We start from the raw sequence: 56,284 nt of genomic DNA on the forward strand, positions 1-56,284 counted from the left end.
GGCCAGGACACCTATGACATTTTGGTAATGTTATATCAACACCTCCCGTTTCGTTTCCATCTCCTCCATTTTTGCCTACAAAATTACAAATAATAACAAATATTACATAACTAAAATAGAAATTTTAATATAGAGATAAATTAGGGGGAGAGTCATTCAATTAAGTAACTTAATTTAATTATCGAATTTAACGACATATTGCATTTCTCGTCCACAAAAAGGAAGATCATTCTTTTTTTGTCTAATTCTTTTTTTTTATTAAAAAATCTATGTCTTATATTCATCGTCAAAACATAATCTTTCATCCTCGTTAAAAGAGATAAATTGTGACTGATCAAACAATCCGTCTGCATCGTCGATCAATTAAATTGCTTTTGGTTATTACTTTACCGGTCGACCATCAATAAACATAATATATTAGAATAATGCAATTCTATTATATATAAATATTAATTATATAAAAAACTATAAAATTCTATAAGAACCATATAACTTTATATTAATATAATAGAATTAGTCTTTTAAAGTTGAAAATATACTTACATTCATAAAGATGGGAGTTTGCAGCACATACAATGAAGAAGAGAAGGAGATAAATGGAGAGAAACTTAATATTTGCCATTGTATCTATTGAAAGTTTGATAGTATCGAATTCGAGAAATTGGCTTTATATTATATATGCTATATGGCAATACCCTTTAAAGGTATCCTTTTCTTAAAATGGAATAAAATATCACCCATATGGAAAAGTAAATGTATTCTCACCCATATGGAAAAGTAAATGTATTCTAATATTTTATGATTTAGTGTGTATATATACCCTTTAAAGATATATTTTAAAAGAAATTTAAAAAAAATAATTACACAAAAATAAATTCAAGAAATCTTAGTCTTTAACATCTCAAAACCGGGCTAGTGACCAAAGTACAAGATTATAAAATTTTGTGGTAAATTCAGATAAGTTGGAAAGTTCAGGGATTGGTTTGGAATATTTTTATAGGATTGTTTAGTAAAGATTATTAGAGGAAATGGTCATTTTAGTCTTTTTGACATTTTAAAGAATTAAAAATTTATGAGGAGGGTATTATAAACACGTGGAATTTTTAAGTTTAGAATTCTCTATCTTCTTCTTCTTCTTCTTTCTTCCTCCTCTCCACCGTGAGTTCTTACATACGGTGAGTATGTTTCCTATTGTTTATTTCTTTCATTTTAAGTTGGTTTTGATTCTTGGAGTGTAAGGAAAGCTTATGGAACCTAAAAGAGAAGTAGAAACTAAAGAATTTACAAATTACGATAGATTTAATATAAGGGGGGTTTAAAGTGAATTTTTGAGGAATAAGTTGTAAATGGATTTTTAAGCCATATCTGACTTGTCATCATTAAGAATAAGAGGGTTTTTAGGTTAGAAAGGATTAAGAACATGTTTGAAAATATGGTGTAATTTTTAGATTCAAGTATTGAAGTGGGATTTTAGATGTTAAGGAATACTTAAATGATATAAGTTAGTTTTAATAAGTATATTTGAGTTTAATGATTTGAAAGGAGTAAAAAGAGTGGAAGATAAGTAAGTTTTGGAAAATTTTAGGGTAAAATAAGTAAGTTCTATGTAAGGGGTATCGGTACTAGATGAACAATACTGATACTTCAAAGTAAAAATAGGTGATATTGAGTTTGAGTATCGATATTGGAAGAACAATATCGATACCATAAGGTAAATTGTATGAAATCCTTTATTCAGTATCGATGTCGAATGAGTAGTATCGATACCAAGGGGTATCGACACCAGTGAGCAAGTATCAGTACCATTTTGAAGATGAAATTCCATAATCGAAATTGGGTATCGATACTGAAGTATAGTATCAATACCATAATGTAGAATTATCGGTACTGTACCTTGGGTACCGATACTATTCAAAGTGAAATAGTGAATTAAGTGTTTCGTTTAGCTTAAGTTATTGGTGATTGATTTATAGTATTATGAATTCTGATATTTATTTAGATCGTATATTGGTGTAGATATTGATCGAAAGCAAGATTCGAACGATTCAAAGTTGTAAGATCGATCTAAGGTGCTAAGTGCTTAGCTTGGACTACGCGAAGCTAAGGTGAGTGCATGCTAGTATGAAATATGATCATATGGAAAGAAGACTTGCGATGAGTCTATTTCAAATGTTTGATTTCATGATTTCTTGAATGCAAGTGTATTATTGATATGATTTCTTTGTGAACATGAGTACATGCATATGCCTATATGGTAAGTGCATTATATACATGAGCTATGTGAATACATGTCTGCATGGTAACCTATGTAAACTGATATAAATGACCTATGTGAGTAAATGAAAAAGTGAGATAAGCTCAATAACATTGACTTATGTGATTACATGAGAAATGATATTAATTATGTGACTATGAGCTATGTGAGTACATGTCTATGTGATGATCTATGTGACTATGTGAACATGTGATATAATCTATGTGATACAGAACTATGTGAATAACTGAAAATGTGAAATATGTAAACAGTAATGCCCATAAGTATGTGTTATGAGAGCTAAGGGTATAATTGGCATGCCAAGAGTCGAGGGTTTTACGCGGTCCTTTGGGACATTTCTACGCGGTCCTTCGAGACATTTATGTGGTCCTTCGGGACATTCTATATAGCACTTTGAAGCAAATTATGAGTTGTGGTGACAACATTTGTGCACAACCTCAATGCACTTACATACCTTAAGTTCTCAGAAGTGTACCATTGGCTATTAAAAGAGATAACATAAATAAACTGTATGTGATGTTATGTGTTTTGCTTTGTGAAATGTATTATATGATGTTTATTAATGTCAAGTACAAGATTATATTATTAAAGGGATTAATGATAATAATATTGATAACAATAATGATGTTAATGATGATAATGATGGTATATGTGCATGTATGCAATTTGTTATATGAAATGTTCTATGGTTTTTGTATTATATTATTATATGAAATGCTCAGATTTTGTTAAGTATTTAAGGTTTTTATTATACGCTTTATATGTCTCACTAAGTCAATGATTTAGCGTGTGAGTGTTTCACACGTAGGTTCAATGAGGTAGGAAGAGCAAAACTAAGCGAGTCTGGATAACATTTCCTTTCCGAAGATCAAATCATAAAAGAATTGAATAGTCTGTATTTTGTTATAATGAAAGTAGTTGGCATGTAATTAAAGATTTGAGTATGAAATGCTCTGATCGGTTTTGTAAAACCATATGATTGTATTTAATATAAACTATTCATTTTTATTTTAATGTGAATTTAAATTTTCAGTTATCTTTTAAAAGTAAACGATTTGAAAAGTCAATATGAAACCTCTGACTCGTATCTGGATCGATACGGGTTGGGGGACTTACATAGTCACTTTATAGAAACATAGTAATTATGATATAAAATGAATTTTAAATGTGGATTCAGATATCAAATATAAAAATTAGCCGACCCTATTCCTATATGTAATGGTGTAAGGGGGAGGTAGGGTAGTAGGCTGCCCCCAACGCTAGGATGAGAGAAACTTCCGTGGAAGACCTTCAGCAATTATGAATTGCCTACCGTGGGACTCGATCCCATGACTACAAGGCTAAGAACCTTGCGCTCTACCAACTGAGATGGACATGCAATTCTCATATATCAAATATATTATTTGTAAATATAACGTGAACTTAGATAATAAACATTTGAATATTAACATCTATATTCACTCAAAATTTGTTATGTATATGAAATAAAATATTTATATTTAATTATCATCTTTACTGCCACGAGTCAATTCACTTTAGTAGTTAAAGGAATCGTTGTTGTTCCTAGAGGTCACAGGTTCGAGCTCCAACAGCTGTAGCAGGGTGATTGAATGTTCATTGTCAAATAGTTGAGAGTATTTAGAACATATACTACTTTATAATCATGTTAGCTTAATAAAAAATTATCATCTTTACCAACATCTATGTCCTACACATTCAAATATTTGCCTAGAAATCCAGTTTCCAATCCCAACGGTGCACCAAAGTATATTGAAAAGTGGAGCAACATGGATTAAAATTGATATGATCCGATGGTAAATTTAGGGAATCAAAAAGAGGAAGTTGGAGAGTTTTATGATAGATTTGTAGAATTTAGAGTATTTTTTTGAAACAAATAATATATTCACATTCAATATATCAAAAGGGGGTGAATTATACTAATAACCAGTTGATTTAGTCGGATGAGACACTAGATTCCTTTAAGTATGATCAGCAGTTCAAATCCTAGAGTTTACAAATGGGTTCAATAACCGTCGACAATAATAAATTTTTTGGTTAAATTCTAACATTGAGAGAGGTTTTTAGGGCTTTCTTTAAGGAGGTAAAAATGAATGGAATATAATTTAAAGATTAGATTGATATTTTCTCTAAATTTTAGGGATTAAATTAAAATAATTTCCTGCATCACTAAAGTAATGAGAGTTAACGATTCCATGATCAAAATTTTAACAAATGATAACGTAAGTGATTGAAATAATTTTTTAAAATTTCAATGATAAAATTGAACAAAAGTGACTTGAATGATAATTTACCCTTTCAAATATGGGTCAAATTAAAAGATGAGTATGAGTCAGGTTTTCCGTCATCTTGATTCGACCAGAAAATTATACGCCCTCTATCTGACACAAAAATTATACATCCTTTATCCGACTCGAACTTGACCCATCTTTTTTTAGACAATACTTGAATCGACCTGACCCAATCCAGAATAATATATTTATAAAAATAGTACTTTTATTCAATAAAAATAGAGATTTAATTGAAAAAATAATATATAGAGGGGTCTTATTGCAATTATCCCTAAATATAATATAAAATTATTATTTCAGGTCGGATAGTATAATTTTCATCTTAAACCCGAATTCGCCCTGAACATAATCTCCAAAAAACCCTACCTGACCTGAATCTAATTTTTTTTAAATTCAGATCGGATCGAAACTTGTCGAGTTTGGATCGCTTGCACATCCCTAGCCAAATTTGAACTCTAACATTCAAAGTTAAAGTCAAACTCAACTAATTTTGTTAATTTTATAAAATATAAAATAATTTTATATTTAGTATGTGGTTTATATAACATAAAATCTAGGTTTATAACAATATATAATGCAACAATTTTAACATTAAAAAATAATTTTACTTATCTATATTTAAAATTTTAATAAAAATTATAAAATATTTTTTATTAAACTAAAGTGGATTAAAAGTAGTATATGTTCTAAATACTCTAAATCATTTGACAATAAATGCTCAATCACTTTACTGCAATCGTTGGTGCTCGAACTCACGACCTCTAGAAATAACAAACATCTCTGCTACAAATTATTTTCTTGGTGTCTAAACACCAAAGGCAGAATCCCTTCACTCCATGGGTGATTCCCATAAAGAAAGCCTTCTTTGCTCTCGGATCAAGCTTGGATTCCTTCACATGATAATAAGCAGTGGATCCAAATACATGTAAGGAATCATAATCAGTAGCAGGTTTTCCAGACCATACCTCTAATTGTGTTTTTCCTCTTATCGCTGATGACGGCAGACGATTGATGAGATGGCCAGCATATGTCACAGCCTTAGCCCAAAATGTCTTGCCTAACCCAGCATTAGACAACATACATCGAACTTTTTCTAATAGTGTTCGATTCATATGCTCTGTCACCCCATTCTTTTGTGGTGTATTTCTAACAGTGAAGTGTCAAACAATACCATACTCATGGAAAACGTCAAAGAATTGGGTCACTTTTATATTCCCCCTCATTGTCCGTCGTAAGACGTTTGATCTTTCTACCAGTCTGGTTCTCGATCATATTTTTCCATTTCAGGAAAATTCGAAGCACTTCATCTTTAGACTTCATCGGATACACCCAAACTCTTCTTGAAAAGTTACCTATAAAAGTTACAAAATAATGGTTTCCTCCCAAAGATGATGTCTTTGAAGGACCCCATATATCTGAGTGAATATAATCCACAATACCTTTTGTATTATGTATAGTGGTGCCAAACTTCACTCTCTTTTGCTTTCCCAGCACACAATGCTCGCAAAAGTTTAATTTGCAAGCCTTTGAACCTTTCAACAATTATTTCTTTGCCAAAATTTGCAAGGATTTCTCTCTAGCATGTCCCAACCGCATATGCCACAACTGGGTTGCGTCCAAATCATCACCTCCGAAAGCTGCTGCAACTGCTCCGATAATTGTACTACCTTGGTAGTAATACAAATTATTTTTTTTGATGCCCTTCATCATAACAAGTACGCCATATGTGACTTTTAAAACTCTATCTCTCATAGTGACTACTGAGCCTTTGGATTCCAAGGCTCCAAACGAGATGAGATTTTTCTTCAAACTGGGCACGTATCGGACATCCGTCAGAACTCTGGTTGATCCATCTTGATTCTTCAATCGAATTAAACCTATCCCAACAGTTTTACAGGCATTGTCATTGCCCATATAAACAACTCATGCATTTAGTTATACTAAATCGGAGAACCACTCCCGATTATGGGATATATGATAGGTGTAACCCGAATCTAATATCCATTCATCTGAATGGAATGTTGTTGATGAAGCAACCAATGATATATCAGAGTCATTTGCATCATGCTCTGTAACACATACATCTGGAGTAGCTTTTCATTTCTTCTTCAGCTTCGGACAATCTTTCTTCCAATGGCCTTTCTCATGACAAAAGGCACATTCATCTTTTCCTAGTCTGGACTTCGACTTTGATCTCTCTCTCCACTTTGACTTTTGACTTTTTGAGCGACCTCTTGCCACCATGACCTCCGCTCATAACTATACAAAGTAGCAGTTACATCTTTAAGGGTAACATTATCCTTACCATGAAGTAACGTTGTCTCAAGGTGCTCAAATTCATCTAGAAGAGATGACAACAACATCAAGGCCAAATCTTCATCTTTGAAGGTTTCATCCATGCCCAATAAGTCTGCCACTAGCTCAATGAACGTAATGATGTGTTCATTCATACTGGTGCCTAGTTGATAATCAAATCTGAACAATATTTTCTTCATGTAGAGACGATTCTGAGATATTTTCTTTAGGAATTTTTCCTCCAAATCTTTCCACATCTTACTTGCAGAAGTCTCGTTCTTGTAGTCATACTTATGCTCCCTGGAAAGACAAGATCGAATCGTGCTGCACGCCAAACGATTGATTGTTCCCCATTCTTTCTCCTCCATATATTCAGACTTTTCTTCCTCAATGGTGATGTCTAGACCTTTTTGGAATAAATCGTCTAACACCTCCACCTTGCCACATGCCAAAATGACTGGATCCATCGAACAACTCCACCGAGAAATTTGCATTTGACATCATCCTCCTCATAGGTCCGAATGAAGAGCTTGATGTCTCAACTGAACCGTATTTTGGCATTTTAATTCCAACGAACAATATTCAATAGCACAAATTGTATCTTTTCAGCAACAGAACCACCAGGATAATCTCAACCGAAGCTCTGATGCCAATTGTTGGGGAAATCAGGTTATTTCCCACACAAACGTAGTTTCAAAATTGACCTAAAATATCAAGATCAAAACCACCAAAGGTTGCACAGCGGATAAACCTGTCAAACTATTGAATATTGAAACACAATGGAAAACCCGAATAAAAACAATAAAGGAGAGAACACACCAAATTTACGAGGTTCAACGAGAATATCGTTTACTCCTCGGGCACCACACCGGATGATAACTTCACTATCAACAAAATATTACAACAAATGGAATTCTTTAGAATTCCCAAAGTGAGAGAATGAAGAAAACAAATGGAAGAAAGAACTTGTTTTGTGATGATTTCTAATGAAATACTTAGGCCTATTTATAGTTGAGTTTTAAGGATTAAACTTATAAATAACCTAATATTTTAGGGATCAAACATGAAAAATAAGTTGGCCACCTACCAAATAATTTTCCAATGTGTACAAGTTAGCCACCAAATATGAAATTCCCATATTCAAAGTTTGGCCACCAACCAAGATGAAATTTCCAACTTGCCAACTTAATTTCAAGCCAAATCTAACACAACCTTGGTCCAGGAATTTCTCAACCTTGGATGATCATCCGAAGTCAAGTCTAGTGTGGGATCGTCTCCCTGATTTGCCTTACCGGTATTATACAAAGAGCTTATTTCGGACAATTGCAGGGGTATTGGGTGCAGCTGTAAGGATCGATTACAATACTACCAAAGGACGGCGTGGTCGGTTTGCCAGACTGACGATTGTAGTGAATTTGGATAAGCCTTTAATCCCGAGATTGATGATTGATGGTAGGTACCAGGGGGTCGAGTAGTTTACCTACCATCTGTTATGCGTGTGGAATGTATGGTTACACGATGACTGCTTGTCAAAACGTAAACCCTATTGAGTAGGAGGAGAAAAAAGTTGAAGCGATCACTCCCAAGGATCCCTTTGGCCCTTGGATGCAAGTGGTCCCAAAAAAAAAAAGAAGACTACCGTGAATAAAAAGCCCGACAAATCAGATTGTGTAATTTCGAGTAAGGAGAATCATAATAGAGGAACCCGGTTTGCGGCTTTGATGTCGAGAGAAGTTGAGAATCAATAGAATGATACAGAAGGTAGCGACTGATAACTCTCGAAAAGAGTTATTATCTAAGGCCTTTTTACTTTGGTTTGTGTTTTCACTTTAGTATATTAGGATCATATTTAGAGTGTTTTTAGTTAATTTTTGCATTACATGCATTGCTGGGAGTGAGTTGGTAATTTTTGGATTAATTATGCTATTTTGTTGTGATATTGTTACCCTGATGTTGTGGTGTGGTCTGATGCTGCAGTTGTTATTGTATGTTGATATGAGACAGGATTGTTGGGTCGTTGATGTTGAAATCAACGAGCGGGCAGAAAGTTGTTGTCAGCTGGACAGAATCCCATTATGGAAATGACTGAAAAGTAAAAAGAAATCTTAATGAAAAATGAGTCTTAGGGGTTGTTTGTTTACTTCAAAATTATTAAGCGCTGAATGATTCAATGGCCTGAATGATTTAGAGGCTCTGTATGAATTAGCTCTGAATGTGACATGTTGTTTGATAATGTCTCTGAATCATTCATAATGTACTTTGATGCTGAATCATTCAGCACTGTTTTGTTGAATCATTCAGCACAGTCTTCATTCAGAGGTTAGAAACAAACACGTTGAATGTTGAACGGTTCAGCATTCAGCGCTAAATGGTTCCATTCAGAGCCAAACAAATAGCCTCTTAGTTTAATAGAAGCTGAAATTCTACTTTTTGATGTTTTTTAATTATTATATAAAGGAGGTGATAACCACCAATTAAAAAAGAGATTTTTGTAGGATTTTATTTTATTCTTTTCTTTTCTTCACCATTAGTCATGGTCGCTTATGCAATTTTGGGGAAAAAACAATTGAATGTGAAGGCAAAGTCAGCATCGAGAGATGGTGGCTGGTGATCGGCAAGAGCATCAACGATAAAATAATTCCGAGAGGGGGTTTTATTTTTGTTTAGTTGAAATACTCTTTAATTTTGTTAAACCTTGGATGCTATTATTTTTAAATATATTTTGAGTTTCATGTTAATTAATTTTGTCCATTAATTCGATTGGTGTTTGCTTGGTTTTATTAAGGCATTTAGTATATAAATATATATTTGCCCAGTCCACTGCATCGAGAGGTGAGTGGCATTGTGTGAGCATTGCATCGAGAGGTGAGTGTCACTGTCGCGACACAATGGTTGAGAGCAACGTTTCAGTGTAGAGAGATCTTGCTGATTGATTGTCGTAACATCCTTAGTAAATTTGCATCAATGTGTATAGAGATATAGAATTGCTATGAGTTTCTGGGTAGAGCCATCGAGAGTGGAAAACCTGCTAAGTTAATGCTAGACACATCGATCATATTGTTGTGACATCGTTAATTGCATGATCGAGTTTAACAATACCATAATCCTTAGCTTGAGTCGATTCACTACTTTCGTTGCCACTGTTGTGATCCTTTTTGTTATTATTAGAATTGAACACATGAGTTTTTCCTTTCTACAATTTTAAGATTTAAGATTTAATTATAATAAATTAAAAGAGAAATTAGAAAAAACCGAAAGCAACTCTCGATAATTCTAGTTATTCAATAATTAATTTTTATCATAATATTTCTTATTAAAAATAAATTAATTTCATTCTTAAATGATAAATGATATTATAAATAAACTTCAAATTATAATACGTTATTTTGATATTAATATTGAAATTTTACAAAATATTATCATATCAATATTGATATTTAAGTACATATTTTAACATAATTAAATGAACCGAGAGTATAATATACGAATTAAATATTGGTACTATCTAAAAGTACCATATTATTCATACAATATCTATATCCACAGTTTAATATTCGATAAAGTAGTTTTGAGTATATTATTTAATATTCATATCTTATATTCAAACACCAAAGAGTTCATTATCAAATTATTTTAAAATCTATAAAACATATACTACGTTATAATCATTTCAATTTAATAAAAACAATTATCGATAAAATCTTTGATTTTTATCAGCTATGATAGATTCTGTTTCGATTAATTAATATGACATCGTCGATTCGATCCGTAACTAAAATAGATCAGAGATGTTACATTGATATCAAGTTCATTTCTAAAAACTTTAGATAACCTATACGAGTAACACTAAATTAAATTTGCCCATTTGGCCAAAAAACAGCAGGGACACAATCCAATTCTACCTATTAAGAATTCAGGCAAACTGGAAGTACAATCAACAGAGAAAACCATCCCACTATTGCAACCACAAACCGAAGGTACCAAACGGTCAACACTCAAGAACATATCTAGGTTTAAGTATTATACAAAAACAAGTCGGTAATATTGGCAGATTCAAACAAGGATAGAAGGGTGTTATTATGCTCAATGGAACAACATTCGACATAACCCGAAACCATTGGGGAGAACGCGAACTTACAAATTTGTCGCAAACCAAGTTTCTCTCGCTTAGCTTTCGGTGAGCAAAATAAAGAGCTCATCATCCGTGATTGCACCCTTTTCCATAGCCCTTTCCAGAGCACTTAATCCGCCACCATCTTTGATCATTGATCGTGCGCTTCTGCATGGTATCGGTCAAATTAAAACCGCGCAATAAATAAAAAACATTATATTAAACGGAATCTCTAACAGGTTTTTATCAAGCATGAGCAGAGCAATAAATGTGATGGATGATGCGATCCATTAATCATATGAAATTGGGTTTATCGAACAATGCGGCATGTGCCAAAGCTTCCGTCTTCAGAATAGGGTTATCAAACAATTGAAGGTTATATAACTGGTACGCATTTGATGTGGTATGTGGCATAAACCAACGCCACATGACCTCTCTGGAGGTACTGTGATGTCGATTCGGGGATAGCAAAGCACCAGACCACAGATGGTGGTCTTGGGCTCTTGGCTAAGTCCCAGATAAGATGTGACTAAAAAATCTTGGCATATACATAACTAAAATTAGTATGCATCATTTGGGGTCTGAGGCTTAAGACATCTTTGATGGTGTCATCTATTTGTCAGAAGAATCTGATTTCTTGTGGATAAGTAATTAAGCAAAATATACAGCCTACCTTCTTAGTAAAAGCTTTGCCAATTGGTTGTTCCCTTTAGAAATGCAATGAAGCAAAGGAGTCCTGCCATGGAAGTCGCGCATATTTATATCAGCACCGAATTGCAGCAACAGCTCCACCATCACAGGATTGCCATATTGGCATGCCAGATGCAAAGCTGAACAACCTTGTAAACAATTCCCCGGCTCATTTGAATCTTGATTCGTGGACAGGTTGATGGATCTTCTTTTTGCTATCAAGTGACGAGTCTTGTGCATCAACATGGTGATACGACTCAACAGTGAAAACATCATCAAAGGTGATATTTACGATATTGGTGTCTGACATTGCAATTAGACGATACACTTCTTGCAAATTATTAGTCTTAACTGCTTGCCAAATGTTTGTCGAGTTTGGAAGGCATCCAGGTTGCATTGCATCTCTGACGATTAGCAATTTCTCTACATACTGGTTAAGAGAAGGAATAATGTTAAGACTTGTATTGAAAATCATAGTATTTCTTATCATAGTAGTGTGGGAGATGAAAGACTAATCTAAACATCAAGAATTCAAAAAATAACAATCATCTAAAGGGAACGGGTGTATGTGCAAGTTCACCCGCTTTTCAGCAGTGAACGTGAATGCGAATGGCAGCCAGGCGTATCAAGGACAAAGAATCCAACACGAGATGATAATGAACACAAGGAATAGCATATCATATTACCACAATGACTTAAAAGGAGATGAGTATGCAAGAAGTTCCCTGCTGACCAAAAAACCAGTCAACTGCCCCTTAAATTAAAAGGCTAGTGCAAGTGAGTGGAGAGGAGGAAGAAGGAAGAAATGCATTGATAGTTAAGTATGAATTTCGATGCATGGACATCAAGAGAAAAAGAAATCCAACAAAATACCTTTGCATTGATGTACTTCTCTCTATGGGAAATCGGATCTTTGGGGCATGGTTTTGTTATTGATGTGCCAAGGGCATTTGACTCATCCACTCTGCAAAGAATAACATTTGAACATGAAATGGAAAGCTATTTACTGTATCTAGAACACAAAATTAAGCTAACAGCTCAACAAATTGTTGACCTTCAGTTCAATACCAGCGTTGGTCTCCTCAAATTCACCCTTTGAGAACTTAACCGATTATCATGCTAACATATCTAACAAAAATAGTGTATCTTTTTTAAAAAACAAATTGGCACAGTTTAGGGGGAAAGGCTGCAATAAGGCAAAGAACAGGAAAAAAAAGAAAGAATGTGATAACTGCTACACATCGTCAGATTCATGAAAAGAATTAAAAAAAAAATAAGGGTTTTACTTTTCCCAAAAACAAAATAGAACCAAATAAAACATTAGAGGAAATTATACAAAACCCAACATAAGATAAGATTTTCCAATTTAAAGTTCATCATAAGAAATAGTATTAGAAATTAACAGATCAGTCTAGTAGCAGCATTTTCATTTTCCTGTTAGCCTCAGGAAATCTTACCTCTCATTCCGAAGGAGTGAACCTTCCCATACAGAGTTACAGTAAGCATTACCCAGAGAACGAAATAATTCCACAATCGAAGATTCCCACACTTTAACATCTAATGTCAGAGATCTCACCTGTATGGAGAAAATGAGTTTTTATTTTATCGAAAAATATTAAAATGCATGAAAATAAATTTCTTTTTGTCAACCTCCTCCCTCTTTATTTGTTCCCTTTTTTAAGGGTATTTGTTCTTTTGACTTAAATTTTCTTCTTTTGTAGATAAAATAGCAAGTGGACTGTAATTCAACTCATTAAATTCAGAGGTTGGAACGTAACAGCTCATATAATACCCTTCAATCTCTCTACTATAGGAATAAAATTTCTGTAGTATTAATGTAAGTATATAACTACATCACAGCTAACAGCGACACTAAATGTTTAGTAATACCAAAGAGCTTAACCTACATGCTTCTACGAAACCTTACAACGGTTGAAGACCAAATATACATTATTAACAATAAACTGAAAACCAACATAGCAAAATTAACAAAAAATAAAAATGGTTATAAAGTCTTTTCCTCTTCTTTGAAGAATAAATTGCACCTTTGAAATGTGTACACCAAGATTACGGTGCACACCTGAACATTCAATGCATAATAATATGCCAAGATTAAGAGACGCCCAATCTGGCTCAGGAGCATTGCACTCTGCACAAACATCATTTCCAGAAATTTCTCTGATTACATTGACGGGATCTGCTCTGTTGCCAATTCGGTCAATCCCTAAAGGAGGAAGGCTCTTAGGTGACCTAGCATTAGAAGAAGCTCTGCGAGTAAAATCTTTATTCTCCACAAGCTTTTTCCCCCCCAAATGCAGCCACAACAGACCACCAAATCATTATCAGTAGCATTTCATGAGATCTATCAAAATCACAAAAAACAGAAAAGGAATGGCTTTAAAGGGAAATAAAAGAACCTGCTGCCTGATACGATAGTTGAAAAGAGATGTAATAACTGCAGTTATTTTATTAAACCAGTCCATTCTATCTGCCCCATTTTCAGCCTGAACAGAACAGTGACAAAAAGTACCAGCACAATCATGAGGAAAACAATACAATCATCACATTTGCTTATCTAATTTAAACATAATCGTAATAATTGTATCACAATTAAATTCAACAAGGGATTTGATACATGCTTCTTTCTCTTTTAAGAGCATAAGACCATAGCATCAATCATCAAGAGTTCAAACTTTGGTCAATCTTAAATAGCTATAATTAAGGTTTCATGAGATAATTTACAATACACAAAGTGATGATATGCTTCTTTCCCTTTTCATGCTCTATGTAGTCAGCTAAGTGTATCATAATGTGACCTTGATATGCTTTAAACCACATCCTAAAGTTTAGGAAAGTGAAGCAAAAAATATTTCAATTACCGATCAACATCACCTGCAATGTGTACGTTTTCAGTGGAGATATGATCCTGAAGCAAAGCCGTAAATCAGTATCTTCTGTGTCCATCTTTATGGTTGAAATATGAAGATCAATGGGATGGTAGCCCAAAGTATCTTCATTAAATGATGATGACCGATTATGATTTGCACGAAATCTTGAAAATACACCACTATTGTGTTCAGCCGAACCAGCATACTGATGGAGAGAACCCAGGGAGTAAAGAAGAGAAAGTAAAATCATAACTCATCAATATCATTTTCACTTCATTTTTCAAATAGATTTATTGTCTAAACTTAGCCTTTATGCAATTTTTTTTCCATTGAACCATCTATTGGATGCAATCTACTACCTATACACATCGTGCTTGTTTCATTTCAATTTCAAATTAACTCTAATATCTGCATATCTGAGCAATCTGAAAATTTAGGAGAAAACATGAAACCAACAGTAAAATTCCATGGGCCTTCGGGCTGCCAATAATTTGAAAATATTTACAATAAGTACAAACACTATATCAAAAGCTAATTATGGGGAAGATAAACCACTCAAATATACTATATGGGCTTTCAAGTTGTCGATATGTACATAAAACCCTCCCCTATAAATATCTGTTCATTCAGAAACAAAATGGGAAACATCATTAAGCAATTGAAACTTGGGATTAATAGCCTGTAAGAACTTTTGCTCTAAAATCTTAAAGGACATATATGAGATACCGACTGATAATCACCACTGAAAAAGCAGATATTGTCAGACCATGTTCAAATCAACATTTTACCATAAAGTACACTCATGCAACTTAGAAGCCTTCTCTCCCTCCAGCTAAACATAACATTTTACTACAAACTGTACTCATGCAACTTAGAAGCCTTCTTCCTAATGAATGAAGGTTAAAATTGACTTTTAACTTTTCAGCAGCCAGACACAGCTACTTCATAACTTTGAGCATATCCTGACTACAGTGTATTTTGAGTTAATAAGAGAGAAGAGAATAGACAGTAAACATATGAAGTGCTTCGATAGGAATTCCAGTCTCTGTCGGACCCTCTATTATGTCCTGGACCTTTCTTGGATCTGGTCAGAGATATTGTATCAGTTATTAGAGAACAGTCAATTGTACTTCGTTGTGTTAAGAGGAGCGTTAACGCGAAAGCTGACGAACTAGCAAAACAAGGAATAGGGTAGAGGTTTCTGTCCTTTAGGAGGCTGGGGATCATGGGGTTGGTTACTGGTTGTAGATGAAGTGTGGGATTCTCCTTGTTTTGGAGAGGTTTATGATGATTTTTGTATTTGATTCCCTTGCAATTGATCTCATTTGGTAAAAAATCCGAGGTACTCTTTTCCTCCTTCCGCTACTTTTTGGATAACTTTATAATATTCCGAAAAGCATGAAGGGGGTTTTTAACGAGAACTCCAATTCTTATCAAAAAAAAATTAGACACATTTTGTCACTTCATCTAAAGGATTATTTGAAAATTCATGTAGAAATACATTTTTCATTCCCATTTCTCTCCAACTCTAACCAAACAGACGGATAAACATGAGGCAAAGAGAAACTGTAAGTCTGCTCTTTTCACTTGTGAACTTGCTAAGTAAATGGAATCAATAATCTCCCTCCATTTCACTTCTTTTCTCTCCATGTTTTCTCAATTTGAAAATCAAAGTTATAGCACTCAAAAAACCATATAACGCATATTATCGTGTCACACCTCAAATTTGTCAAATTGATTAAAAAACATCAAGATGAAAATCAAGAATACATGATCCCATTATCCATAATCTTATTTAAAAGACAACATGTTTCATGATGAATTGTTAAACTTGATCAATGAAGGACAGTGACGAAGTAAATGTAACATACCATTGGTTTGGTACCCTTATTCCTATAATAGTATAAAGTTCCTTGACTATCGAGTACAAAGAACCTCCTCTTCCAATCTCCCCTCAAACTAGAAGAGCGTTTTAACAAATATCCTTGTTTGATTATCTGGGTCTGAAAAATGAATGAAAAAAATATAATATTATTTCACCCTCGAAATAAAATTGATGAAATAAACACAATGCCAATGCGATAGAATCAGGAAAGAATATCTCCAACTCACCTCCCCATCTCCAAAGGACCGCATGATTGCCTCTATGTTTTTGTTTGTGTTGACGCCAATAACATGAATGCTACCAGAACTTGTTGACGGATCTATGTTACTAGAAGCTCGCAAAGCATCTATCTCAGCTTGGGTCCTGAATCCTTGAATACGTTTTTCAAGCGTATCCTTCTCAGCATTTGCTAATTCCTTTGCTTGTTGAGCATATGTCAATACCTGTTATAACAAACCATGTTAAACTAATTTAATATAGAGAAACATGATAAACAAATGGGATCACAAAAACACAATTTTAAGATGAAAAGTGTGGTTGTGTTCTATGCAACGTAAGACCATCTAAAGAGACATGCATGAAAATTAGCATTTATATAAAAGAGAACACAAATCAATATCTACAATTGAATTCAGGAGATGAGTTCTATTTTACACGGACTTGGTACAAACACCAGATGATATCACCCATATGTTTCATTTGTCTTTTGCTATAAATTTTAGACTCGAGGATTGGACACTTAAAATGATAAAAATATAGAATTATTTGTTAAAAGAAATGAATAGACCCCCAACACAACTCTTTTGAAATATTTTTTCTGGGCCAATATGAAGATTGCATACTAATTGGGGCCTATGCCTACCCAAAATCTCATTTAAGTTTAAATTGTGCAGATCTAGTTTAAAAGTGTGAGCTTGAATTCAAGTGGTATTTCATTACTATAAGTTCCAAAGATCATTAAAAATAAAATTCAAAGAACTTTGATTAAGTCATGGTAACCCCTTCAATCCTGAATCTATTATTCTTCCTCCAAATTTGTTACTTTTTCCTCTCATTATTATTACTTTATCTTTTCCGTCTTTTCTTGCTCTATCTTTACCATCATAGGATATTTCTTTGCTTCCTATTTTCTTCTCTCCTACTTTATCCTTTTTGAGTGTAACTTACAGTCAATAACTAGGTATAATCTTTTCGGTTTAATGATTTTTGGTTTGGTGTCAAAACCAAATCCTCGAACAGAATGGTTTTTCTTAAGCCAGCGACCCAGTATCACCTTGACTTTCCAATTTCTTTTCTTTTGATTTCTGAATTGGTACATGTGCAAGAACCGAGATAGCGATACTGTCGACTGCCAAGTCCTTTTGTTCAACACCATATAGACTAGTATTCAGCACCCATATCCATTTTGTTCGTGACAACAAGGTAAGGTGCTTTAAATAGCTTAGCCCATGTAACAAAGTATGAAATTCACGGTCCAAGAATCTCAAATAAGGATAAACCATGCAACTAGATGAATCTAGGATAAAGATAAGTTTACATGCATTGACACTTGACAGACAGAACTCTTAGGCATGTTAACTCCCAAAAGAAAACACACAATAATACAGCTATATGTTTCTTGTATCTGTTTATACTTTGTATCAAAAAAAACTTCTAATCATATGCTTGAGAAAAGATAACAGGAGTGCAAAATTCATATTTCCAATTTCCAATGCATCCAACATTGAATTCATATTTCATAGGTTCATAGCTAATAGCAGAGCCAACTTTCCATGGAAGATTGTTTTGAAATCACTGATTCTACTGATTACATGTCATTGACTATTTTTAACACCATGGAGCAAAATCCGAATTAAATAATCACTACAGTTAACTGGCAGTGAAAATCAACATTTTCCCTCTCTAAATGAACAGTGTGATATATTACCTGGTGAATATATGGTTCCAATTGGCTCAATAAGTCATACCCCTATGACAAAGCAATCAATTATATTCAGTCCACAAACACAACTCGTATAACTAGAAAAAGAAAGTTGGAAAAGAAAATACAAACCAGCTTAAAATATCTAAGGTGGCCATCCATAATTGCACTTATAGATTCTAGAAACTCGTACTTCTTTTTTGCTTCAATATTCATTAGAGAATTTACCTGTTTTCCTTAAACCAAAAAGAAAAGTTACCAAACCACGAATGGAATGAATGGAATGATATCAATAATAGAACAAAAATAAACAGGGAGCTTTGCAACCACAGTAAACATACTAAATTGAAGCGGCTTCTCTCGAAAGCAGATTTTGAATTCTGTAAATTCTGTCAAAAATAAAACCCAATCCAAACAAGAGCACAAGCCAGGTTAGTTTTATTAGGGGAAAAACAATTGCACTCAACAAACAAGGTCGGAAGTTATCAAGAAAACACAAGAGATATGGACAATGATAGGGTATAATCTGAACAAACAATGCAATCATTACCAAAAACAAAGCCAAACTTGAAGAAAAAGAGGTATTACTTATAGGATATCAGAAGGAATGTTTAAGATTTGCACTTAAAGGATATCTAAAATTTTTCTCCTAATGTTCAAGATCTGAACCTGATGAATATCCAAAATTTGCGTCTAGTGTCAGAATTTTACCTAATGGACTCAGAGGTATTTAAAATTGTCAGGATCAAATATGAGCATACCAGAGACAACATGATTGATACCTATGCAGAAATTCAGACAACTGGAAGCATGCTGTCTTCAGAAAAAGGTAAGCAAAGAGGAAGGCACAACATTAAGAAATATAGTTCAAATACAAAACAAGTACCATAATTACAAGCTAAAATGATATCAAATCCATAATCAAGAGCTCTCACCTTTCTTTAAAACATGTGTGAAGTCAATATTTCAAAAGGAAAGAGCATACCTCTTCTAGCACAGCAACAACATCCTCTGGTGTGTTCTTCTTCAAAGAGACAAACTTTTCACGTGCCTGGCAATACAGAACATTTGGTAAAAAGCATTATCTATTACAAAAATCAAGGAAAATTATGCTTTTAATGGTTTTATTATGCTTGCTCGGGGACTTAATAAAATTTAAGAGAAAATAAGCTAATATTTAAAACTTTATAAATCAACTGCACGTACTTTTTAATTCACAGAATCTGTATTACTAGAAACACTGGAGAATTCATGTAGAAATGAGACATCTTCAATAATGTTTACATAATATTGAAGATAGTAAACCAGTAAAAAATATGTTTGATGCAAAGAATATTCTGAGTTTAGAACACACGAAACATTTTATCAGGTTACTGATTTGGTTTCTTGGTTATTCAATTCTATTGAATAGCTTTTGATTAGAAGATTTCTGATCTAAGAATTGGATTGTTCCAAAATTTACTTGAAATGACCTCAAAAGTAAGGGCGAGAAAGCGAGAGAAACAGTGAAGAAGATTGAAATTGTCATTACTATGAAAACCCAAAATTAAGTTCATTTCAAAAAGGAAGTTTCTGTTGTGTTAATACCTGAGCACATCCATTCATACTTTGTCAAACCGTTGGCGAGACTCCTGAAAAAGACAAGAGGAGAAGGGCTGTCATGTAAGTTGGAAGGGCAGGAGGAATAAAGACATGAATTTAGCTCCATATTCTAATATAATTAGCAAAAAGAAAGAAAAGACGTTAAAAAAATGTGGAGCTGTGATAATGAATGTAATCATTATATTTCCTCATCTGATTCATTCTCCACCTCACGCACCCACACACCAAACTCCTACCTTCAGAATTTATTGTATTCAAACAAGACATCTCAAGCCATAGCCATACTGCAAATATTGGGCTTCAACAATTATCAAGAACTAAATCCAATATGTTCATCCGCAAGGAGTTATTATGCAGGCGATATACACTCTCCTAAAACACACTACAGTCCATAACTTGGATAAGAAACACTGTAATATGTCCTGGGCAAAAAAAGGATCTTAATATGGTTATATGGCTCAGTATTGGGTTCTATTCATTTTAGGGTCATATTTTTCCCAACATTCTGAGTTTAATATTCCAGAGTGGATTACTTAGTTTTGCTATTCATTATGAAGACAATAAGAAAGACGCAAAAGAGGTAAATTTAGTGGAAAACGTTACATGCGAAAGGAAAAGGAATACTCTTACTTGAAGTACATGGATTAAATAAACATATTCTTAGGCAAACAGCAAACTACATGGATACATGGTATGGTAGGATAAGGGAAAAGAATATGCTTCAACCCAAAAACAAGTGAGACAAGAGAAAACATAAAACTCAAACCACAGAAGTAACAAGAAACTAAAGAACGATGTTTTATGCTGGAAGAAATATTTCAATGAAGTTTGGCCCCTTCTAAAGTGTTTCAACTTATCCAAACATAGCACATGAATAGACTAAAGAAAAAATGACAAGTAAATAGGTTTGCTATAAAACCAAAGTGGGTTTAACAAATAACAATCATCCTACATCATCCAATATACCTAGATCAAATTTGAAGTCACAAAAAAACCAAGGAAAGCGTGGCAATCATTAACAACCCATGGTGCAAGAACATCCAATTTTCAATGCAAAAGCAAGTTAATCCCAGTGACTTGGACTATGGAAATGTGACAAGTTAATAACACCACCAATTCCAAATTGATGATGATCAAAACCACCAAATTTATAAAATGAAAAGGCTGAGATAGTGACTAAATTATCTTCACCTTTGCATCTTGCAAGTCAACAGTTGAAAAGTGCATTAGCCGATCAATTAAGACATGCTCCACCTGTAATGGATTATTCAAATTTCAAACTATGAAATAATATTTAGCTTCCCAGTGGCATGAAGCAAACTCTCCGATATAAAAATGTGTTTTAAAATTAAAATTTGCTCATCTGCAATTACGCTGCAAGTGACCTTAAAATTGTTAGCACTCATGCAACATATCCAATGCTTGGTAATACTTTTATATTAAAGAGCAAGGTAACCTAACCGATTTGACACAAAGACATCAGACAGAAAATGAGGAATTTAGAAACTAGTTTCCTATGTAGAAATTAACACGTTAAATACTTTTTAGAACAAAGCTACAATCTGATCAGGTGAATCTACTTTTGGTAGAAGATATTTTTCACAAGGCTGTAACAAGGTACAGGTAGCGTGCATGCATGTACTTAGCATGTTTATTGAAAGACAAATGGCAAAGGTCCTTGATTTATATCACATGTCAGCTTATTAGGAGTTGATACCTTTTATAGGCACACCTTTACAAATGCAAGTTTAAAGGTACATGATATCAGTCATCTAGAAGCTTAAATTCTAATTATGTCTTTCATACTCATGTTGGGAGTAAATCCATAGTGATTATGACATTAGACACAGCGTTTTCCCATGTAGTTTCATTAACAGATATTTTACGAATGGTTTATAACACCAAACGACTTAGAAATATATACAGGCATACCAATCCCTAGAGATCTTTATATATACTGAGGCACCAACACTATTTAATCATGCATAATCGAGTCAAAAACGAGGCCTGAAATTCTTATAAAAAAAATGTTGCCAAAGAAAATCACACTGGAGTAAAATGTTGGTAACAAACCAAATATATTTGTAATAAGCACTAATAACTAATAAGACAAAGACAACGTATCCCAGTCTTATTCAATCGTATAAGAAAGAATAGTTTTTTTTTCTAGATGGTAAATTGATACCCACTTGTGAACAAAGCAACTCCTTATAGCTAGCAAGCTCACGAAAGGCATTGATGAACTTGGACATAATTGGCCCTGCAAAAGGAAACATTTAAAAAAAATAAGGTAGAATCTTCAATCTTTCAGCTAGGTAATTCTATCTTCAACAGCGCAAATCAGGAACATAATTTTCTCCTTCTACATTTTACATCATAATCTTTGATAAGCAAATTTGCCTAAGGCACAACAAAGGGGACAAAACATTGATTCAAACAAATATAGAGCATACATAAAGAAATAGATAACCAACGAAATAAAAATAAAGCATTAACTAAAAATTCTCAACCTCCTTGTACAAAAAGAGAAGAAAAAAAAATCTCACAGTCATTAAACAAGCAAGCTAGTTACCTGAGGCTTATATTCACTTAGGAAAACTGAAGCAGCTAAATACTTGGGCCTAAGCAGCAGTTCAGTAAGAGGAACGGAAACTAAAACCTTAACCTTCATTAGTAATTTAACGGACCAACAGCTCTCATGGAACAAAATGAATAAAAAGAGATATTGGCTACCTCCTATGGAAGCACTCATAGGATCATCATGTCCGCAACCAAATGCTTCTAAAGCATCAGCAAAGCTATTATCTGCATTATATGCTTCTACAAGAGCTGTTCTGCAAAGCAAATAGAGATAGCAAAATAATTAGCTATATGTGTGTGTGTTTGAAGAGAAAGAGTGAGAGATCTTAGATAATTCTTCTTATGTTTTACACTTTTAGTCGCTAAAGTGAGCCCTTGAACCTTATTATATCCTTTTATTTTATTGTTTTTGAGCAATAAAACTATTTACCCTTTTTATTACAGATGAAATTATACAACAGGCACACAGAGAGGGCAAATTCAATGTTAGATTCTCAGGGAGAGAAGACAAAAAAGATACATTTATATTAGAAAACAAATTTTTGAACTCAAAATTTAAACCAAGCTTGCTAAGAAACTGATGCTTTGCACATTCAAAATATCTTGTCAGCTCGAACTTGAGTACGTGTCGGATAAAGCATGCATCCAGCACAGATACCTTCAAATTTCAATCATCTAAAAGCTTTTCAATATATTCAGAGGATCATATTCTCATGCCCATCTCCAAGTATGTGTCGGACATGAGTAAATGGTGATTAAATAAAAAAGAGCAACATAGTTGTCAGTCAATATGGCGTGGAAGCGACAAGCGAAATGGCAATCAATCAGAACAACCGTAATGACCTAAGAATGAAACTTCTTAGTCAGAAATAATAATATCCATAAATTAAAACAAACAAAAATTAAATACAAGAATTTCTAGCAGGAGTATATGAATTAGTGAAAATAGAAAGACGGAAAAAATGCATACTTATACTTTATACTCCCTTCGGTCAGCGTTTGACAGCGGTTTTTCAACTCATCAGCCGTGGATTCTAGAGAACATATCTGTTCAATCAACAAACACAACTTGTTTACTTTTTCAGAAATAAAGAATAATTGAATGACAAACTACTAATCAGCACAGATTCCATGGAGATTTCATTATTCAGTAATAAAAATAAAATCATGAAACGGATTCACATTCGATTGATTGACTAATAAACAAATTTGAAAAACAGATAAAAAATATATATAGTTCTGGAATCACAAATTTTAAATGATATCGAATTATGGAATTACCTGATTTTGAAACATAGGAGAATCTTCTAGCTTGATAAACGCCGCCATTGCTATTTCGCTTCTTTTTCCCGAAACTCGACACTGCAGACTCTCGGGGTCTCAATCTCGGATCCAGAAATGAGAATCTCAGAAAACAAATCATTGTCGCTGTTGAATTAAATTATAAAAGAAAGGACATGGTGGATTTGAAATTTCATTTGCTTTCGGGCCAGAAGTCTTTATCTGGGCCTGGATACTTTGAACTCACATCTGAGTCCATATTGAATTGGGCTATGGAGTCAAGGAGATTCCTACTTTACCATGTGGATGGATATTTGACTTGATTTTGATGATTTTCGACCCAACCAGTGTATCGAGTACTTAACCGTATGTGGATTCTGTTGCTCATGGCATGGTCGGAAAAAGATGGATAGCTTGACGAGAGTGATAAAATTTCACACCTTGCGGGCAATGACGGGAAACTAGTTGTCCCACAGGCCACAAGGTATTTGAGCATACTTGTCTACACCTGTGTAACCTTTAATCGTGTTTTGCCTTCTGTATGATACAGACTGTATCCAGATGATGATTTTCGGCTCACCAAGCAGGAGCCAAGGTGCTGATCGGGTATCGTTGAGCTCAAGGTTCTTCGATGTATCTGGTAATGTGTAAGCCACGGGAAAAAATTCTCCTGTAAATTCATAAGAAACCGGTAGGATACTCTTCTTCATCTTTGTGTAGGCAAACACTCAATTCCAAAGTTGAGTGCCACCATGGAAGAATTTGTAGAAATCCCAATTTTGGAACCTAAAATATTTACCCACCAGATATCAAGTAAACCCTGGCACCAGATAATAAGAATGATGAACTGTTTATCATGCTATGTCTCCAGATAAAAGAAAAAAAAAACCATCAAAATATCCCAGCTGAATTTTGCATTGAAGCTTTCAGGTGTATAATCTGTAACTTGCTAGCCTTATTTGGTGCTTGATTTATAATTTCTTGTAGGTTTTTTATCTGATTGTTTGTGTATTTTTGGACCAATTCAATTGTTTTGATCAGATCAATTTCAGAGTTAGAATGCATTAGCCGGTAGTTTTTAGTTTCCTTGTACTTTTCTTACCTTTTTGGATAAAATCTAGTTGGGAGAATTCAACCCTAAAATATATAGGTTTTTAATTATGTTCCCCCACCCCCCCCCCCCCAAAAGATACATCTGATAAGATTATGTATCTTTACAATACAATTCTGAAGTGGAAGAATGAAAAGTTTGAATGGGAAAAGAATTAGCACACCTAAATGCAATGCCCTACCTACCAAGTCAAGCTACAACAGGTAATTTTATATGCTTAGATGTTCTTCTCTGGGCAAGCTCTGCACGGTGTCCGACCATCGTCCCGGTGAATGATTGCTACTGTTTGACGATACATGAGCTTCAGCCCTCACATCTCTTATCATCTTCAAAACCTCCCTCATCGCAGGCCGATTATCTGGTGCAATCGCAACACAAGCCATTGCTATGTTCAAGAGAGCTTGAAGCTTCCCTTCAGATGCTTCATTACCCGAGCTGGGCTCATCGCCGGACTCAGTCTCTCCTTCTCGGACCGATCTTACCAAGTAGGAATATCAGAACCGTGTTCTTGAACAAGGTCCTGGAAAGGAGTTCTGCCTGTTAAAAGCTCCAGGAGAAGAACACCAAAGCTGTAAACATCAGCCGGTTGAGTTGGCGACTTCCGGATGTCCCTGCATTCGGGTGCCCTGTAGAAAAATGTAGCAGCACCAGGTTTTTCCACCAGGTCCAGATCCCGGAATACGGTGAGACCATAATCTGTGAGGCAAGATTCGAAATCAGGACCTAATAATACATTAGAGGATTTCAAATTCCCGTGAGTTAAGCCCGGATTTTGGTGAATATAAAGCAATCCAGTAGCCAAGTCCTACGCTATTTTCAGACATGATGTCCAATGAAGAGGCTTTCCACCACCACAAGTTCTCGTTCCTACAGAGAAATCCAAAAGAAAATAGGTTAAAACTCGAGGGGTGCAATGTTAAAACTCTAATTTCGAAACTTTTGAACCGAAGAACGGATTGAGCTTCGACACTTTCAGAACCAAACACAATCTATGTTACCGGAACATACCAAAACATATTCGAACATGAGTACGAAAGTATAGTTCTTTAAATGTAAAACGTCAAAAACACATACTACCCGATACTCGTTCTAGTGCAAATAATGTACAATGGGAGCAACTGACAACAATAACATGCTGGGTGGTCAGGCTTGGTGAGTTGTCATATTACAGCAACTCACCTTTATAGAAACTCGGCTTTGTTACACAAATCACCCTGAATTGTCGTTGTTTACCTAAATCTTTACGATGATGATTGATAGAGAAATATTATATATATATATATATATCATATTTCCAGATTAAACAATTCCCTAATGAACTTTAACTGAGTTTATAACTTCGAGTTAAACTCGTATTTCTTATTAAATTCGATTCGACTCACAAATGCAAACACAAAACGGAAATAATCAAATAAATGAAATTCGAGACTGTGTCACCGACATACCGTGAATGAGAGAATAGAGGCTTCCGTTGGGGAAATAATCGTATACGATCAAGCGTTCCTCTTTTGCTTGGAAATAAGCTCTAAGTGGGACCAAATTGGGGTGTCTGAGCCGTCCGATCAGTTCGACGTGTCTCTTGAACTCCTCTAATCTCGGGTACCTTGTGTCTTTCAACCTTTTAACGGTCACTATGAACCCGGATTCCATCACGGCCTTGTACGTACTCCCCATCGTACCCCTCCCCAACGTCTCCGCCGATGCCTTCAACAGATCTTCTAAGCTGTAATTCATTTGCTGACCGCCTGTGCCTAAGAACACCAAACTCCCTAGACCCTCACTCTCCCAAAACCCCCCTTGTTTCCCACTACTACTACTTCCCATGCCACCACTCCCTCCGCCGCCGCCGCCTCCACCGCCCACCTCCTCCCCTACATTAGCAACCCCTTTGCCTTTAACATCATTTCCCTTGCCCTTTCCACTCCTTTTGCTAACAAAACACCCCAAAAAAACACAAACAAGTAGCAGTGAAAACCCACCCACAACGCTTCCTATTATAATCTTGATCAACCTGGAATGCTTTTTCGATGTAGGGTGAACCGGGCTCATCGCCGTCCCGACATCGGCCACCCGACATGGGTTTTCAATCTGTTCGCCGCAAAGATCAATATTACCCGAAAACGAAGAAATGTTGAACCGAACCAGAGATGGGGTCACAGGGATTTGACCATGGAGTTGGTTGTTCGAAACGTTGAAGAATCTAAGACCGGTTTGGATCAAAGCCGGGATCGTACCTTTGAGTTCATTGTCTTGTAAATAAAGAGTGTACAATCGTTTGAGTTTGAGTAAAGAAGCCGGAATCTGACCGGTGATTCTATTTCCCGACAAAACAATAGTTTTCAACCGATGTAAGCTCGTAATTGATTCTGGGAAGTCACCGGTGAAGTTGTTTTCGTTGAGAAAAAGTAATTTCAGATTGCCTAGGCCGGGAAGGTCGGGGATTTGGCCGGAAATGGAGTTGCTTTTGAAACTCAGGACCCGAAGTTGATCCAACCGGTTCAAGCTCTGTCCATCTAAAGAACCAGACAAGTTCAAGTGTTCTAAAACAAGCTTTGTAACTCTCCCATTCAAGCACTCCTTGATTCCTCTCCATGCACAAACATTGGTTCCTTTCCATGGCAATGAGTTGAAAGGATCAACGAATGATTTCAGTGCCAAAAGTGCCTCTGCATCACCTGATCTAACATGTGGAATAAGAGAAAGGAGAATGGTGAAGATGAAGAAGGTAAGAAAGCAGTACCTTGAAACAAAAGGTTCCATTTTTCTGTGATCTTCAAAAATAAAATACCCTTTTCAAATCATCGTATTTAAAACAATGTAAAACCCCTGATCCGAATCGATTTAAATTGCTTTCACAGCCCCAACTTCAGATCTGTCATTGTTTCAGCGCACAAGAAACTCGTCGACTCAGTGAAATGACATTGGCATTTATGGTGAACGAGGAAGGGGAGCGGCTCGCAATGGCGAAGTAGGTTTTTGTGCTGAGGCATCTCATCTCGAACTCGTTACTCGCAATACTCACGGACAACTCAGCGTAAACTTCACGTGAAATCTCAGAACTCGCAGACCCATAATATTATACTTATATAATTTATGTATATATTGCACCCATGGATTGTATTATATTCCTGAGAGACCCAAATTTCTAAATTATTTTGGGCTGTTCAAATTCTCCTGATTGTTTGTTGAATGATACATAGCCTTTTCAAACCCTAAAATTCTGAAGCTTCGAGCTTTTTGAAGTTCGAAAGATGGGATTTTTCTCTCTCACCGAGTCAAAAATCCAATTTTTCTTTAAAAAAGAGTACCGAGATTACTATGAAGAAGAAAAACAAATACAGGTAAGGAGTTCGGTGGTAGAGACTAGAGAGAACAGATCTAACCGTGTTGAATGTAATAACTCGAGAGACGGACGCTGAGTTTCTGAGCAGACTCAGTAAATGGGTAAAGGAATTGGAAGCAAAGAAGAGAGTAATGATGTTGAGTAGGGGCGTAAACGAGTTACTCGAAAATTTGAAACAGAGCTCGTTTCGGTTCGAAATTCGTGACTTTAAAATTTTTAAATTTAACTCGAACTCGAAATTCTGAACTAAAGTTCGTAAGCAGCTTAAAAATGCTCGAAATGAAAAAAAAATCTTAAACTTAACTCGATTGAAGCTTTAAACTCAAACTCGAACATGAACCTTAAATACATAAAAATCTTACTGTATTTAAAAAAAATATAATATTAATATTATTAATAATTTATTTTTAAAAAAAATAAATCTTAATATATTATATTTTCAAGCTGCTCACGAGTTTTACGAGTCGAATATCGAGTAGCTCATTTCGACTCGTTAAGAACTCGAATTGAGCTCGAGCTCAAGTCGAATCTATTCGATCCAAATATTTATCAAATCTTAATCGAATCGATCTCGAGTAGCTACTATTTATGTCGTCTCACTTCCCGCCCTAATGTCAGTGTCCAATCCATTAAAAATGATAAGCAATTGCCTGAAAAATGTATTATTTTACTGACATACACGTGGCGAAAGGTCGTGAGCGAGTTCCTCTATTTTTATACTGGATAAACAACACCATTGGGTCACCAAATATTATCATATTTATGTTTTAATCACTAAATTATTTTTTAGTATTTCAATTTAAGGTTTCAAATCACGGTTCGAAAATGTGATAACACCCGCAAAATAGCGGTTTCGCCACCGTCCGAGTCACCCCTACACCCGCAATAGCGCCCGCAACGACCACAATCACGAAAAAACCCGAAATGATTGAAAATGCGACCGCGACCGCAATTTAAAACCCTATTTCGATCATTAATTTTATATTGAAAAAAATATAAATAGTCATTGATTATATAATATTATTTTATTGAATCATTTGACTATTAAAAATTACAAAATAATTTTTCAACTATCGAAAATTTCGTTGTTGAGTCCTTCAACTATTTACGTAAAATATATTATGTACTTTACCTCTTATATTTATTTTAATCATTAATTGTTAAACTTTTTTTATTTATATAGGTAACTATAAGACAATATATATTTAAAGATAACTATTAATCTCTTAACATTAAACTCTTACACCTCTAATATTCTCAGTATTTGAATATGAGTCCTCAAGTAAGAACAACAATTCCTTTGCCACAAATATCACTTTATTCGTGCTTAATTATTTAATTTTAATGAATATTATAACGTTATTTAATATAATAATTTTAAATTTTCAAAGTTTATATAATTCCAAATATTTATCAATTATTTTAATTAATCTTTATTGTTTGTAAATTTTATAATATGAATATATAAATTTTCATTATCACGAATATTTTTAAATCTCACTAAATATATCAATAACACCACATACCGCATACGTGGTACAATGATGTCACTACCAAACAAAGTACTAACAAACACCACCGAGATGCAAAACCAGGAGTTTACATTACGTGGAACCAAAACTCAAGCTCTTGTCGGAAGAATCCCCCCACCTCATCATTATGTATTCACTGCATGAAAGAAAGCTCCACGTATCTTTTCTTTTTCATGCAAATTATATTTTATATATATATATATACACACACTCCCTCTGTAAGTAAAATGTATCACAAAATTAATAATGGCGAAACCCACACTATTAGCAGCTTCCTTAGTGATTGCACTTTATATGGTTGCCGTTGCAGCAGCTGCTCCCCACTCCTCCACTCCGGGTGGCGAGTACTCCGAACACGCAAGAACCAAAGGCCTGAACCGTTGCGAGAAATTCTTGAGGGAGAGCTGCCGGAGAGTGAGGGATGACAGCTGCCGTCAGCGGCTGCAGTTATGCTGCGGGGAATTAGAGCGAATTGAGGCGCGACGGCGGTGCACGTTGGTAAGACAGCTGGTGAAGAGACAGCTGGACGATTTCAGTGGTAAAGGAATGCGAGAGATGTTGCAGAAGGCTCGAAACTTACCGGCTCTGTGCCGCATGGGAATCGGCCGCTGTGACATTCGAGTTCCGGTTCCACAGTCTTGGTTTACTAATTATGGCCCTGTGATTGAATCCTAATGTTTTTGGATTACCTCTTCCTGTCTTGTTTATCCGGTTTCTCCTCGGATTTTGATTGCAATATCACAGTTGCAGTTTCAATAGTATTTTGATTCCAATACCTTCTAATATACAAAAATAATCCTTATAATGTGTGTGTATACATATATATATATATATTCCTATTGTATCATTGAGCTTGGACCCTTTCCTTGAGTGGATCACATTTCTTTTGTTTTTTAATCACAAGTTACTAGACCAATCATAATCCTGATAAACAACGTTAATCTGGCCATCATCATCGGCCAAAAGATGTTCCAGAAGCCTTGACTGCGTTGAATCCAAGTAATTCATTACCCATTTTAGGGTTTCTCTCTGTCGTCCAAAATCTTCGTTATACCTGCAATATATATATATATATATATATATATATATATATATATAGAGAGAGAGAGAGAGAGAGAGAGAGAGAGAGAGAGAGATCCTGCTCAAGAACTTGTTGCATGACTCATTTGGTGGAAGAAAAAAATACAAAAAGAGAACTATTTGATGATTCGAGTTAAATAAATGGTCCTGGAGTTCATATTAAACCGTATCGCTCCTCTCTGGAAATACTCCTTGGCAGCACATACCAACTCATTTTCAACGCCGTCAGCTGTGTAAAACCTCACCGCCGGGCTTGATCTCGTCCCATTGCATAACCCAAAATGTTATACTCGGGTTAGATTCGGGTGGGTCAAAAACTTGGCCTGTACAACCCATGACCACCCTTATCTTAGATCCTCTCAATTTTCTTTCTCGATTTAATTCTCTATTAAACTAATTGTATCGCAAAATTTCTGAACAAGATCCAAACATTTGAACGATAGATTAGATATCACGGTCTATAAAAAAGTTAATGAAAGTATATAAAGAATAGGAAAAAGAATAAGAAAACCTGCGGAATTCTTCACTTTTATTGATGCCATTATAATTAACATGCAGCCTATTATCCGATGCATAAGCTTCCAGAACGGCGAACATCAACTTGGAAACCAGCCGGCAAGAAAAGATGCCGATTTGGGCTCACAATCGTGGCTCGAAACTCGAAAATTGAAGCATCCCACTATAAATGACTCGTGTTATGGGAATCTATACAAGTGATCTCCTTCTTCAAACTCGTTCTCTGCACCAAAATCAAACAAAATAAGTAATTATATACTAATCTATTTTTTTAAAGAATAAATTAAATAATCGATCAAATCGAATAATATTCAGTGGATTATGCTTAAATTATAGGGTAAAGTATATAAATAGTCCTCAAACTTTTAGAACACTTACATTTTGGTCACCAAGCTTTTAAAACATATAATACAGTCATCGATTTTTTAACAGGGTACAGTGGATTATGGTTAGATTATATGGTAAAGTTTGATGACTGTATTGTAAGTTTCAAAAGTTGAATGACCAAAATACAAATACCTTAAGAGTTCCGGGACTATTATTTACTTTATCCTAAATTATATGCTCAATTGGGTTACTGTTTGTGATGACTTTCTTACTCGAAAACATGGTGGAAGAAGTGCTTATGTCCCATATGCTTTGCACTCATAATGCCCTGTATAATTTATAAAAGGACGAAAAACATGTAAATAATAAAGTGAATATATGTTTTTCATATATTATAATTATATTTTGATTTTTTTACCATTTACCTAAAGGATTATTATCTCATACAATAATAATAAAAAGATCTAAAAATAAATTATATCGATGTCGTCTATCTAATTTAAAATTTATGATTATAAGTTTTATAACTTAGGATTTGAAGTCTAAGTCATCTAGGGATGGCAAAAAAACCCGAACCCGACGGGAAAAATTGAAAATCGAATTAAACGGGTCGGGTTCGGAGATGATAAATGGGGACGGGGACGGGGACGGGGACGGGTTTGGTAATCCCCGCCCCGATTACCCGATTACCCGCCCCGATTACCCGCCCGATACCCGACCCGATAAATATTAAAAATAATTATTTATATATATATATATAATATTAATAAATTTAATTTAAATAAAAAATATATATTTATATATTTAATTTAAATATATATATATATATATATACCCGGCCCGATTCTCGGCCCAATACCCTACCCAATACCCGGCCCAATACCCGTTTAAATAACCGTTTATGCTAAACGGGGATACCCGTTGCCCCGCGGTTTTCCCCGATTACCCGACGGGGATCCCCATTTAAATCTCCGCGGTTTTTTAAACGGGGACGGGTACCGGTTTTTTAAATGGGGACGGGGATGGGGGACCAATACCCGGCCCGAACCCGGCCCGTTGCCATCCCTAAAGTCATCATTCAAATATGAAGGTTGTGCGACTAAATTATTTTTTATATATCAAATATCTTTTATATGTATATTGATTTTCTTAACTTCTATAATTATAATATAAATTCTTATAAACTTTTTAATAACTTTGCTTAGTTTTTAAAAATATTTAAAAAAAATATTAAAATGAAATTTTAGTTATAATTGAGAGGCTAAATAATATCCCATAATATATAATTCAATCAAAATCAAAACAATTTTATTATTAAAATCAAAATAATCAAATCGAATTTTTTTTACACCGCCGTCACTTGATCCAACAAAACCACCATAAATAATCTGTTATCAATTTATAGTCAGGCAAACTTTTATTTAATTGAAAATTTTATTTATATTAATAATTAAAAATGAAAATAAAAATATAAAAAATTAACCAAATAAACCACAAGGTTTTTAAGCCTAAGAAATGAAATCAATGTACTCAAATGAGAAAGAATCCATTGTTTGAAGTTTATGCCTAATAGGCCCATCTAAAAGTTATTGGGTATAAAAGAAGGACATAAGAAAACACAATAGGACCTAAAGATTATATTGGAGTAATAATGTTTTAGGGGTAAACTATCGAAATTGACATTTTATTTCATAAGTTTTCACCTTTGGTCACTAAATTTAAGAAAATAACGTTTTAATCATTTATATTATCGTTTTATAACATTTTGGTTATTGGGGGTGTTAAACGACATTAGTTTGATGACATAAGATGTTAGAAAATGGAGTTAATATTAGTTTTATCTATGACCTTTAGATAAAATGCTAATTTAATCCTTAAATTTTAGATAAAAATAATAATTTGACACTTAAACTTTGTATAAAGTATCAGTTTGATGCTTAAACTTTAGATAAAATATCAATTTTACGTTTAAAATTTAGATAAAATATCAATTTTCCTGCCACTATTTGTTGCTCATAATCGTCATCGATCACTACTGATCATCGTCAATAAATTAGGGATACTTCTAGTAAGAGCTAGAAATGACATGATATATATATGTGTGTGTATATATATATAAGGATTTCATTTCTCTATCACAAATAATAGGGATTGATTAACTTACGATTACATTGTAAAAAGTAAAATTGAGTGACTTGATTGATGCAATTTCAATAATTAAATGATCCGATTGATCAAATTAAAAGATCAATAATAGTATTAAAACTCTCATATAGTTTTTTTTTATTAATTTGGGATAAGTACAAAGTATATGTTTAAAGATACCTCATAGAATAACAATAATCCTTTTATTACTGAAGTCTCTTTTCTTTTTTTAAAAAACTAAGGTGATTATAAGTAGTATATGTTTTAAATAATCTCAACCATTTGACGTGAAATCTTAATCACTTTGATGCAGTTGTTGGTGTTCAAAATCATGACCTTTATGAATAAAAATAATTCTTTTAACCACGAAGGTAAATTGGTTAGTGCAAATGAGTTTTGTTTTAATATATAGTTGTGAGGTTAACTTTCTGTAAAAGTTGTGATAATGAAAATGACAAATTAGAATAATGTTTAATGATATGGTTTTATAGTGGCAACTTAAAATTTATTTATAAAATAATATAAGGACCTGAAAAGTTAAATTAATTAACAAATCAAAAGTTTTAGGTTTCATTTTATATTAATAAAAGATCAAATGATCATCGGATTCATATATATATATACCCATAAACAATCTTTGTAGTGGATGTACTCATAATTTCATTGGACTAAGTTGATGGGGGAGAAAAAAAGGAGTTTTAATATTCTATTAAAGATAAATTATAGTTTTTCAACTTTTAAGATATTTTTATTTTGATAATCAAAATAAAAAAAATATTGGAGTTAATATAGTTAAAGAAAATTTTCATTTCAATCACTTAATTAATAAACCATTAATGATCGTTAATGTGAAATGGTAAAAAAATTCTAAAATTTATGGCAATGATCACTTATTATTCCGCCACTATTTTTATTACCGTTCGAAGGTTTATATGATCTAAAAAACATCGAATTACTCAAATTCTTCTTTTTCTTTCTTTCAGTGGAAACTCGAAAAACCTTCTAATCATCTTAAATTTCAATCAAAACAAAAAGTTAATACTTTCCGTTCCTCCACTTTCAATCGTCGAATGAACTTGAAATTAAACTATGTTAATCTTCTGGTAAAATAGAACCTTTTTACTATTGAAATTAACCGACGTTCCATTCATAAAATATGTAGTCTTTATGGAGGTTGCCAATTTAAAACTTTAGGTTTTTTTTAGATGAAAGCTTTAAGTGTCATATTAATTTTTCTTAATGATAACTCACGACAATGAACATGATGAAAACAATTTCAATGTAAGTTTTAAAAATTCAATGACCAAAATAAAAGAACGTTGAAAGTTTAGTGACCATCATAATAATTTATCCTTTATTTAAAAATACAAACTCAAATGCTTTTAAAAGCAAAAGTAATTGGATAGTTGGAAAATATAAATTACAATCTAATAATTTTATTTCGTCTCTTCTAAAAATAAAAGGGATAAAACTATGACGACTACCAATTGGTATAATGAAATGAATTTAAAAATATTTAAGTAAAATTAATAGTTCAAAATTTGATATTAGGAAGAGGGAAAATGAATTAAAAGGTTTGTATCATAATAAACTTTTACGATATTTAATTTGAATTAATTAATTAAAAAATAAATATTAGTAATTATACTTAAAAACAATGTTAATGGTTGGTTAACTTAGATGGTCGACCAACTATGGGTCAAATATTTTTTGGGTAAATCACGTGTTTAGTATCTAAACTATTAGTTTTAGTCTGATTTAATACTCGAAATTTCAATTTTTTTAAATCATAGCAAATGTTTAGTTTTTGTTTCATTTTAGTACTCCATTAAAAACTTAATATTAAATTTTAAAAAAAAGTTTAAGTAATAAAACATATCAAAACTGATAATTTATGTATTAAATATATGATTTATCTTATTTTTTAAATACTGCTCTGATTGGAAAATAATATATAAATTCACATAATGGGTTTCATATTATGTGTTTAATGCTCCATCATAGTAACATTTGGGCAGCACTATAGTTAACGTATAATAGTAATCTATGGGCTATATATGATCTCACCACTACATTTTCGATATCAGATTTAGTGGTACAACCATCCAAATTAATTATATAACTAATCAATAAAATTTCATCAAATTTAATTCATTTTATTTATTTGATTTTAATTTTATTTGAGATAAAAAAATTAATTATGGTTTGTATAATGTATAATGTTATACATATGTATATTAATTCATATGACATGTAAGGGTGAAGCCAATTATTTTTAGGAGTTAAACTTGAATTGAACAATCATAATTCGTCGGTTGTCTAACATGTTCATTTTTTTTCTTCATATTTTTTAAAATTATATGTTCCAGATCCACTAAGAGCTCTCTCATTTAGGGATGATAATGGGTCGGATTTAGACCATATCTAGTTAGACCCAGATCCAAACCCATTTTCATATCTTGGATCCAGACCCACCCTAGATCCACGGGTCTAGAAAATTGGAACCCAAATCCAGATCCAACGAATACGGGTCCAAAACAGGTCGGTTAAAAAACAACCATTTGACATATTTTTTTAACTTAAAAAGCTGTCATTGACTAATTTCACATCACATTTCCAATGGATAAAAGATCATTTTCAATACAACTAGTAACATAATAAAAAACGATAAACTAAAGTCTTAAAAAAACCATGGTTATCAAAATCGGACCGGACCGGCCGGTTCAACCGATTGAACCGTGAACCAGTGGCCTGTCCGGACCGGTTACCTCACAAAACTAGTCTGGCAATGAACCGGCTGAAAACCGATAGAACCGGGGTAAACTGGCTGAAAACCACAAAACCGGTTTGAATTGCCGGTTCACTTTTTTCTTTAAAACAAAATTAAACCAAACGACGTCGTTTGTTCAACAAGCTAAGTCAAATTCGAGTATTGCTGAGCTCGACTCGAACTCGAAAACTTTAAAAGTAAACTCAACTCGACTCAAAAACTCACGAGCTAAAAGTTATCAAGTTCAACTCAAACTTGAAATATAATATTAAAACTTGAACTCGAAAAGGCTCGAACTCAAAAAAAATTTAGAAGTTCAATCGAAGCCTAAAATTTGAGCTCAATTGAAGCGAATGAATAATTCACTCTGTGCTTACCAAAAGGTCCATGATTTTGAATGTCAAATTACCTCTATTATTTATAGAAGTAAGTTGGGATGCTCTTCTATATTTCTTAGCCATGTGGGATTGTTTTGTTCTCATATTTTCTCTTTAAACTTTTGGGATGCTCTTCTATGTTTCTTAGCCATGCGAGGATTTTTTTTTAAATTAAATCAAATGACATCATTTGTTATGATTTTTTAAGCCCAATTTTATTTTTTTATTATAGTTATATAATTATATTTATTATTTAATATGTTTTACCTTAAATATTATGTTGTAGTTGATTTGAATCATTTTGTTTTACTTGATTTTATGGTTTTTAATTTATATATGTTATGACTTGTGATATTTTTATACCTTTTAATATTGTAAACTTAAAAAAAGTATTACATATATATTAATATTGCTTTGAATATTATGTAAAATTTAAAAAAATATTATTTTATATAAAATCCGGTTCAATCGTGGTTGAACCCGGTTGAACCCGGTTGAACCAGTGAACCAGTACCTTCACCGGTTCAATGTCCGGTCCGGTTTTAAAAACATTAAAAAAAAACTCCAACACAATTACACAAAATGTCTTTTGAATAACACAAACATAAAATGTAGATCATTAAAAATTATATTGTCTCAAGCCAAGTACCGCACTTCTACCTCCTTAAAGTGCTAGTGTTCATCACTACTTAAATCATCAACATTCTAAAACAAACTAACCAAAGAGAATTTTGTTTAATGAAAATAATATTTGTGAAATTTACCTATTAATGTTAAGGTTATGTAATATAATAATATATATATTTTAAATATTAATATTAAGGTTATGTAATATTAATATTTGTGAAATTTAAATATTAATTTAAAACTAAAAGTGGGTTTTCTATAAACGAGTATCTTATAAAACGAATTTTAGTGTCATATATGAACCCACATTCTTACTTTAATCAGAGGATCCAGATTCATCGGGTCCAAAAATTTTAAGATCCATACCCTATAAAACGGATCTGGATCTACAGATTCAGGTCGGGTCCAGGATCCATTGTCATCCCTACTCCCATTCCTCCTTCTAGAATTTTCATTTTCCCTCACTTCTACGTAGAATTAGTATTAAACTTAAAATTTGTACAATTTTATTTTTAATATAGTATTGACTTTTAAATCTATAATCTTTAAAAATATTAAATTATTATTTCATCATTTTAGACATGTTTACCTGGATCTGATGGGTTTTAGTTCGATCTGATTCGATCGAGTTAGTTTTTTATTTTGAAAATCTAGGTTTAGGTTCTATTTTTTGAAGGTTAAGTTCGGGTTCAAACTTATGATGAAAACATTTGACCCGGCTTGACATAATATTATGATTATTTTTTATATATCTAAACATAATTATAATAATACTCATTTCTTTTTATTCTTTATATCCAGATACTTAATAAAAATGAATTATATATATATATATAGTTTGACCTAAAAACTGGATCGTGTGCGAGTGGAGGGTTTAATATTCTGATCAGGTTCATCGGGGCCAAAAACTCAACCCAATCCATGATCATCCTTAATTTTAAGGGCCAATATATTATTATACCATGTACTAACTTATACATTAGTGATTTCGAGAGGGATTTTTTTATTAAGTTAAAGTGATTATAAAATAATATTTATTCTCTTAACCATTTGACAATGAAAGTTCAATCACCATGTATCAATCGTTGGTGTCCGAACATGTGACCTCTAGAAACAACAATGATTCCTTTAACCACTGAGGTAAATTGGTTCGTGTTTCAAAGATCTCTTAAGTACGTTATCAATATTAATATTTCATATTCCCATTATAATCCTTCCAATTTATTCAACATCTTGAAATTCTAGAGCCAAAACTATCAAAGTCAACGGTTGACAACTTTACAAGATGAAATAATAAGAGCATATTCCCTCTTCGACGTTACATGCAAACGATTGCAGCCATTCTTGAAACGAAATTTGAATCCCCAAAAGTCAGCTAAATCCATTTTCTTGAACGCCGGTCAACTATTGCCTTGGTAACTCTTTTGTACGTTCGATTTTCTTCTTACTCATATTTCAGTCACTCAAATTGAAGAGTGATATAATAGTCATATATACTGATGCGAATAGCTGTTGATTTACATAAGATCTATGTGTCATCCATGTTTTTTTTCATTTTTCGTTCTTTTATCTTCTTTTTTCATAGATACAATTTTACAATTTCATCATGTTGATGTTATAATTACTATTCTCTAATATCTTTTCCGATCACTCAAGATATGAAAAAACTCGCATCGTTGTCTCCTATCACTATATCAGTTTAGATTTTACCTAAATCGCTTTAAAACTCATAAAACTCACTCATAAATCCAAAATTCATGAAACCCCAAATCACCCTGATCTATAATATCCACATCCGATCAAGGTGAAAACAAGATATCCAACTTTCTTCTTCCTTCTCTACTTCTCTATTGTTGGATTTAAAAGAATATACTCCATCATCAAGAAATCAGAGAGAATTCAAAACAATTTTTTTTACAGAAAGTGAAGAAAGTTTTTTTGATAATTTATATTTTTTAAAATAAAATTATCAAGTTACAACATCGTTAAATATTTAACGATAGAGTGATGAATAAATTAAAAATTTTAGACTTTAATAATTAAAATAAGAGTGAGAAAAAAGTAGAATGATAAAAATTTAAAATTTACCCATATTTTAATTTTATTATAATATACAAGTCAAACCCTATGTTTGATATTTTTCTCTCAAAATGTTTTAATAATTTCATTTTTTGATTAATAAAAATTGAATCCAGACAATAGAATTATTCCCCAACTCTATGAAGCGAGAGCTATTTCCAATAAAAAAATATTTAAGTCGGAAATTAACAAGATTTTTTCTTTAATAAATGCGCAAGTGAAACCTGTGACCTAACCGGCCATCGCAGGTCAAACCAAAGGTTCACCGGTATACTGTTTTATTAGACCACGGGTCAGAACCGTAAGAACGTTCGTATTGGGGAAAAAAAGATATCAAAAATCCCTGTACTTTAAAAAATATATATAATTATTTAACTCAAAAAATAAATATAATATGACATTTTAATTAATATTTTCTACCGTTGATTATTATGATGTTTATGTGAGATTTTACGATGCTGATGTGATAATTTATTGTACTAACATGATAATCCAAGATAGTTGATAATATGGTAGATTGACTAAATTTATAACTCAAACATGATAGATAAACTATCACGTTAGTACTGTGAATCGTCACGTCAACACAATGAATTATCACGTCAATACTGTAACGGTTAATAAAGAAAAACGTTGGTCAAATGCTCATATTAAGTTTGTTTTCTTAACTAAAGAATTTCATTCACGTCAATACCGTAACAGACAATAAAAAAATGTTGGTAAAATGCTCATATTAAGTTTTTTTTCTTAACTAAAGAATTTCATTCACGTCAATACCGTAATAAAGAAAAACGTTGATCAAATGCTCATATTAATTTTATTTTCTTAACTAAAGAATTTCATTCACGTCAATACCGTAACGGTAAAAAAAAATGTTAATCAAATACTCATATTAAATTTGGTTTTTAACTAAAGAATTTTATTGATAAAAATAATAATAAGAGATTTACATTGATTTTTTTTTTCAAAATTACACGCACTTCTAATGCATTTTAAAAAAAAAAACAACCTCGTTTGTCCATTCATAATTCAATTCTGCTTTCCGTCTGTCAACGGCATTGTTGGCGCAAAAGAGCCAAAGCTAAAGGCAAAGGCAAAGCTGCTCTCTTTCGTTCATTTTTGCAACTACTATTTTCCTTTTAGTTTTCCCCCTTCTCTCTTTGCTTTTCATCTTTCATTTTCTTCTCCTCTGCAAAGGGTTTTGCTTGTTTTTCAATCGAAGTTTCAATCTGTTTTGTTACCCTCCACCTTGGGTTTTCCTGTTCTTGCCGTTTCCTTTGTTAATATGGGTGTTCATGAGTGTTGGGTTATGGTTTTTGTTCTTGTGTTCTTGTTCCAACCTCAATTATTCAACTCACAGAACTTGACTTGCAACCAAAACGACTGGGTTTCTCTCCAGGATTTTTTGAGCAATTTGATAACAAAACCTGAAAGTTGGTCGACAAATTCATCAGCTGATTGTTGTGACTGGGAAGGCATCACCTGTGATCCTCCATCTTCCGGTAGAGTTATCAAGTTGGAACTTTCCGGGAAAAGATTATCCGGGAAAATATCTGATTCATTAGCTGGTTTGGATCAGCTGAAAACTCTCAATCTCTCCCACAATTTCCTTAAAGACTCACTGCCACAGTCCTTGTTTCATTTGCCGAATATGGAGCAACTTGACTTGAGCTACAACGATTTCTCTGGACAAATCCCGGAAACCATCAACCTCCCTTCAATTCAATTCCTTGAAATTTCTTCGAACTCATTGGACGGTTCCCTTCCTTCACATATATGTTCTAATTCTACTCGGATTCGGTTCCTTAGTTTACAAGTTAACTATTTCTCTGGTAATATTCCTCCTGGACTTGGGATTTGTTCTTCCTTGGAGCAACTTTCACTTGGCATGAATGATCTCACTGGTGGGATACCAGAAGAATCTTTCAGCTTCAAAATTTGAGCCTTCTGGAGCTTCAAAATAACAAATTTGATGGGGAACTCAGTCCTGGTATTGCTAATCTCTCTAAACTTGTTCGTTTAGATATTTCTTCCAATAGTTTTTCTGGAGAAATTCCTGATGTGTTCAATCAGTTTATGAGTTTTCAGTGTCTTGTTGCTCATTCGAATCAGTTTAGTGGTGGAATTCCCAGTTCATTGTCCAATTCTCCAACGATTAGTTTGTTGAATTTGAGGAACAATTCATTTGAGGGTCCTATAGTTCTTAATTGTTCAGCTATGGTTGCTTTGAACTCTCTTGATTTAGCTACCAATAAGTTTTCTGGACCTGTGCCTGATAACCTTCCCTTGTGTAGACAATTGGAAAATATCAATCTTGCAAAGAATAAGTTCAGTGGCCAAGTCCCTGAGAGCTTCAGAGAATTCCATAGCCTCTCTTATATCTCCTTCTCGAATTCGAGCATCCGAAATATGTCCTCTGCTCTTCGAATTCTGAATCAGTGCAGGAACCTGACTACTTTGGTCCTCACCCTGAATTTCCCCGACGAAACGTTGCCTGATGATACCGATCTGCATTTCGAGAAGTTGAAGGTTTTGGTTATCGCAAACTGTCGACTTAAAGGTTCGATTCCTCGGTGGTTGAGAAACAGTACTGCTTTGCAGTTGTTGGACTTATCGTGGAACCATTTGGCTGGAGAAATTCCACCATGGATTGGAAGCTTTAATGATCTGTTTTACTTGGACTTGTCGAACAATTCGTTTACGGGAGAGATTCCGAAGAGTTTAACCGAATTACCGAGCCTCATTTACCGAGATATCTCACTGGAGGAGCCTTCACCGAATTTTCCTTTCTTCATGAAAAGGAATGAAAGTGCAAGAGGATTGCAGTATAATCAGGTTTGGAATTTTCGTCCAACACTTGACTTTGGTCTCAACTTTCTTAGTGGACCAATTTGGCCAGAGTTTGGGAATCTGAAAAAGCTTCATGTGTTTGATTTGAAGCTAAATAATTTCTCTGGACCGATTCCGGAAAATCTATCCGGGATGACCAGCTTGGAGATGCTCGATTTATCGCATAATGACTTATCCGGGACCATACCACCTTTACTGCAAAATCTCAGTTTTCTGTCCGTCTTTAACGTTGCCAATAATCGGCTTTACGGAAAGATTCCTTCGGGAGGTCAATTTCCGACGTTTCCGAGCTCAACTTTGATGGGAACAATCTTTGTGGGGAGCACTGGTCCCATTGTCAAGATGCTACTACTAGCAAAGATCCTGATGAATCCCCTAAAAGATCAAGAAGGAACATAGATGTCATCATTGGAATGATTGTTGGAATCTTTTTTGGGACAGTTTTCGTGCTCGGCATTATGCTTGTGATCGTGTTGCGTGTGAATAATCGCAATGAGGTCGATCCCGAGAAAGAGGACGCTGACTTGAATGATAAAGATCCGGAAGAAACCGGTTCAAGGCTAGTGGTCCTCTTCCAAAATATGGAAACCTGCAAAGAGCTCTCCATCGACGACCTCTCGAAATCAACCGATGATTTCGACCAAGCCAACATCATCGGTTGTGGGGGTTTCGGTCTGGTCTACAGAGGCATCCTCCCTGATGGTCGTAAGGTTGCCATTAAACGGCTTTCGGGAGATTGCGGTCAGGTGGATAGAGAATTCCATGCTGAAGTCGAAGCACTTTCGAGAGCTCAACATCCAAATCTTGTCCATCTACAAGGGTACTGCATGCATAAAAGTGACAGGCTCTTGATATATTCTTACATGGAAAATGGCAGTTTGGACTATTGGTTGCACGAGAAGGTCGACGGACCGTCTTCGCTAGACTGGGAAACGAGGCTGCGGATAGCACAAGGTGCAGCCAGGGGTCTAGCTTACTTGCACCAGTCATGCGAGCCTCATATTCTTCACAGGGATATAAAGTCGAGTAACATTCTCTTAGACGAGAATTTCAAAGCACACTTAGCGGATTTCGGTCTTGCGAGGCTCATACTTCCCTATGATACACATGTAACCACTGATCTTGTAGGTACATTAGGTTACATTCCTCCCGAGTACGGTCAAGCTTCCGTCGCTACCTATAAAGGCGATGTGTACAGTTTTGGGGTCGTGCTTCTCGAGCTTATGACCGGTAAAAGGCCGATGGATATGTGCAAGCCGAAAGGATCCCGCGATTTGATCTCTTGGGTGATTCACATGAAGATGGAAAATAAGGAGACTGAAGTTTTTGATCCATATATCCACGACAAGCAGCACGAGAAGGAAACGTTGCAGGTTCTCCATATTGCATGCCTTTGTTTAAGCGAAAGCCCAAAAGTTCGGCCAACGACACAGCAGCTGGTTTCTTGGCTAGACAAGGTCGACATCGGCAGCTAGCTCGGCAAAGCAACGACCGAAAAACTTCGGTTTTCCGTAGTAACACTATCGTATTGTAAATATTATATGATTTTGGAGGGATCTAACAGGAGCAACACAATTTTTGTAACAAACTTTTGTACAAGTTTTCACATTCAAAGTAGGATTCTTGGTTTGGGAGATGATCAAATGCTTGGTTCCACAATGTACTATAAAGTTAGATATTCTGCTCTGTTACTCGAACTAGCGGTTGAGTGTCGGATTCGGAGGATCATGTTCGATACCCGTGTTCGAATATGTGTCGGACACTCGAGTTTGGGGTGTTCCATCTCCTAATAGAAACTTGACAAGGAGAATGCTAACTGAACCGTATAGACACTCGGTCGGTCGTTACTCCTTTCTTTTGGTTTAGGGTTCAAGGTTTCGGTCATTATCCATGTTAACTTCTAGCTTCTTTTTTCTTCATTACTCCAATTTTGAAAATATCAAAATATTACAAATTAATCTAAACCAAACTGGTATCGCTTGGCAGCCATGATTTCAATAGCATTTGGTTGCATGCAATACCATCGAGTCAGACCACAAAGTCGCTTGCAAAAAATCAGACCATTTGACATTTTATTAAGAATAAATTCTTGGTCCATAGGGTGGAAAAGAAGCAACTTCTTGGTCCACCGTAAGTTTTTGGTAAAAAAAAATTCTTCCTTGGGCAAGTTTTATGGCAGACCGATGGCCTAACTATTTCCTATTTTATGACATTAACAGGTTTGACCTTTAAATGTTTTATTTATTTTTATTAAACTAAGGTGGTTATAAAGTAGTATCTATTCTAAATACTTTCAATTATTTGACAATGAACATGCAATCACACTGCTGCAGTCGTTGATGTTTAAACCCGTAATCTCTAGGAACAACAACGATTCCTTTAACTATTGAGGTAAGTTGATTCATGCACCTTCGATGTTATCCGGAATCGTCATTTTATCTAAACTTTATATTTTTAATATTTTATATAGGATATTAATATAGATGTGAAAGTACGATTCTTCAAATATATATATAAATTAAACATATCATTATAGATATGATGTTTATTAGAAAAATCAATTTAATTGAATCTAATCAAGTGAGCTCAAACAATTCATTTTTGGGCAAAGCACATAAATAGTCACATGACTATAGGATATTGCTTTATTAAGTCCTATAACTATTAAAAATTATAAAATGATCCTCCAAATATAGGGAGTTGCTTTGTTGAATTTCTTGACTATTAAAAGTTACAAATTGGTCACCGACTATTCATTATGTTCTAAATTCGTTCTTTTCCGTTAAAAATTTGATGTCATTCTTAGCTGTACGTTAACCTGCCGACTAAAATATGATAAAATTTGATCTCATAATCTCAAACGACTATCATATCTCAGTCAACATGTTAAAGTCCAACTTAAATAACCGTTAATTTTTTTAATGAAAAAGGACGAGTTTAGAATATTATGAATAATCTAATTACTATTTTGTAGCTTTTAATAATCAAGAGACTCAACAAAACAACTTTCTAGTCAAGGGATCATTTTATAACTTTAATAGTCAAAGGACTCGATGAAACAATATCTTATAGTCGAGGGAATATTTGTGTACTTTCCCCTTCATTTTTTTTTACCTTGAACATGTTTTCCGGCTTTAAACATAAATCTAAATCCAACTCACTTAAAGCACAATTTGAGTCGATTATAGCAAATTCCAAATACAACTACCATTCAAGAAAATGACCAGAGGGCTTGTTGACACTTAGGTTTAGAGTGGTAGGTTTTTCAAGGATCAACGAGTCAAACTCCATACATAGGCTTCTAGATACTGATGCTCAATTGTTGATCCACAAACGAAAATTTTTACATCTTGATTCAGCCACCAAACGAAGCAATCTAATCATCTTGCCAAGGTACGTCTCACTTTTCTGTATGTTTCCATCCCTTCCTGAAACCAAATCTTTATTGTTTCTTTTGGTCAGAAATCAAATCTTTATGTTAGGAAGTTGATTCATACATTTCGACATAAACACAACCGTCGGTTCGGAAACGGCACCCGGTTTCGGGGTTTTAACGGTTACAACAGCATTCCATAAAATCAAAATAAAATTTAACCATCACCGGTACCTAAATAGTCGATATATTCCACAATTTCAACTCCAGAAATACATCAAAAGAAACAATCTAGGGAGCTCTTCCAGTTTTTGCCTTCACTATTGCTAATTTTTCTGTTCTTTTTGCACAGGGTACACAACAAGAGCCATGTTCTAAAATCGTTACAAAAGCATCCGGAATCGTTCAGCGTATGGGATGATACTGCGTAATACCTCGTTTTGGTGGCAACTTCCTCAAGATGAAAAGGACTAGAGATGAAGGTAATATCTCTACCAACTGCTCAACAAAAGAACCATGTCATTGAAATATATTTCGAAAGTTATGTTTGTAATCGAAATCAAGAAACGCATAAACATTATAATTTCGAACACGGTATAAAAATAACTAAAACATGACACACAAATTTTAATATAACAATTCCTCTAGCGTATATATTTTCAAACCTAGAATTGGCCTCAGGCTTATGCACCCAAACGACTATACAAGCATAAGCAATTAAAGTAAAGAAAAAGATATGAAAAAAATATGGGTGAAAGAATTATAAGGATATAATAGCTCTTAGTAGTGAATAAAATTCTAGAAGGGAGATAACCGAGTTTCGCAATCTTATTGTTTTATTTGGTTATCTTGTAAAGCCGAAGCTGTTCATTGCTCAGTAGATACAGACTTAACTTGTGATTATTATCTATATTATGATAAACATATTACTGACACATGGTGAAGATAGATAGCATAACAAATACCACTTAAAGAGGCAACTCACTCCAAAGTGAATAAAATTCTAGAAGGGAGATAACCGAGTTTCGCAATCTTATTGTTTTATTTGGTTATCTTGTAAAGCCGAAGCTGTTCATTGCTCAGTAGATACAGACTTAACTTGTGATTATTATCTATATTATGATAAAACATATTACTGACACATGGTGAAGATAGATAGCATAACAAATACCACTTAAAGAGGCAACTCACTCCAAATTGTGGTCAGGAGTAAATGTAGTACAACTCATATTTGTTGATTATATTCAGCAAATAATTATGCATTCAACAATACAATCAGAATATAGTTGCAATGACAAATCTATTTGATTTAATTAAACGAAACGGAAAAAATTCTCACAAAATCTGAATGCAGTTATGTTCATCAATTTCATTAATAAATTTCGAAAACCTAAGTTTAGCAGACTTAAGTCTCAATTAACAGTGAAACTACATAGGTAAAATTACTAAACCTAAAGTCCAAGAGCTAGTTTGCAGTTGGGTGATGATAGTCTAACCGGACCAAATAGAATATGTGTTAAAACAACCCTCCTGAGCTTGCAAAAGTCATAAAAGTTCAATTAAAGCTGATCACAAAACATTCTTCTACATAACAATCTGATGTCAACAAAAGACTTGGTAGTTTCTTGAAATATGCATTCCTAGTCATCTGAAAGATGTATATGCAACAACATAAATGAGGCAAATGTGGCAATTTTTTTAATTTTTTATACAGCAATAAGATGAGTTAAGCAAACTTTACACTGTCTCAATATGAATCTCTTAATAATAAGTAGCAATAACCAACATGATACAGCTATTTACCAAACTTACCAGGTAATATATGAGGTTTAGAACCGGATGGTCCAAAACATCAAGGTCAGCGGCTTTGTCAAATGCATTAAAGCACATCTACACAAAAACAACAACAATAGAGATCAAATATGATAAACTTTGGTCAAATAACCAATGATTGGTGAATTGGATATTGATCTAAACCCAAACCAGCTAGCAGATAAAGGTTCACCTTTCTATCAAAAAAAAGATAAAGGTTCACCTAAAGTACTTCCATTTTGTAGCAAAAGTGCTATAACATTATAGATATCCAAAAGTTTCACAAAGCCTAAGGAAACTTGCTTAAAGCATGTCAATTTGAAATACATAGATAGGAGAGCGAGAAAGGAAAGAAGAGATCCACCATAATGCATCTGATTAGGAAACATGAGAAGCATATGGTCGTCGCGTAACCAACCTGCCCAAACCAAAAAGAAATAACAGTAAAAAATTGTAAATAAAAAGAAATATTGGAAAAAGAAACCACAACTACAGAGTAGATATGTACTTCTTGCAGCTTCTTACGCCGCCCTTTGGACTCTACAGGGAACCGCTGCAACATTAAGAAAAGCCTGCAATGAAATATATTGTTACATAGCTTCTCCATGCAATTTGCATACAAATCATATTAGTAGACATTTTCAATATATAGAAAAGAAAAAGTGGATATAAATGTTTAAAGTGACAATATCTTATGTTTATTATTTCCTAATAAAATGAGAAATATGTTACATTAGTTCAATTTTTTCTATCAGCTAATGCAACCAATTCTGTTTTTCCTATCTAAAATATTTTTTAGAAAATAAAAATAAATAATGATTCAAAAATTAACAATAGAAAATATTTCATAATTTGGAAATAAGAATGAAGACAATTGATGCAGTAAAAATAATGAAGAGAGTAAATGTTTTTCCTGTCTTCACAAGATTCCAAACCCCTTAAGTCACTTTAATTCATGGTATAGATATCATACATATTGAATTAGCTTGGGACCAAGTAAGATGTCCAATAATTATACTAGACCTTAGTTAAGAAGTAAGAGAGACCTTTTAACAAAGAAGCTGAAGAGTTACCAATAACAGTCACAATTTTGAATAACATAGAAAAGACAATGAATACAAATTTCAGCATCCAACCTTATCATAAACTAAATAATCACACGGAACTTGATCTTATGCTTATGCCATTAAAACAACTAGTAACAATACAATAAATGCAATATAATTACCTTCCACCATATAGTAAAAACCCAAGGGCTGCAAACAATGATACACCTGCTCATATAAATAAGATAAAAATAATTTATTTGTATTTGAAACAAATTGCCATGAAATAAACATCCATAAAGGATCTAAAATTACTTAGGCTCCATTTGCTAAATGATTTTTTTGGGGATAAATGTAAGTGATTTTTTTCTGCCCTTTGCTCTTCTTTTTCTTTTTTACAAAAAATAAAATTAGAATATAATACAAAAGATAATCAAAAAGCAAAAAAAATTACAAAATAGAGGCCAAGCAATTATATCCAGAAAAAGTCTAGAAAACACCAGAGGTTCAATAACAGTTAACTATTATAAACCCATTAAGGATAAAACAAATATTACCTGCAAAGAACACCTTAGAAAGAACGACCAGAACTGGTATATATTTCCACCATAATATCAGCCACATTGCAATCTGAAATCAATTCCCCCCAGTCCCACATAACAAAAAGGAACTTTAGTAATATCTTCTCAAAAGTTATAGTTCCAAAGTAAATCTAGTATGCAAAGATACTTACAAGAGTTATAGAATGACAGCCTAGCTAGGATGAAAGAAATCTGTCTGTTGGTTCATATTTACTACTAAAATCTAGAAAAGTTCCATTAACACCCTTGGTACTGTTCTAGCTAAAGTTATAGTGTCTTGTAACCTACTACCTTGATCTTATGGTGACTCTTATCCAACCAACTCATATTTATAGAAACAAGTATCAAGCTAGCTTATAAGCATTGCGTCATCAGAAGAAATCATTAACAGAATGAAGAAAAATGAAGCTAATGCAAACACTGTGTGCAGAAGTGCAAAGCATCATAGATAATAACAAAGTTTTTTAGCAGAAGTCCCAAACTACCACTCCCGTATTATCAACTTTGTCTTCTCTAAATTTATCTTCTCCCTTGAAGTTGACATGTGTCTTTTGCTTTGAACTAATCTTCTCAAAGCCCAATATTCGGCTCATAAATGTAAAAGAGTACATTGTTTTAAACTATTGACACCTCAAAATGGACACCTGATTATTATTATCATCCCATTTACAGTAGAGCTATTCACAAAGACACAGAGGGCACCACTCAACTCTGTCAAAACTTGGCACCCTTCTCCCCACTAAACATTTATAGAATTTGCAAGAAATTAGCCAAATAAGTAAATAAGGAATACCATATAATAGCATTGTTTTATGAAACATAACTAGCTTCTGAATACAAAGAATCCAACTTCCAATCCTCCATTTGTTGGCAATTATACCAAAATAATAGAACATAAAATTTACCTGAATAGTATAAACCACTGCATTAATTGTAAAGAAACTTGGCCTTGGTCCATCAGTTGATACAGCACGTGCCTGTTTTAGGATATGTAGAGTTAAGATAAATTAATACAAAAGACCAGGGCAAGTAGTCAAACTGTCAAACAGCTCAAGCAGCCTAACCTGGTAGTAGATCTCAGCCCAAAACAAGACCAAAAGTGCATAAGTCGTGAAGAAAGCTAGACTTGGCATGTCAAGCAAGATATGTTGAGCAATCTAAGGGGAAAAAAAAGAAACATCCGACAAAAAACCATGAACAATTCAAGCTAGAGTACAAAAAAGAAACACGAGACATGTACGGTTTATTGCAAACCTCTGGATGTAAGTTCTGCACATCCCGTCTGAAAACAAATACTAGCCCTCGAACTGTCATATTTGAAAGCATTATAAATACAAAACCAAAACAAAGCCCACAAAAAAGTGTTAAAAATAGAATTTTTCAGATACAAACCCCCATTCACCATAAAATTCAGAAAATGGAAGACCTTCTGCGTGGTCCAGCCATACTCGGGAACTCTCAATTGTATCCGAATCAATTGAACCTAAAAATATCAACAATTAAACGAGTTTTTGAAAAAAGATGAACATTAATAACCGTCTTCCTGGCAATAACATCATATTAGATAAAAGTACTAAAAATAGATTCTTAATTGCACTTAGTTCTCGTTTTATTATTATTAGAGCCTTCTTTTTCATATTGAGATGAAGATAAATCAAATAAGCAACACATTTTTATTCTTTCAATTTGAAAGGGTAAATCATTAATTTTCCTAGACAAGCAAGCAATCAAACTGAGACCTAAACCCTAATACTAACAAATGTTTCCCCCCTTAAAATCTAAATATATGAAGTATTGATGAAAAAGAGAGGATATACATACGAAGGCAACGGCCGCGACGAGACCGTAAAGAGCGGCTAGAATGTGAAAAATCCGATCCTGCCAGAGCGGCGAGTCGTTAACGTCGTTCCACCAATTCGATGCTTCTTTCAGCTTCAAAGCTACCACGGCCTCCTCCGCACCGTTACTCTCCATCTCTCCCTCGCCAATCTTCTTCGTCTTCTGCTTTCTCCTCTTCTTTCTAATTAATAATGTTAAAAATCCAAATTAAGAGTTGATTGATTTGATTTTCCCCTTTTTCTTTTTATATCGAAACAAGATTTGAGCAACAAAATCAAAATCCTAAGAAGAGTTGAATCAACTTCGATTTGATAATAATTTCTCGGTTTTTCTTCTCGTTTACGAATTATTATGGAGCAAAGCGAAGATGGTCGACGAAAGGGAGAGGCGTGGAAGAGGAAAGAAAAAGGGTGATTTGATTTTTTTAATTAATTGTCTTTTTTCTTTTTCTCCTTTGAAACTACCGGCAATAGCCGGTAATCATTTGAGAAATGACAGGATATGTATGGATGGGACGATTCATCATGTAACCGCCAATGAACACTGCGCTGCCAAATGTTGGGCTTGGACTGGCTAATGTATTAGGATTACGTATTTTTACTGGACACGTAAATAATACAAACAATTATTTTTACTTTAAGTTATTAAGCTTAAAAAAATAAAATATGAATTAATTCAATCATTATAATATTTGGTAACATGAATTAAGTTGTCTAATTAATTAAAAAAATGGTTGTTATTTCTAAATATTTTATATTCGAACATCAGTGACTGTAATACGAACGATTGAATATTCGTTGTAAAAATTAGTTGGGATTATGTAAAACACCGGTAAACATGAATCAAATTTATTTTATTATTTTTAATTTATATTATAATATTTGATTCCGACTATAATCATAAAATTAGGTGTAATTGTACTTACACATCGTAAAAAATATATAATTTTAAATCTTACGTTTAAAAAATAAATTCCAACTTTTTTTATTAATTATATTTAACTTCATTAAACCAATAATTAGTTTATTTAGTGGAATGTAATATTAGATTCAAATTTTTACATTTGTAAATGAAATAAATTAGGTTATAAAGATTGTCATTATTACTATAATATCCGATTTAAATTAATTGATTAATAAATAGAATATCAATAATTACGCTTGATATGCCACCTAAAAAGCACATTTTCTTTTATAATCTATAAAGACACGACTTTGCAAAATTTTACATAATTTAGTGTGTATAAATTTTTAACCATCAAGTGTTGTTACGAAAATCATTAACAAAATATATTTTTAGGGAAAATTACTCTCATGACCATTTAACTGTAGATATATTCTATTCTGACCATTGATCTTTCAATTTTATCAATTGTACCACTTAACTATTTAAATTATATCAATTAAGTCACTGGCTATAATGTAGTTGCTAAAGATTTTGATATAATTACATATTTGATATCTAATCCTTACATATTCTATCAACTTGACTACAATTTTAATTTAACTATATAAAATTAATATTTTAACCGGATTATAACATAACATGTGTCACTATAATGGTAAACATCTTTTTTAAAGTCAAAAACAAAATTACTTAATTAAATTGTATATAAGCATCTCAAAAACACCTGATTATTAGAGGTATAATCAAGTTAGGATCAAATATTGAGAAGAATAAATCATTTAAATTTAAAATAATAGAGATTTATTGAATAATTATTCTAAAAAAACACAAGTTTAACTTTATTTAAATTTAAGTTAATAGGCACTAAAAATGTAATTATATCAAAAATTTTAAAAGAAATTAGAACCACTTAAACTCTACATATACATGACATGTACCTTCGTCTTTGATTGGAGGATTCATATACATTCAACAATAGGGATGGATCTGGCGGAGTGAATAGGGCGGTCGCCTCTTTAAAATCTAAAATTATCATATATTTTTAAAAAATTATGTATTTTCTATTAAAAATTATTTTCGCCCTTGATATTCTAGAAGTTCAAGTTCGTTCCCCTAACTTAAAATCCAGCGTTCGTCTCTGCTCAACAATACTTTAGCTTGTAATTTAAAGTTTTATTTTTTTAATAATATCTATATATAGGAATGTTCAAAATTTTGGTTAATCGATTAAACTGACCGAATAAAAAATCGATTAATTTTAAGTTCGGTTGGTTAACTGTCAATGATTTTTTCAAAATTCGATTATCGGTTAATTCAATTTGAAATATGTTAATTAATCGAATTAGCCAAATTTTTAAATTTTTAATATATTATTTATATGAAAAATTCTAGAACGCATGTCATTCATTGCAATTCACCACTAATTTTATAGAGTAAAATTTACAAGTGGTCAAGAAATTATGTCAAAACTATCTTTTTGAACATTTAACTTTTAAAAGTTACATAACGAATATTAAATTTTCATTTTTGTTACAAAATGGGCACAAAATCATTGAGAAATATCTCATTTGACCCTTAAATTATAACTAAAATTTAATTTTACTCTTATTTTTTTTTATTGAAATCATTCTTATTAGGTTTGTTGAATTGAAAATAAAATAGATATAGATAAAATAATATCATCTTTTAATTTTACATTATAAATATTAAATTTGTACCTCATAAATTTAAAATTATTTGATATCGTATTATAAAATTATGAATGTATAATTTTAAATTACATTTAATTATTAAATAAAAGTTAATTTTGTGTACCATATAAATTAAAATTTAGTTGATACGATATTATAAAATTATGGATATATGATTTTTAAATTAGATTTATTTTTTTAAATAAAAGTTAATGCTTAAATCACATCATTAATAAAAATAATTTTATTATTTTATAAAACAACAACAATTAAATAATAATTAGTTTAAAATAATTTTTCTCATAAACATAAATTTCATTGTTTGATAATTGAAATTTTGAAAATATTTTTTAATTCTAAAAATAATTTATTTTCATAAATTTATAAAAAAATCTAAAAAATCTAATTTTTTGAATTACTACTTAAAAATGTTGAAAAATATTAAAGTGAAATTTTAGTTATAATTGAGGGGCTAAATAAAATATTTTTCATTGGTTTAGTATGTTATTCACTCCTTAATAATATTTAATAATTGTTATTTATTTATTTTTAAAAATTTTTTAAAAATTCAATGATAAATAAAATCATTTTAAAAAAATTATGACTATTATGAATTTTACCCTATTTTATATTAGTGGTGCATTCCAATGTATATCATTAATGGTGCATTTCAATGAATTTTACCCTATTCTATATTGCTTAACTGACTGATTAACCAAACTTTGTTCGATTCGATTAATTATTTTTGAAAAAAATCTGTTCGTTTAACAGTTAAAATGAAAAAAAAATTGGATGATAAAATTTTGAAAATTCGGTTCGGTTGGTTAACCGAACCGACCTATTGAATACTCCTATCTATGTCATAATAAAAATTTAATTTTATCTATACTTTCGTGATAAAGATCATTATTTTTATAATATAACACCGATTATTTAAATTAAATGAAATATCTATGAATTTCAAAAATTATAACGAACAATAATTGTTTTTGCACATGAATATTGACACGACTAATTGTAAGAGCAACTCCAGCGTTGCGCTAGAGTCGAGATGAATCTCCACTTTAGAGACTCCAACCTATCGCCACATTCAATCTCCACTTTAGAGTGGCTACAGTTGCACGTTACATCTGGCGTATAATTGTAGTTGCGCTACATAATTTTTTTGTTATTTTTCTAATTTTTGGTTTTTGTTATTTTTTTACTTTCTTTTTCTTTTCCTTTTCTTTGTTACATTATTTTTTATTCTATCTTTTTTGTTTTTTATTGTAATTTCTACGCAATAAAATAAAAATTAACATAATATAATAAATTCAAGTATATTAAATTGCAAGATAAAGAAAAATACAATGAAATAGATAAATAAACATACTAATTTTTTGAAACATAAAAATTACAACAAACATAAAAACATAGAAAATATTAATAAAACTCAAACAACATTTTAACCAACAACCCAAACACAACAATTTAACTAATAACCAGACAGACCACCTCCACTCCCTCCAAGATCATCAAAGTTCATTACAAACACATTAAAAGTAATAGAGGTTGTCTGTTCTTCTTTTCGTTTCTGAAGAATTTTTTGTTGTTCGTTTCGAAATAGTGGCGTCATTCGGGGTCAGGAATGATATTTGAATCCATTGCTAAAAGCTTGTCTTCTCTCCTCAATTGTGCAATTTCAGACATTTTATTCATGACCTCTATTTTTTCTTTTTCCAGTTGAAGAGCAAGATCCCTTTGTGCCATGTTAAATATAATGATTATCGAAGCTTTTCAGTTGATTCATTGAAGGAATTTACAAGAATAGATGTAAATGCTCATTTTGCTCTACGAATTGCACTAATTGAGCATTTGTAGAATGAATATTCTAACTCAAAGAATTAAAATATATAATTTTGTAACTTATGGTTTTCGCATCATTATTATGAATTGTAATTTTCTGATTTATTTATTTTCACAATATTATTTATGAATGTTTTTTTATGTTTTTTATCTTGATATTTATTATAAATGTATATGTTTTATTTTATATTTGTAAAATCAATATTATAATAGTTAAATATTGTGAATAAAATAGAGTTGGTGGTAATGTAGATATAGTACTGGAGATGAATTACTGTTTCATCTTTAGAGTAGAATAGAGATATTGTATAGTAGAAATGAGGGCCGAATATGCTCTAAGTAAACTAACACAAATAGAAAGTGAACTATATAAATTACACCAATTGTGAGGAGGAGGAAACCATCTCTTTGGAGCCTTATTAGCTGCATGCGATTGCCTTGCAAAAACCATGGCCGACTCAATAGCCATCCACGTTTCTCCTTGTAGTCGCCTGCTTCTCTCCATAATTGGCTCTACCTCGCTCCGTCAGGATCAAAGATCCGCTTATTACTATGAAACCATATCGACCACAACACAGCACCAAAAAGAAGGTCCCA

The 56,284-nt window shown here is 33.0% G+C and overlaps 2 protein-coding genes, 1 long non-coding RNA gene and 3 pseudogenes across 3 annotated transcripts; 3 read left to right on the forward strand and 3 right to left on the reverse strand.

Moving 5' to 3' along the window:
* Positions 1 to 10,813: 10,813 nt before the first annotated feature.
* On the reverse strand, positions 10,814 to 23,989 carry LOC120184352 (annotated as a pseudogene).
* Positions 23,990 to 25,127: 1,138 nt separating this feature from the next.
* LOC120184299 lies at positions 25,128 to 27,716 on the reverse strand (annotated as a pseudogene).
* Positions 27,717 to 30,069: 2,353 nt separating this feature from the next.
* LOC120184275 (2S albumin-like) lies at positions 30,070 to 30,498 on the forward strand. Its single transcript, XM_039188776.1, has one exon. The coding sequence runs from the start codon at positions 30,070 to 30,072 to the stop codon at positions 30,496 to 30,498; it is 429 nt and encodes a 142-aa protein (XP_039044707.1).
* Positions 30,499 to 41,014: 10,516 nt separating this feature from the next.
* Positions 41,015 to 44,084, forward strand: LOC120184318 (annotated as a pseudogene).
* A 2,282-nt stretch (positions 44,085 to 46,366) lies between these two features.
* On the reverse strand, positions 46,367 to 51,645 carry LOC120184319 (protein TOM THREE HOMOLOG 1-like). The gene is made up of 11 exons (XM_039188815.1): positions 51,228 to 51,645; positions 50,799 to 50,889; positions 50,661 to 50,713; positions 50,471 to 50,563; positions 50,312 to 50,383; positions 49,383 to 49,455; positions 49,008 to 49,053; positions 48,288 to 48,351; positions 48,144 to 48,197; positions 47,780 to 47,857; positions 46,367 to 46,465 (listed from the first exon to the last, which is right to left on the reverse strand). The coding sequence occupies exons 1-11, from the start codon at positions 51,378 to 51,380 to the stop codon at positions 46,373 to 46,375; spliced, it is 870 nt and encodes a 289-aa protein (XP_039044746.1). The 5' UTR covers positions 51,381 to 51,645; the 3' UTR covers positions 46,367 to 46,372.
* LOC120184321 lies at positions 47,828 to 48,426 on the forward strand. Its single transcript, XR_005522007.1, has 2 exons — positions 47,828 to 47,966; positions 47,997 to 48,426. It is a non-coding gene; the product is annotated as an uncharacterized LOC120184321 (long non-coding RNA).
* Positions 51,646 to 56,284: the final 4,639 nt, after the last annotated feature.

This window comes from Hibiscus syriacus, unplaced genomic scaffold (genome assembly GCF_006381635.1).
Source record: "Hibiscus syriacus cultivar Baekdansim isolate YM2019G1 unplaced genomic scaffold, ASM638163v2 tig00112864_pilon, whole genome shotgun sequence".
Taxonomy (NCBI): domain Eukaryota; kingdom Viridiplantae; phylum Streptophyta; class Magnoliopsida; order Malvales; family Malvaceae; genus Hibiscus; species Hibiscus syriacus.

Bases quoted from the DNA above. Each gene is read 5' to 3' on its own strand.
- LOC120184319 (XM_039188815.1), bottom strand. From the start codon at position 51,380: ATGGAGAGTAACGGTGCGGAGGAGGCCGTGGTAGCTTTGAAGCTGAAA. The intron at 49,054-49,382 runs GTAATATTTGTT...TTATATGAGCAG, and splicing joins TTCTAAGGTGTTCTTTGCAG to GTGTATCATTGTTTGCAGCC. The intron at 48,352-49,007 runs GTAATTATATTG...ATTTCATTGCAG, and splicing joins TTTTTACTATATGGTGGAAG to GCTTTTCTTAATGTTGCAGC.
- LOC120184275 (XM_039188776.1), top strand. From the start codon at position 30,070: ATGGCGAAACCCACACTATTAGCAGCTTCCTTAGTGATTGCACTTTAT.